Source organism: Tachyglossus aculeatus, chromosome 3 (genome assembly GCF_015852505.1).
Source record: "Tachyglossus aculeatus isolate mTacAcu1 chromosome 3, mTacAcu1.pri, whole genome shotgun sequence".
Lineage (NCBI taxonomy): Eukaryota > Metazoa > Chordata > Mammalia > Monotremata > Tachyglossidae > Tachyglossus > Tachyglossus aculeatus.
The window spans coordinates 42,810,107-42,882,195 of record NC_052068.1 but is presented as its reverse complement, the minus strand read 5'-3'; the positions used below and the strand labels follow the sequence as shown (position 1 = coordinate 42,882,195).

The following is a 72,089-nucleotide window of genomic DNA, read 5'->3' as shown; positions in this document are numbered from 1 at the left end:
AAATATGGACTGAACATTTTTGTACATATATGGTCTGAATAGCAGAGTGAAAAATGGACTGGAGTGGAAAGGACAGGAGTCAGGGAGGTACACAATGAGGCTGATATAGTAATCGCAGCGGGATAGGATAAGTGCTTATATTAGCATAGTAGCAGTTTGGATGTAAAGAAAAGGGAGGATTTTAATGATAATTATAATAATAGTAATTGTGGTATTTGTTAGGTGCTTACTGTGTGCCAGGCACTGTACTAAGTGCTGCGGTGGATGCAAGCAAATCAGGTTGGACACAGTCCCTGTCATTCACTCAATTGTATTTATTGAACTCTTACTGTGTGCAGAGCACTGTCCTAAGCACTTAATGGGGTTCACAGTCTCGATCCCCATTTTACAGATGAAGGTCCTGAGGCCCAGAGAAGTGAAATGACTTGCCCAAGGTCAGTCACACCAACACCTCAAACTTAACGTGTACAAACAGACTCCCACCCAAACCCTGTCTTCCTCCTGACTTTCCCATCACTATTGACAGAAACACCACCCTTCCTGTCTTACAAACCCATAATCTTAGCTTTATCCTCCATTCATCGCTCTCATTCATCCCACCTATTCAATCCATCACTAAATTGTGACGGTTCAACCATCATAACATTACAAAACAGGATGACATAGTGCATAGGGACATCCAAGTAGAGATGTCCCAAAGGAAGAATGAAAAGCACGAGTGTAGAGAAGGAGAGAGATCAGGACTGGAGGTGTAGATTTGGGAATCATCCACATAAAGAAGATAGTTGAAGCTATGGGAGAGAATGCATCCCATATCTTCCACATAAAGAAGATAGTTGAAGCTATGGGAGAGAATGCATTCTCCAAGGGAGTGGGTGCAGATGGATAATAGAAGGGGACCCAGGACTGAACCTTGTTAGGTGGTGGGAGGCAGAGGATAAGCCTCTGATAAGGACTGACAATGAGCCACCATAAAGATCGGAGGAGAACCAGAATGACAGTGTTGGTGAAGCCAAGGTTGGATAATGTTTCCACATGCATATACATGATTAAAAGCAAAGGACACAACCCCCTATCCTGGAGATGCTCACAGTCCAGTAAGGGATTTCAGCAAACACTAATTGCCAAATAAATGATGTATAAAAGACTAAGGTATAGATATAAATGATAAAAGCACAAACAATCTGTAAATCAAATTGATAAAGGCTTTACAAGAATATGAGTGCTTAAAGTGTGTGATGGGGTAGATGGTAGATAATTAACCTAAGCAATGATTGTTGGAGGTGACATTCTAGGAGGATTTTAAAAGTGTGAGGCTATTTGGTTAGGTGCATCTGAAAGAGGGAGGGTTTTCTTACAGGGGAAAAAATGTGAGCAGTGAGTCGGAGACAAAAAAGTACTGTGATATATGAAGTTAGAAAAGTAGTTTATGGGAGCAAATGGTACAAGCTAAGATACAGTGGAAAAAGTATAGCTACATCAGTCAATCAATCAATCATATTTATTGAGGGCTTACTGTGTGCAGAGCACTGTACTAAGCGCTTGGGAAGTACAAGTTGGCAACATATAGAGATGGTCCCTACCCAACAGTGGGCTCACAGTCTAGAATGGGGGAAACCCCAGGTGGAGACCCTGGAGGTCTATGATTTCAAGTTTTATCTGATAAGAAGTTAGTAGCCATTGGAGGTTTTTGAGGAGGAGCTAGATTGGAGGTAAAATGGAATGAGCCAGAACACATTAGCAATAATAAGGTTAAATATTACTTCTGATCTTTGTTAAGCACTTACTGTGTAACAAGCACTGGGGTAGATATAAGATAATCAGATCCTATGTGGGCATAACGGTCTAAGCAGGAGGGAGAACGGTTAGTTATTTAATCACCATTTACTGATTAAGAAAGTGAGGCTCAAAGAAGTGAAATGACTTGGCAAGGTCACACAGTAAACAAATGGCAGAGAGAAGATTAGAAAGCCGGTCTTTTGACCCCCAGGCATGAGCTCTTTCCACTAGACCATGCTGTTTCTCCTAGAGATAATGGTGAAAGGCTGTCCTGGCATGAAAAGGATTTTTCTCCAGCAGATGAGGCAATGGTGACGTTTAGCAGGTGGGAGACAGTGCTCTGCCCATGTGGGTCTGGCTCAGGAGGGGCTATGGTACCTACATAAATATCTGGCTGTTTCCTGGTCAGCAACAGCTGTAGCACTAATTCTCCCAACTGTCAGCCATCTAAAAGGCCCTGGGCTGCCTGCTTAATGTTCTGGATGAGGGAGTTTGTGTGCCTCTCTCTCTGTAACTAGTCAGCTGCCACTTCCACCCTCCACTGGAAGAACATATCCCTACTCTGGCCCAGGGACCCCTGGGGTAATCCAAGTCCTCCTCTGGAAGTGGGATGACCCCATGTCCTCTTCCTCCTTCTTCATCAATGCCCAAATGCTACTGCTATGAGAGGTGACAGAAACTCAGTTTAAAAATACTGCGTTTACTCACATAATCACCTCAAAGCTTAGCATAATTCTTGTAAACCAAAAACAAGGGTGGGGCTATCATGTGGAGTTATGCAAGAATTTTGTGTAGCAATAAGGCAAGCAGCTAAAAAAGAAGGAAAAAAGGGGGATGGATTAGGAGAAATTAGAGAAAAGAAAGAAGATACTTAAAATGGCATCTCTTGTATTGACTGCACTTTCATCACATATGAATACAGTAAGTATTTAACCAATAAGCCTTCCAATCCCTTCTTCATTTCCTATCCCAGAGTTCCAATGTCTCAGTGAATAAGCTCCCTCCCTGGCTCCAGCTTGTGTCTGCGATGTTAACACCTTTTTCTTTCATTCGTTCATTTAATAATATTTACTGAATGTGTTCTGGGTGCAGAGCACTGTACTAAGCTCTTGGAAAGTACAATTGAGCAATAAAGAGAGACAATCCCTGCCCACACGAGGCTTGCAGTCTAGAAGGTGGGAGACAGACATCGAAACAAATAAATAGGCATAAATATAAATAAATATAATTATAGATATATATATATATACATCAAAACAAGTAAACAGGCATCAAAATAAATAAGTAGTGTATATATATATATATACACTACTTATTTATATATATATATATATACTACTTATATATATATATATATACGCATACATAAGTTTTTTAGGCCAGGGAGATGGGGGGGAAGAGCAAAGGGAGCGAGTTGAGGTGATGTGGAAGGGAGGGGGAGCTGAGGAAAAGGGGGGCTTAACCTGGGAAGGTCTCTTGGAGGAGGTGAGCATTCAGTACGGCTTTGAAGTTGGGGAAGAGTGAGTGTTTGGCAGCTTTGAGGAGGGAGGGCATTCCAGGCCAGAGGGAGTATGTAGGCCAGGGATCGGTGGAAAGACAGGCGAAAATGAGGCACAGTGAGAAGGTTAGCACCAGAGAAGTGGAGTGTGTGGGCTGGGATGTAGAAGGAGAGAAGGAAGGTGAGGTGGAAGGGGGCAAGGTGATGGAGTTCTTCTCCTCTTTCTGTCCAGCTGTACATTACCATCATTAATTACACAAATGATATTTTATTTGCTCCCCAAAAATTAGCAGGAAGAGGAAAAGATTTTTGCAATGGAAGCAACTGTGCAAGTAAATGCAGCACTTTTATTTTCAACCCTAATGAGGAACCATGGTAATAAGTGTGGAGATAAATGTTTTGATCAGTGAAATATACCAGAGAAAGAACTGAGGTTTAGTAACTAAACGAATGTGGGAGAAAAATCACAGAGAGAGAAACTGTGGATGACACTAAGGTTACCACAGAAAACCTATCAAATTGGGTTTTAAATATGTCAGTCGTTTAGACTGCAATCTTTTGGCATACGTATTAAAAAATGAATGGCCATCTTTATAAATAGTAACTTGTGTAATTCTAGTTAAAGTGGAATTTTGAAAAATTACCATTTCCTGAGGAAAAGAATAAATAAGATTTGCTTCATAAAATTAAACACATTATCCATATTTAAAATGATCCCTTCCAGCATGTCTAGAATTCTTATTTGAAGCTGACTTCCTTAATAGAATCAACAAAGGTTTAGTTATGTTAACACTAAGCACTTCACTAGAAGAGTTTCTTTAAAAAATATCAATCAATACAATCAGTTTTATATTTCAGAGATCTGGCTGGCACCACCACCTTAGGAGTTTGAAAGCACAATACTATTGACTTTGCTTTATTTTATTCTGAAGAATTGCAGTTTATTTCCACTAAAGAGTCTAAAGAAAACTGAGATGACAAATCAGGCTGCACCAGGGAAGCAATTCACAGATCTAAAAATTAATATTGACTGAACACTATGGCCTTGGGAAAGCAGTGTGGTCTAGTGGAGAGAGCATGAATCTGGGAGTCAGAAAGACCTGGTTTCTGATCCCAGTTCTGCCAATGGCTTGCTGTGTGACCTTGGGCAAGTCACTTAACTTCCCTGTGCCCCAATTTCCTCAACTGTAAAATGGAGATACCCGTTCTCCCACCTACTAAATTGCCTGACGTGCAGGACGGGAACTCTGTCTGAACTAATTAACTTGTACCTATCCCAGCTCTCAGAACATGTAGTAAACACTGAACAAATATACAAAAAAATGCTGTGGCAGAATTATTTTACCTAGGCAGCAACTTGCCAATGATGCAATGATAGACAAGGAATAATAGACAGGAGAAGCAACGTGGCTCAGTGGAAAGAGCACAGGCTTTGGAGTCAGAGGTCAGGGGTTCAAATCCCAGCTCCACCAATTGTCAGCTGTGTGACTTTGGGCAAGTCACTTAACTTATGTGTGCCTCAGTTATCTCATCTGTAAAATGGGGATTATGACTGTGAGCCCCACCGTGGGACAACCTGATCACCTTGTAACCTCCCCAGCGCTTAGACCAGTGCTTTGCACATAGTAAGCACTTAATAAATCTTATTATTATTATTATTATTATTATTATTATTATTATTATTATTAAGGGAAGTAGAAAATTGTATCAAAAAGGCCATCATATTCTTTAAAAGCAGAGTATGGCAGCAATGTGGTATTAGTATCAAGACCAAATTAAGTATCGACAGAGCTCTAGCCTTTGCAAGTTCTCTCTGTCTGTGAGACTGGGCCCCACATCTGGTTCTCTGAGTATTTTCATCAGCATCACATACGGGCCATACTCAATATCAGTGGCAAGACAAGAACACGAAAAACAATTTACTTCTGCAACTTAGTCATTCTCCTACCGTCGAAGCTATGCTTACCATAGCACAGACACACTGGATGAGATTGAAGAGCAGCAGGATACCTGAACCATTGTTATATGGAAATCTAAAATTGGGAAACCAAAAGCAAGGAGGGCAGAGGAAATATTTAAGGACATAGTAAAGCAAAGCCTCAGACAATCCTGCATCCCAGCTGGAATCTCCGAGTCAGTTGCTGAGGACAGATCTGCATGGCACACCAAGAGAGTAACTTTTTGAGTAATAGCCTAATGAGAAATGACAGATAATGGGGCAAAAGAGAACAACCCCAAGCACTAAAAATATTAAGCATGACAGCCCAGCAAACCTTTTTGTGGGCACAAAAGGCCCACATTGGCCTTATCAGCTACATGTGCACTTGTATTTCCATCAGATTTAATCTTCCCTCTTTTGTAAAAGTCATGATGTGTTCAAAAAGTCTTTCTGTATACCTCTTTCTTGGGTTCTTTGTTAAAGGAAGTAACAGCCACAGCTTTTCTGGGTGTTTTTCTTTTACTTAGTCTTAGAGTTGGAAGTGGACCAAATGTCACAAAAAACAGATTTCATGGTTTGTGTTTGAACTTGGTTTTTTGATTGAGTTTAGGGGCTCTAATATGTACAAAAAAGTTCAATATTTTATAACCACTAGAAACGTTGTGTTATCAATGATAATAATAATAATGATGGCATTTATTAAGCACTTACTATGTGCAAAGCACTGTTCTAAGTGCTGGGGAGGTTACAAGGTGATCAGGTTGTCCCTTGGGGGGCTCACAGCCTTAATCCCCATTTTACAGATGAGGTAACCGAGGCACAGAGAAGTTAAGTGACTTGCCCGAAGTCACACAGCTGACAATTGGAAGACCCAGGATTTGAACCCATGACCTCTGACTCCAAAGCCCGGGCTCTTTCCACTGAGCCATGCTGCTTCATCAAGGCAACGTGTTTAACTTCTCTGGGATAATTTCTTTGGAAATATATTCTATAACAATTTGGTTCCCACTGAACTGTGGGAATGGGCACCCATGCCATAAAATAGACTTTTTGGAGGCTGTCTTTTTACACAAGTGAGTAAAAACAAACAAAAAAAAAGCCACAAAGAAAATTCATAAATGCAGGCTTTACCCTAAACAAAGTTATGTCTTATTTAGGTGAAATGATAGTTTGATGAGGAAAAAGGAATTTAATTTTTAGACGAGGAAAGATCAATCAGCCTCACTACCCCGTAGCCTCAGCTTTTTCTCATACTGACATAAGTAATGCCTTACATTTTATAGGCAGAGTGCCAGAAACAGGATGTGTAAATAGAAAATCATAGAAGATGTTCCAAATGAATTCCAAGCAGGTATCCCAATTTTTATTTTTTAAAAGCAATAATTCGGGTGTAATGAATAGTCTTTTATTCAGTTCCTATAATAGTTTCCCAGGAGCTAAATGAATTTGTAGATTGTAAAGCAGGATCATTTTCTCTAGAAGACTTTCTTGGAAATTTGCCATTGCTTCTCATTGCAAATAGACCTGCATTATTTTCTAGCATTGTTTTTTTATGGATGGTCGGCCAATTTATAAGCACCTAACACAATGTCCCCAACATTTCATCATCATCATCATCATCAATCGTATTTATTGAGCGCTTACTGTGTGCAGAGCACTGTACTAAGCGCTTGGGAAGTACAAGTTGGCAACATATAGAGACAGTCCCTACCCAGCAGTGGGCTCACAGTCTAAAAGGGGGAGACAGAGAACAAAACCAAACATACTAACAAAATAAAATAAATAGAATGGATATGTACAAGTAAAATAAATAAATAAATAATCATTCATGCTAATATAATTCCCATTGGATATTAAGCTTGTTGATGATGAAATTGTATTTCTTACATTCATGCAATCTCATTTGTTGAGTGCTTACTGTTTGCAGAGTACTGTACAAGCATTTGGAAGAGTACAATATAATAATAGACACATTCCCTACTAATGGTGAACTTACAGTCTTTGTTATGTCTTCCCAGATGGAGTTATTCATTCATTCATTAAATTGTATTTATTGAGTGCTTTACTGTGTGCAGAGCTCTTTACTAAGCACTGGGAAAGTACAATTCAGCGACAGAGACAATTCCTACCCAACAATGGGCTGACAGTCTAGTGCACAGTTACTGCACAGTTGGAGACTGACTTTGGACTGGCTTGATCATTAATTTGACCCAATAGAGCTGCTGCTTTTGTTTTTAAATCTAAGAATGATTTAAGATCTAAAAATGTCGTTATTCCAGTCTAGGAATACAGAGAAACTGCATCTTAAATAGTAAAGTTTTTTTTTTTCATTTCCAGCAGAGGTTTTTCTGTTTCCATAGTAAAGTCCACACCATGTCTTTTGTATTAAACATTACTAGATATCAACTGTGCTTCTGTGTTACGGTTTTCAAAATTTCCTGGTATTTTGGACTCAAAGTAGAATCTCTGAAGATTTATAACAAGCCTTGAATGCCTTTAATGAAGATTTTGGTACAGTCTTTAAGTAGTATGACAATACAACAAGCCAAGTATTAAACTAAATCCAAAATAAGCTCTTGAAATGATCTAATTGCTCATTAAAATAAATTGAAATATGGCTATTTTTAAGTTATAAGGAATTTAACGTATGTACTTTCTAATCAGAAATGCTCACGACTCACCATTGATTGAGGCTTCATAATTGGGCAATTAAGGTATCTTTCATTGGTTTTGACATTGAATTTAGTAGTTTGCTAGAAATTAGTCATAAGAGAAACAGATAGATTTAGCTATAAAATGCCATTTTCTGCTCATACATTTTTGCTAAAGGCCTGTCTGAAAGCAATATCCTTCCTGAAAGGATTATTTCTATTGAATAAACTTTAAAATGTAGCATTTTATGCAATGTGATTATGCCTACACAGTTTTTTTCTTTAAGCCTTCTGCATTTTTGGAAGGCAATCATTATAAAAGTGCGATTAATTTATTTACATTGTGAATATTTCAATTTCTCACCACAATCATGAAAGACTTGTGTTTTTTTGTCCCTTGACTCTTTTACAGTTATTTATTGCAATGACTGGGAAAAATGTTGAATACAATTTATGAGACAGATGGAGGGAAGGACAGAGTAACCAGAAAAATGGTGGCAAATTTCTTTCTGGATACAGCAGAATTTATCTCACTTGTGACATAGTAGTTTTGGACTTTCTCCCTGCGAGAGAGGAAAAGCTCCCTTCCTTGTTCAAATCCTCCACAACTGGGCTATTTGAGGTTTCCGATTTCATAACATGTTGTCCTTTACCTGTTAGAGGGTAAGCTTCTTATAGTCAGCTTCTTGTAGTCTTCTTATAGAGAAGCAGCGTAGCTCAGTGGAAAGAGCATGGGCTTTGGAGGTCATGAGTTCGAATCCCAGCTCCACCACAAGTCTGCTGTGTGACCTTGGGCAAGTCACTTAACTTCTCTGAGCCTCAGTTACCTCATCTGTAAAAATGGGGATTAAGACTGTGAGCCCCATGTGGGACAACTTGATCACATTGTATTCCCCCCCCAGTGCTTAGAACAGTGCTTTGCACATAGTAAGCGCTTAACAAATGCCATTATTATTATTATTAGGTAGCTTGGGCTTTTATTGTACCTGCCATGAGCTTAGTACAGTTAGTGTTATAATTATGCCATTTATTACTACTACTTTAGATTCCAAGCCCCCTCTAGTTACTTCTCCATCTCACTACTCCCACTCCATCTGAATTCTTTGTACCTATCAATCAATCAAACAATCACATGTATTTACTGAGTGCTTACTGTGAGCAGAGCACTGTCCTAAGCACTTCGGGTGGTAGGACATAGAGTTGGTAGACCTGTTCCCGTCCTATAAGATGAAATTAAACCAGTGCCTTCAACTTCTCTCCAGCAAGTCTCTTCTTATCCTACTATATTAAGATTTTTGACTCCTCTATTACCCTGAGTGAACACTCTCCACATTTTATATGGCAACCTTCACAGCCAAGTTCCACAAACTCTACTCTTTCGTAGTGCACCTTGATATCTCAGCTGCCTTTCACTGTGTAGACATTTTCTTCTCCTTGATTCCCATTCAGCTCTTGATATTGCTGGCATGGTACTCACTGGATTTTGCTGCCCCTCTCTGACTAATCCATCGTGACATAAAGTGCTATAGTATTGCTCTTTCCTCCCTCAATTCCCCTGCCCATTGAACTCACCATCATTCCAGACCTGTAATAGAATTCCAAATCCACCAATGTCCTCATACTCCATGTTTTAATGATAATAATAATAATAATAATAATGGCATTTATTAAGCACGTACTATGTGCAAAGCACTGTTCTAAGTGATGGGGAGGTTACAAGGTGATCAGGTTGTTCCATGGGGGGCTCACAGTCTTAATCCCCATTTTACAGATGAGTTAACTGAAGCACAGAGAAGTTAAGTGACTTACCCAAAATCACACAGCAGACGATTTGTGGAGTGGGGATTCTAACCCATGACCTCTGACTCCAGAGCACATGCTCTTTCCACTGAGCCATGCTGCTTCTCTGCTTTTGTCCCCAGTGATCTCTCAAACTCCTTTGACAAGGTTGAAATCATTAGGCAAGAGCTTCCAAAAGCTCCATGACCTTCCCAATCTCCTAATGTCCCCACATCCACATTCTCATCCCTCTCAGTCACTTTCCAGAGGAGATCTCTGGCCTGCTCTCAAAATCTCTCTCTTTTGTTCATTCATTCATTTATTCAATCATATTTATTGAGCGCTTACTTTGTGCAGAGCACTGTCCTAAGCATTTGGAAAGTACAGTTCGGCAACAAATAGAGACATTCCCTACCCAACAACGGGCTCTTATAGTGCAATACACTGTTCTAGGCAATTGGGAAGACAAAATGAAGACATGGCATGCTCTTACCTATAAGATGTCTCCATATGGATGTCTTTCCCTCACTTTTAGATGGGTATGTCAAAAACTCAGGGCCTTATCTTCCTCCCTCTCCTACATATCCTCCCTTTTCAACATAGTTAACAATATTACCATCCTCCCTGCCTCAGAAGCTCATCATCCTGGCATTAGGTTTGATTCATTCCTCTTTTCAAAAATCATATCCAGTCTGTTGCTAAAGCCTATTAGTTTTTCCTCCACTCATTTTCCCAGATCTGCCCTTTCCTCTTTATTCAAATGACCACTTTCTTGGTCCAAGTGCTTGACTTAGGTTATCTATTGTATCAGCCTCCTCACTGGTTTCCCTACCCTTTGCCCTCCCTGGTCTACTGTTAATAATAATCAATAATAATTATTCCATTCATTCATTCAATAGTATTTATTGAGTGCTGACTGTGTGTAGAGCACTGTACTAAGCACTTGGAAAGTACAAATCAGCAACATATAGAGACGGTCCCTACCTAACAATGGGCTCTCAGTCTAGAAGTGGTAGACAGACAACAAAACAAGTAGACAGGTGTCAATACCATCAGAATAGATAAATAGAATTATAGCTATATACACATCATTAATAAAATGGAGTAATAAATATGTACAAATATACACAAGTGGTGTGGGGAGGGGAAGGGTAAGGCAGAGGGAGGGAGAATAATTGTATTAGGCACATACAATGTGTCAAACACTGTACTAAGCACTGGGTAGATACAAGATAATCAGGTCCCACATGGGGCTCACAGCCCAAGTTCACTCAGTTGCTCAGATTAGCTTTCTAAATATCATTTTGCAAACATCTCTTTACTCCCCGTGAATATCCAAAGTTTCCTCATTCTCCTCCACATCAACCAGAAACTTTTTTTATATTTGTCTCCCCCTTCCATTGTTCTCTGCCAAGTGCTTAGCAAATATCATAAAAAAGAAATAAAACCAGCTCAAATTCTGTGCTTTCAAATAAGCCTCAGTTTGATTTGTGATTTGCTATTCTTAGCTCTACTAACTGCTCTCTTGTTCTATAATCTGCTATTGCCTAGGATCGTGCTAGACTACTTGTGGTGAGGGATAGTTTCTCAGTTTAAAACTATACTGGGGTAAAGAAAGGCTTTTTTTTAACTCTTTTTTCTTGCATCTAAGTAAGCTCTCTAAGGGAAGTTTTTTTGTAGAATGTATCTCTTTGTGTAGATCGAACAAAGGTAATACATTTATACAAACATTAGAGGTACAAATCTTTTTAATGCTTAACCGGTGTGTCAAAACTATACAGGAAATTAGGTTAAACAGCTCAAGGGTATAGTTCTAAGAGAACTCAGTTATAATGAAATTGACATTTGCAAACCATTGTTTCAAAGAGATATACGATAATGCGTGGCAGGCCTCTTCACCAGAAGCCTTATTGCCTCCATTCTTAAATATATTCATGAAAACCTAATGTACCTAAAGCATTGTGACAGATCACTGGGAGGAAAGACGGCCCTTGGAAAAGCAAATCTCAGCACCCTCGTATATCGAGTTCATGACCCTAAATATCACCATTTTTATAGTATTCTTTGCATTTGTAATCCTCCTCAGGATTTGCAAAATTTTACTCTTACAAGTAAATATTTTTTGTATGTGAAATTGGCGATCGAGAGCTTGAATTTTGAAGACACCTACTGTAAGTGTAAATAAACATCTCAGCTTGTCTATAAGCTTGGATCGGTGATCTTTGGACACTTGATATTCACCCCACCCCAACCCCACAGTACTTATGTAAATATCTTTAAATTATAATTATGAATTATGTATTCATATTCATGTCTGTCTTCCTCTAGACTGTAAGCTTGTTATGGGCAGGAAAGGCATCTGCTAATTCTGTTGTATTGTCCTCTCTGAAGCACTGAGTATAATTATCTGCACATAGTAAATGCTCAACAAATACAAAAGATTCATTGGTTGTATTACTCCTATGGTTCCATTTAGATGGATCATCTTTTATAAAGTCACACACGCTCAAATTGTTACCAGTTTATAGGATGTAGTCATTTTATTCATTGGTTTCCATTGGTTTCTGTTTACTTCTCATTACTACATGGTATTATTTTAGAGACAAAAAAGAATCATTGTAAGAAAACTGTTTTAGGAAACTTTTTTCTGTATCAGTAGAGACATTTCTTAAAGAATGCTGGAAATAACCACAAGACCTTACTCTTAATTGTCAATTCGGATGTAATACTTCTGATGGTACAAATGATTTGCAAACACTATCTAATCTAAAATATTAAGAGGTGTGATATCTGTAAGGAGAATGAAGGGAGGAGTAGGTTGTTTCTAATTAGTGCAGTATTGAACCAGTGACATCTTATTTTAACGGTGCCAACTCTCTCTGAAGCCTAGTTTATCCCTTTGAATTAATAACATTTTAAAAGCACTGTAGTCTATAAGACTGTTTTTATTCATTAAATCAGTGATGAGCTGTTGTAGATGATGGTGCCATGAAATAAAATTGTAAAAGATTACGCTTTTCTTCTGCACATTATCTTCACTTCTATAGCTTTCTCAATTAAATCTGAACAATAATGTCAAATCAGAAGAGGCTTCAAATACTCTTGACTGCTTTGTAAAAGTAATTCAGCTTGTGTGTTAGGGAGCAGCATATTGGGATGCACTTCTGTTCCTGCAACTGTGCACCAATCAGCCGTCTGTAATTCCTCTCTGATCTGGCCCATTTAGTCAAAATTATTGTCTCCATATTCAGGGAAAAGGGCCTATTTGTAATTAGTGATATTGGATCTGATAACCCTCTGCAGGGATAGGCATTCAGCTGTTGAATTTACAGCTTTCAAACTTCCTTCCTCTCGATAAAAGAAACGTGATGAGATTCGCTCACATCTTTGCACGCCCCATATATTGAAACAGGTGGATGCCTGCTATTCCTCTACAAGCCCACCAAATAGAGTTTAGCTCCAGAGTACTGCACGTCTTTGATTTAAAAGCTCTGCGGGCCCAATGCACTCCGCTCTTTTCTGAACAAATGTTATTTGATGTTCATGTTAGTGTTGTATGTTATTCAGGCATTTTACTACTAGCTTGTTGTGTGACCTTGGGCAAGCTATTTAAGATCTCTGTGTTTCAGTTTCTTAATCTGTGGAATAGGAGTAAAACACCTGCTCTTTCCATCCTCAAAGCCCTTTTGAATTCCCATCTCTTCCAGGAGTCTTTTTTGATTAATTTTTCAGCACCCTGTACCACCTCAGTGTTTTTAAATTAATTATCCAAACCATAAAAGAACTGATAAATTTTGATTTAATCCCTCTTTTTCTTACCTTCCTCCTTTTCACACGCTTTGCTTATTATTGAACTATCGGGACAATCAATCGAGCCAAGCATTTTTGAGTGCCTAGAAGGGTGAAGAGTACCACGAACTTAAAATAGTTAGTAGACAGTTCCTGCCCTCAAGAATCATACAATCTAACAGGGGAGCAACATGGCCTAGTGGAAAGAGAATGAGTCTGGGAATCAGTGGACCTGGGTCCTAATCCCAATTTTCCAGGAGTGTGACCAAACTTCTCTGAGCCTCAATTTCATCATCAGTAAGTAGGGATTCAATTCTTATTCGCCCTCTCTTTTAGAGTAGGAGCCATGTAAGGGATAGGAACGGTGACTCACCTGATCGTCTTGTATGTACCCCAGAACTTAATGTTTAACAAATAGTAAACACTTAGCAAATACCAAAGTCATTATTAGGGGAGACAGACACTGAAATAATTTGTTTGAGGAATGAGAAGGGCAGGTTCAAATTTAAGTGTTATAGGAAATTGTAAAACCACAATTGTTCAGGATTTAGTACTTTGGTTTGTCTGCACACAGTAAGGACTTAATAAATAAATGCTATTCCTATTACAACTACTACTGCTCCAGATCAGAAGTGCTGCGGTGTATTTGTCGGGTTATTACTGGGGGAGAATACAAATTAATCATGGAAAGCCTCTTGCAGAGCATAGAAAATGAGAAGACCCATGGTTCCTGGAAACTGTGACTATCATTTTCCCATGATATGATAGCTCGGTTCAAGTAAAAATTACATTGTAAATCTCTTCCTACTCTCCAAACCATTGTCTCCTTTCCCTCCTGCTCCAATCCCCCCAGCTCTATTCTGAACAAACGTCAATCGATATACCTGTTAGTGTTGCATGTTATTGAACCTTATGTGATTTTTGGAAACCAGTAGCACTGCAGTGTCTCACTCCAGAAACACGCCACCACGGGTGAGAGGGGACAGGAAAATGTTACCCACAATTTCTGAATGATCCACTTTGATGGCCCACCTTCTTGTTCCAAGCAGCAAGGTGGCAGCTTTGTCTGATCAAATCGATCAGTGCTATTTATTGATTGCTTATTGTGTACAGAGCAAGGGATTAAGCGTTTTATCCAATCAGTCATATTTATTGAGCATGTACTGGGTGCAGAGCACTGTACTAAGCACTTGGGAGGGTACAATACAACAATAAGCAGACATATTCCCTGCCTTCAGCTAGTTTACGGCCTAGGGGATGAGCTTACAGTCTAGCTTTTGAGAATGAACAGTGCAACAGAGTTGGTAGAAATGATCCCTGCCCTCAAAGATTTTACAAACTAGTGGAGTTTACCATCTACATTTTTTCTAAGCCAGCTATCTCTCTTCTACTGCTCTTTGCCTTGCTCTGACATTTGCACTCATTTCACACCTGTTTCAGTCTTCACCTGTTGGAGGGTTTGCAGTCTTCGCAGCTATCCACCTGGAACCTCACTCAAGCTGCTGCAACTACACTAACCCCTTGAACGCCTACTCAGGCTGCTACGGCTGCTCCCAGGCCCTTAGGCTCCTTGTGGGCAGGAATCTTGCCTACCAACCCGGACCTCTCGGGAAGTACAGGGACCATATCTATTGCTTACCTGGGTATTCTCTCCCAATAGAGTACAATACTCTGCACACAGTAAGTTCTCAATACCACTGATTGATTGGATTGGATTCTAGGCCCTGGCATAGTGGGACCAACATCCCTACACACAACTCCTCTTGTGGAGGCTTCCAGTTGCTAGCTGGTCAGGTCCCATCTTTCCTTCCATCACACGAACACCTTCCCATATATTACCTCTCAAATGAAGCTCAGCAATTTTTGTTGGCTCTGTTTCCAGCAGAGTTGCCAGCTCTCCCACCATGGAGATGGGCAGCAGGAACCACCCCAAGTGAGATGTCAGGAAGCCCAAAGCCATTTTGAGTGACTCTGTGGGTAATGGGAGGGGTCTGGGTATGTTAATCCTGTTGCACCAAGTTCTGGAGCTCTTTGGGAACCTGAGAACCAAGTGCAGCACCTAAGGTTCAATCAAGCCCCATGAAGTGTTGGGGAGAGAGAGTTATGTGATGGAGCGGGTCATTTTTCACTGTACCATATTATTCAGGCTGGCCTCTCCTGGTTCTCCTCCTTTCTCCCTGGCCGCTCATTCTCTTTCATGGGCTCCTCCTTTGCCTCCCTAATTGTGCATGTCCCTCAAGTTTCAGTTCTGAGTCCCCTTTTATTATCCATCTACACCCACTCCCCTGTAGAACTCATTTCCTCCCATGGCTTCTATTGCCATCTCTATGCAGATGATTTCTAGACTGTGAGCCTGTTGTTGGTTAGGGATCGTCTCTATATGTCACCAACTGTACTTCCCAAGTGCCTAGTACAGTGCTCTGCACACAGTAAGCACTCAATAAGTACGATTGAATGAATGAGTGAATGGTTTCCAAATCTACATCTTCAGCCCCAATCTCTGATCTTTCTCCCTCTCTGCAGTGTCATATTGCTTCCTGCCTTCAAGACATCTCTATTTGGATGTCCTGCCATCACTTCAAACTTAATATATACAAAAAAGAACTCCTTATCTTCCCACTCAAACCCGTTCTACCCCTGACTTTCTCATCACTGTAGACACTGTCTCACAAACCCTTAAACTTGCTGTTGCCCTTAACTCCTTTCTCTAATTCAACTCGCATATTTAATCTATCACTAAATCCTGATGGTTTAAACTTCACAACATGACTAAAATCCATCCCCTCCCCTCCATCCAAACTGCTACCATATCAATACAATCACTGATGTTATCCTACCTTGATTACTGTATCAGCTGCCTTACTGACCTCCCTGCTTCCTGTCTCTCCCCTCTGCAGTCCATACTTCATTCTCCTGCCAGATCATTTTTTCTACAAAAACATTCAGGCCCATGTTTCCCCACTCCCCAAGAAACTTCAGTGGTTGCTCATCCATCTCTGCATCAAACAGAAACTCCTTACCATAGTCTTTAAAGCGCTAGATCACTTGCCCCCTTCTACCTCATCTTGCTACTCTCTTAATAATAATAATAATAATGGCATTTGTTAAGCACTTTCTATGTGCGAAGCACTGTCCTAAGTGCTGGGGGGATACAAGTTGAAGCAGTGTGGCTCAGTGGAAAAAGCCCAGGCTTTTGAGTCAGAAGTCATGGATTCAAATCCCGCTCCGCCAATTGTCAGCTGTGTGACTTTGGGCAAGTCACTTAACTTCTCTGTGCCTCAGCTACATCATCTGTAAAATGAGGATTAAGACTGTGAGCCCCCCGTGGGACAACCTGATCACCTTGTAACCTCCCTGGTGCTTAGAAAGTGCTTTGCGCATAGTAAGTGCTTAATAAATTCCATCATTATTATTAGTAGTAGTATCAGGTTGTCCCACATGGGGCTCACAGTCTTCATCCCCATTTTACAGATGAGGGAACTGAGGCTCAGCAACAACCCATCCTGCATACTTCACTCTTCTAATGCCAACCTTCTCACTGTACCTCGATCCCATCTGTCTCACAGCTGACCACTCGCCCATTTATTTCCTCTGGCCTGGCACACCCTTCCTCTTCATATCTGACAGATAATTACTCTGTCCACTTTCAAAGCCTTATTGAAGGCACATCACTTCCAAGAGGACTTCCCTGACTAAGCCCTCATTCCTCCTTTCCCATCCCCTTCTGTGTCGCCCTGATTTGTTCCCGCTGTTCACCAACCCCATCCCCAGCCTCACAGCACTCACGTACATAACCGTAATTTCTTTCTTTCTGCTAATGCCTGTCTCCCCCTCTGAACTCATTGTGCAGGGAGTATGTCAGTTATGTTGTTGTTCGTACTCTCCCAAGCACTTAATAAAGTGCCCTTCACAGAGTAAGCTTTCAATAAATACAATTGATTGATTGATTAATTCAGGCGAAACACTTCAAGATGATATACCGGGCAGTGGTCTCATATACCTTCAGGGCAATCTGTCTTCTATATTGAATTACTAGTTTACCTACTCTGGTGAGCAAGTGAGAGGAGGTGAGGAAGAGGGAGGCAGGAGTTTCTATGAAGCTGGAGATGAAGGAACCCAGGCTGACTGTGGGAGCAAGTGTGGTTTTCTCTTAAACCAAAGCCTGTGTGGGCGAACTTGGAGCCGACCTCTACTGCAGAGGGGCCCCAATGAGACCTGCTATAACTGGGGTCTCCTGGTCGGTTGTGGTGAGCTGCTTCCCCTGCTCCTGCCCCCGCCAGTGCCATTACAGCCGCACTCCAGGCTGCTGGAGGGGAAGGAGCTGGAGAGCTGCTGCTACTGCTGCCCTAAAAAAAAACCAACCAAAAAACAAAAATCCAAAACAAACAAACAAAAAAACCCCTTCAGTGACTATGACTAGCCATTGGCAATTGGTGGCAGGCAATCTATTCATTTAAAAATAAGTAAAAAAACATATCTCCTAGTACTAGTGAGCCTGACTTAATAATAATAGTGATGGCATTTATTAAGCACTTACTAGGTGCAAAGCACTGTTCTAAGTGCTGGGGAGGTTACAGGGTGAGCAGGTTGTCCCATAGGGGGCTCACAGTTTTAATCCCCATTTTACAGATGAGGTAACTGAGGCACAGAGAAGTGAAGTGACTTGCCCAAAGTCACACAGCTGACAAGTGGAGGATCCGGGATTTGAACCCATGACCTCTGACTCCAAAGCCCAGGCTCTTTCCACTGAGCCATGCTGCTTCTCACGCTGCTCACTTTTACCCCTCCTGTCCCCCTTCACCTCCTTGTGTCTTCTCTGCAGCTCTGCACCCCCAAAACCCGGGTTGGCTGTGGGTGCCCCAGTTCTGGTGGAACACTGGGAAGCCTAGCTTCTACCCACCATGACACCCCTCCTCTTCCTCCTCCTCTCCGGCCCCTCTGTCACTCTGCATCTTGAGGAGCCAGGGTGGCTACGGTTGGCCTCAGCTCTAGTGGAACATTTGGGGAGTCCAGCTTCTACCCATCCCAGCAGCCCTCCACTTCTTCTCTGTCAATCAATCAATCAATCAATAGTATTTATTGAGCACTTACTATGTGCAGAGCACTGTACTAAGCGCTTGGGAAGTACAAATTGGCAACACAGAGAGACAGTCCCTACCCAACAGTGGGCTCACAGTCTAAAAGGGGGAGACAGAGAACAAAACCACACATACTAACAAAATAAAATAAATAGAATAGATATGTACAAGTAAAATAAATAGAGTAATAAATATGTACAAACATATATACATATATACAGGTCACAGGGCAGACAAGGGTCCCAGGGTCTTTCCCAGGGTCACAGGGCAGACAAGAGGCAGAGGCAGGATTAGAACCCAAAACCTCTGACTCCCAGCCTGTGCTCTTGCCACTGGGCCATGCAGCATAAGAGAAAGTAGGATAGCTGCTCCAGGATGTAAGGGAAGAGAACGCTGGGACCAGTGTCAGCATTTCAGTGCCCGTGGGAGAGCCTAGGACCTCCTGCTTGTATAGAACCATGACTTAGAAGAAGAAGCATCTCTATTTCCACTCCAACATGGCTCCCATAGCACAGTTTTTCATTCATTCATTCATTCAATTGTATTTATTGATCTGTCCCCCTCTGCCACCCTGTACCCCGAGGAGCCAGGGTGGCTATGGGAGTTGGAAAGCAGCAGCCCCTTCTCCATTTATTTCCATAGTACAGACACTGGAGGGAGAGGCAGGGAAGGATAGATTTTGATTTTTCAGAAGCATTCCCTCTGTCTCATAGTGTCTGTGTCCCACTCTGATCAATCAATCAATCATATTTATTGAGTACTTCCTGTGTGAGGCACTGTGCTAAGCTCTTGGGAAAGTACAACAAAACAATATAACTGACACAGTCCCTGCCCACAACAAGCTTACGGTCTAGAGGGGAGACTCTTACTATTAACTAGGAACAAGGGGATTTTAATAGAACTTCTGCAGAGACAGGACGGCACCAGCTCCAAATCCCACCGGTATCAGGAACAAACAGTGAGCTGACTCCAAGGAAGGATACACATTCTTTCCATCTCTAAGTTTTAATAAAGTTTCAGATTCTGTCTACAGGAAGATCCCAGCTCCAAACCCCTTCCCAGATACTAATTTTGATTTTTCAGAAACATTCCCTTTCTCTCTAATAAAGTTTTAATTTAGTGTCAGATCCTGTCAGTAAGGACCAATCATAGTCCGAGGCTCATGTCGGGGGTAATCAATGAGAAGCAATGATTTATCTTGGCCATTAATTCACCTGTTCAACTGGGTGAAGCTAGATCAGATATGGGCACCAGGGACTGTCAAAATTCAGTCAGCTATAGTTTAGAAGGCTCAGTGAAAAGAGCATGGGCTTTGGAGTCAGAGGTCATGGGTTCAAATCCCGGCTCCACCAATTGTCAGCTGTGTGACTTTGGTCAAGTCACTTCACTTCTCTATGCCTCAGTGACCTCACCTGTAAAATGGGGATTAAGACTGTGAGCCCCCGTGGGACAACCTGATCACCCTGTAACCTCCCCAATGCTTAGAACATGCTTTGCACACAGTAAGCACTTAATAAATGCCATCATCATTATTATTATTACTGTGTATCTCAACAGAGAATAGGTGAGAACATCAATCATATTTATTGATTGCTTTCTATTTGCAGAATACTGTACTAAGTGTTTGGGAGAGTTCAATATAAGAGGCAGCAGACTTGTTCCCTGCCCACAATGAGCTTAAAGTCTAAAGGAAATGGTGCTGGGTATGTGCAATTAAGAGGTAGACCCAGACAGAAAGTGGTGAGAAAGACATAATTGGCTCAAACCAATCCAGCTCCTTCAGGCAAGGAGTCGGGGCTAGAGCACAGGCTTCAACCATCAGGACGCTGCTATTTTTTCTTAGTATACTGGAAGGGGACTCACGGGATATAGAAAAAGGATGTACAAGTTTGGGCTTGGGAGGAAGAAGGGAAAGAGGGACAGGAGTATGACAATAAAGTGGCCTGTGGAAAGGTGGGATAGTGGAACAGTGCAGACTGTAAGCTAGTTGTGGGCAGGGAATGTGTCTGTTGTTGTATTGTACTCTCACAAGTGCTTAGTATGGTGCTCTACAATCAATCAATCATCAATCATATTGAGCGCTTACTGTGTGCAGAGCACTGTACTAAGCGCTTGGGAAGTACAAGTTGGCAACATAAACTCTACACACAATAAGCACTCAGTAAATACAATTGGCTAACTGATTAACTTGAACCTACCCCAGTGCTTAGTGCAGTGTGTTGGACACAAAGTAAACACTTAAAAAAACATTGAAAAAATGATTTATGGACAGTGACTTGATATAATTTCAAAGTCAGTGTCTTTAGATCCTGGGGACATCAGCAAGTAGTGCATGTCTTATCAATCAATGACTATGTGAAAGTACAATACCACAGAGTAGGTAGACACTTTCCCTGCTCACAGTGATCTTACAGTCTAGGGATGTCTTTGGATTGCACAGATTAGAGGGTGACTGTACCCCAGGGTATGTCTGTACACAGTCTATTTCAGCAGACTCTGTTACAATTACATTAGTTCATTTTTCTCAATGGAACTATTGTAACTGTATTGAGCTGAAGTTTTCTTCTTTATAGGAAGTTATTTGTATATAAGAATTTGTATATAAATGATTTAAGAAAAGAAAAATACTTCTTTTTCCAAGTGTACCTCCAGCCTAGGGTCACCAAGAAACATTTGTAGCGTATTGAATCTAAATTAATTATTGCAAAGGGTGGAGATTGGTGGGTTATGGGAATCAATGATTACCCTGACCTACTGATGATGAACCACCATTTGAGCCTTCTATAGTGCCAATTGAACATCCGGAGGCACTGAAAAAGGGACTGCTTTTTACGTGGAGGTGGGTTTGGTAGCTCAATTCAGCATATGAAATAGCTGATCAATCCTAGCTTGTATTCACATGTGTGGGCTCCAGTTTTAGATTTAAAAAAGTGTGTTCTGGTTCAGCAATTTAGTTGCCTTATCAATATCCTTAATTCTATAACTGGCAAGATATCTGTTACAATTCTTTACTCCAGCATTCCCATTAATCTACTCAATTATTTGAAAAAATAAAACAATTGCAATAGTATTTTCTGGGTTTGCTACTACAATTTCCAGCACACCCTTTCTTCAGAGAATTATAATTTTCATTCCCCAGAGGAATCACAAAGCAGCCCTTTTTAAAAAAACTCATTATGTGGCATGGTGCGGTATTTTTATGCAGTTGCCTTCTAATTTTGTGTGCATGGCTGAAGCCCATTGAAATATAAATTGGAGACTAATGAATTTCTCCTGGGGAAACTCAATTCTTGAAATAAAGGTTGCTTTTAGACCTGGTCAGTTCAAGATGGTTCCATGCCCGTTGGGCTCTCACCAAGATTCTGCTAATAAGCGGCTGAAATTTTAATACACTAGTTGGAATTCATGCAAAATTCATGGAATTGCTTCTGTAAACCTCGTCTCTTGCCCTCTTCTACCTCAGTGTTCCAATATCCAACAGCTTGACATTCCTTCCTTGTTGACCTCTTCACCAGTGAGATGAATTGATCTGCTTATTAATATTATAATCACTCAATAAACACCACTGTGGGTTGATAGGGGAAGGAGATGTTTGTCTCTGGGACATCATTCCACCCCACGGACAAATCCTCCAAGCCACAACTCTCCTCATCGTCAAAGCCTCTTAAAATCACTTTCTCCAGTAAGTCTTCCCTGATTCATTCCTAGAACCTCAATCATGGAAATCCAACCATGGCCTGAGCATGTTATTTAATTCCTACCTCAACCACTTTGTCTCAAGAGGAATAAAACATTATTTTATGTAATGGGAGGGCATTTGTATCTACTGGAGTTGGGAGAAATAGGAGGCAGGGAGATGAGCGAAAAGACAGATGCAATAGTCAAGGTGGGATAGGATAAAGGCTTAGATCAGAGTAATAACAGTTTGAATGGAGTAGATTCTAGAAATATTGTGAAGGTAGATTGGCCATGATTCCTTGACTGACAAGACATGCGAGTTGAAAGAGAAAGAGGAGTTGAGGATCATGCGAAGGTTGTGGGTTTACGAGACTGAGAGGATGGTGGTGTCAATAGTGATAGAGAAGTCATAGGCAGGTTAGAGTTTGAGTGGGAAGATCAGAAGTTCCACTTTGGGCATTTTAAATTTGAGGTGTGTTTAGTTATTCAAGTAGACAGGCCCTATTGTCCTGAAGGTGGGTGGGAAATGTGAGATTACAGAGGTAAGAGATGAAGGCTGGAGCAGGAGATTGGGAGTTTTCTGTATAGAGATGGAAGTTGAAGTTGTGAGAATGAGTTCTCCAGGAGAGTAGGTGTCAATGGAGAATGAAAGAAAATTCAGACTGTAATCTCGTTATGGGCTGGGAATGTGTCTACTAATTATGTTGTGTTGTACTGTCCCAAGTGCTTCGTATAGTGCTCTGCACATAGTAATCACTCAATAAATATGATTGATTGACTCAAAACTAAGCCTTGAGGAACCTTGATAGGAAGTGGGAGGCAGAAGAAAATCTTGTGAAAGTAACTAAGAAATATGGCCAGAGAGGTAGGAGTGCTTATTGTTATATTATACTCTCCCAAGCACTTAGTAGAGTGTTTTGCGCACAGTAAGCACTTAATAAATACAATTGAGTGAGTAAATAGGAGTAGAAACAGAAAAAGACATTGACAATGAAGCCAACGTTAGGTAAATTTTTCAGGAGAAGGCAGTGGACCCCAGTTTCAAAGACAGATAGAGTTCATTGGATTTGGTGAGAAGGAGGTCATTGGTGACTTTGGAGAGAGCAGTTTCAGTGGAGTCGAGAGGGGAGAAAGCTATATTGCAAGGAGTTGGGGAGAGAGTGGGAGGAGAGGAAGAGGAAGCAGCTTGTTTAAATAATTCAAGAAGGAACGGCTGGAGAGAGATCAGGAGAAAAATGGAGGGTGCAGGGAGGTCAAGGGAACTGACCCTATTCCCAACTCTCCTTCCCTTCTGAATTACTTCAGTGTGTCTCTCCTAAACACTTTAATGTTCACCCCACCTCTCCCAAAACCTACAGTATTTGCATACTCTGTTGCTTTCCCTATCAGAAACTGATTTTCCATCTGTCTCCCCTGCTACTTTGTAAGCTCCTTGAGGTCACATGATTTTCATCATATTCAAAAACAAGGCCAACTACAATATGGCTATAAATATCCAAAACAGCCTTAAGTACCCATTTTTTTTTAATTTAGGAAATATTTCAAGATCCTTTGTTTTAAGTGATTAGAGGACCTGATCTTGAGATTTTTAAAAAAAACAAACAACTTTAAATACTTTATACTATTGTGAAAAGACACTTGAGTGCTGGATAAAGGCTCCTACTTTTAAAAATATAATTGATATCATGAACATCTATTCAGAATATTTCAGGAAACTTAATAATGGCATTTATTAAGCGCTTACTATGTGCAAAGCACTGTTCTAAGCACTGGGGAGGTTACAAGGTGATCAGGTTGTCTCACAGGGGGCTCACAGTCTTAATCCCCATTTTACAGATGAGGTCACTGAGGCACAGAGAAGTTAAGTGACTTGCCAAAGTCACGGCTGACAATTGGCGGAGCCTGGATTTGAACCCCGACCTCTGACTCCAAAGCCTGTACTCTTTCCACTGAGCCATGCTGCTTGAAACTGTATTATTTCAAACCCTTTTCTTCTAGAGAAGAGTTTAATTTGAACCCTGGCTGAATTTTCATAATACAAGTGTACTAATAAACCATGGTTAGTGTTCTTCATTGGTTCCAAGAAAATGCTGTATGACACTTTCTGTTAGAAAATAATATCAACTATATTAAGTATTTTCCAGATCAAAAAAATCCACCAAAATACCATAACGATGATTAACATGAAAAAAAGATGTATGATACTTACTGTTAGAAAACAGTATCAAGTATATTATCAAATATCAAGTATATTAAGTACTTTCCAGACCAGAGAAGCAGCATGGCTCAGTAGAAAGAGCACAGGTTTGGGAGTCAGAGGTCATGGGTTCAAATCTCAGCTCTGCCACTTGTCAGCTGTGTGACTTGGGCAAGTCACTTAACTTTTCTGTTCCTCAGTTACCTCATCTGTAAAATGGGGATTAAGACTGTGAGCCCCATATGGGACAACCTGCTCACTTGTAAGCTCCCCAGCGCTCAGAACAATGCTTGGCATATAGTAAGTGCTTAACAAATGCCATTATTATTATTATTATTATTATTATTATTATTATCAAAAAATCCACCAAAAAACATAACCATTATTAACAAAACTATGAAGTTTCATGATAAAATGGCAATATAAATATGTACCAATACTGAAATATTATTTGAGCTTCTGAATGTTTACATATGTATTATCAAATATGTTATATATATGTGTTCACTGCTGACTCTGTCAATGCAAAAGTTTTGAAATTGTCTATGTGGCACATCTCATTCCATGTACTTTAGCACATCTTATTTCACTGCCAGCTCATACAGTGTTTTCTACTTGCTGGACCTGACACTGACACTGATTTTGATTTTGATTACTGCTTCAGCCTCCTCTCTGATCTCCCATCCTTCTGTCTCTCCCCACTTCAGTCTATACTTTACTCTGCTGCCTGGAATATCTTTGTACAGAAAAACTCTAGGCATGTCACTCCCCTCCTCAAAAATCTCCAGTGATTGCCTGTCAACCTACGAACCAAGCAAAATCTCCCCACTCTCAGCTTCAAGGTTTTCCATCACCCCGTCCCCTCCTACCTCACCTCCCTCCTATCCTTCTACAACCTAGCCCACACCCTCTGCTCCTCTGTCGCTAACCTCCTCACTGTGACTTGTTCCTGCCTGTCCTGCTGTCGACCCCTGGCCTATGTCCTCCCCCTGGCCTGGAATGCCCTCCATCCACACATCCACCAAACTAGCTCTCTTCCTCCGTTCAAAGCCCTACTGAGAGCTCACCTCCTCCACGAGGCCTTCCCAGACTGAACCCCCTTTTTGTTTTCCTTCTCCCCTCCCCATCATCCCCTCCTCTGCCTTACCTACTTCCTCTCCCCACAGCACTTGTATATGTTTGTACAGATTTCATTCATTCATTCATTCAATTGCATTCATTGAGCACTTACTGTGTGCAGAGCACTGGACTAAGCGCTTGGGAAGTACAAGTTGGCAACATATAGAGACGGTCCCTACCCAACAACGGACTCACAGTCTAGAGGGGGGAGACAGACAACAAAACAAAACATGTGGACAGGTGTCGAGTCATCAGAACAAATAGAAGTAAAGCTAGATGCACATCATTAACAAAATAAATAGAATAGTAAATATGTACAAGTAAAATAAATAGAGTAATAAATCTGTACAAACAGATATACAGGTGTGTGGGGAGGGGAAGGAGGTAGAGCTGGGGGATGGGGAGAGGGAGAGGAAAGAAGGGGCTCATTATTTTATTTGTACATATTTATTACTCTATTTTATTAATGATGTGCATATAGCTACAATTCTATTTATTCTGATGGTTTTGACACCCGTCTACATGTTTGGAGCCCATTGTTGGGTAGAGACCATCTCTATATGTTGCCGACCTGTACTTCCCAAGCACTTAGTACAGTGCTCTGCACGCAGTAAGTGCTCAATAAATATGAGTGAATGAATGGATGAATATTAATACAAATAAATAAATTATAAATTATAAATAAATGATGCATATGTACATAAATGCTGTGGGGCTGAGGGAGGGATGAATAAAGGGTACAGATCCAAGGGCAAGGGTGAACAGAAGGGAATGGGAAAAGAGGAAATAGGAGCTTAGTCAGAGAAGACTTCCTGGAGGAGATGGCCTTTAATAAAGCCTTGAAAGTGCAGAGCGTGATTGTCTGTCACATATTAAGGGCAGTCAGGATGTGTGTGAGGGATGGGCAGCGAGATAGATGAGATTGAGTTACAGTGTGTAGGTTGGTGCTAGAGGAGTGAAATTTGTGGCCTGGATTGTAGTAGGAAATTAGAGAGGTAAGGTAGGAAGAGGCAAGGTGATTGAGTGTTTTAAAGTCTATGGAAAGGGGTTTCTGTTTGATGCAGAGATGGATGGGCAACCACAGGTTATTCTTGAGGACTGCAAAATTTTGCCGAAAAATGATACAGGCAGGAGAGGGGAGAGATAGGAGGCAGGGAAGTAGGCAAGGAGGCTGATGCAGTAATCAAGGCAGGATACAGTAAGTGCTTGGATTACTGTATACTCGTTGTGGGCAGGGAACATACCTACCAACTGTTATACTGTTATATTGCACTATCCCAGGTGCTTAGCACAATGCTGACAGATGGAGTAGGTGGTTTGAATGAGAGAGATGAGTGGAGGATAAGGCTAAGGTTACAATCTTGTGAGACAGTAAGGATTGTGGAGCTTTCTACAGTGTTGGACAAGTCGTGAGGAGGACAGGTTTGGATGGGACTATGAGTAGTTCCGTTTGGGACATGATTAGTTTTAAGCTTTGGCAGGATATACAAGTAAAAATGTCCTGAAGGCAGGAGGAAATGCAAGACTATGGAAAAGGAGAGCCACCAGGGCTAGAGATGTACAATGAGGAATCACTCACATGGAGATGCTAGTTGAAGCCAAGGGAGCAAATGAGTTCACTTTGTGAGTGGGTGTAGACGGAGACTAGAAAGGGAGCCAGAACTCTGCTCAGAATCCTCCAGCTGTGTGCTCACGGATCCTCTCCACCTCAGCCGAGCTAAGCACCCACGACAACTTGCCACTTTCCCTCTAACATCCAAGGGACCTGCTCCAAGCCTGTGCCGTATAGAAGTCGTTCCTGTGAGTCTACAGCTGGATCGCTGGATAGCCAGCCATGCTGCCTCCCCTGGCACCAGCTCTCATTTCTGTAATATAATGAGGATAGCATTTATTAAGTGCTTACTATGTGCAAAGCACTGTTCTAAGCGCTGGGAAGGTTACAAGGTGATCAGGTTGTCCCAAGGTGGGCTCACAGTCTTAATCCCCATTTTGCAGATGAGGGAACTGAGGCCCAGAGAAGTTAAGTGACTTGCCTAAAGTCACACAGCTGACAGTTGGAAGAGCTGGGGTTTGAACTCATGACCTTTGACTTCAAAGCCCGTGCTCTTTCTGCTGAGCCATGCTGCTTCTTATGTCCTCCCTTCCACCACCCTGAAAGGGAAGAGTACAAGACTCACAGCATGCGACCACCACAAAACATTGCGAAGACTTGTGGTTGCGGTGATAACAATAATATTGATGGCATTTATTACGTGGTTACTATGTGCAAAGCACTGTTCTAAGCACTGGGGAGGTTACAAGGTGATCAGGTTGTCCCAAGGGGGGCTCACAGTCTTAATCCCCATTTTACAGGTGAGGTAACTGAGGCACAGAGAAGTTAAATGACTTGCCCAAAGTCACACAGCTGACAATTGGAGGAGCAGGGATTTGAACACCCTGACCTCTGACTCCAAAGCCCACAGCTCTTTCAACTGAGCCACGCTGCTTCTCAGTGGTAGTAACAGCTGTGGTTACAGCCCTGGTCTCTTAGCCACAAGGAGTTTGAAATCCTTCTCATCTAGTCACATCACACATCACAGAGAAGCAGCGTGGCTCATTTGAAAGAGCACGGGCTTTGGAGTCAGAGGTCATGGGTTCGAATCCCGGCTCCCCCACATGTCTGCTGTGTGACCTTGGGCAAGTCACTTAACTTCTCTGAGCCTGTTACCTCATCTGTAAAATGGAGATTAAGACTGTGAGCCCCACGTGGGACCAACTGATCACCTTGTATCCCCCCCAGCGCTTAGAACAGTGCTTTGCACATAGTAAGCACTTAACAAATGCCTTTATTTTTATTATTATTATTATTGTCACCCTGATCATTTTTTTTATTTTGTTTAAAATTAGTCTGTTTTGTGTTTTATTGTTTCATCCTTCCTGATGTATTTGTCCCCAGTGTCTTCTCCCCACTTATGCTCCTATGTCTAATTTCCACCTATGTGTTTTCTGCCAGTACTTACTACAGTGCCCTGTACCTCATAAGCATTTAAAAATACTAGTACTTATAGTACTAATACTAATAAACTAATAGTAATCAATCAACAGTAGTAGTAGAAGCAAAATGGCATAATGGATAGAACTTGGGCCTTGGAGTCAGAAGGTCATGGATTCTACTCCTGGCTCCACCACCTGTCTGCTGTGTGACCTTGGGCAGGTCATTTCACTTTCCTGTGCCTCAGTTACCTGAACTGTAAAATGGGGATTACCCAATTTGCTTTTATCCACCCCAGTGCTTAGTACAGCGCCTGACACATCTTAAGTGCTTAATAAATACCATAATAATAATAATTATTATTATTCAGACAAGGAAAATACATTCAGAGTCATAAACCACAAGCTTCTCTATGTCTGTTTCCTCATCTGTGAAATGAGGATTCAATACCTGTTCTCCCTTCTACTTAAACTGTGAGCTGCATGTGGAACAGGGACTGTGTCCAACCTGGTTCATTTGTATCTACTCCAGCACTTAAAACAGTGCTTGACGCATAGTACATATATGGCAAATTTCATCATCATCATCATCATTCTACCTCCATGTCCACCCTGATACCTTGAACACACTTGTTGTAGGCAGGGAAAATATCTGTTGTTTTCTTCTGCCAAGGAGCGCTCAATAAATACAACTGAACAAAAAACTTAGTACAGTCCTTGGCACATAATAAGCACTTAGCAAATGCCACCATTTCATTATTATTATTATTATTATCATAATTATCATAACATCTTTCTGATTGAAAAAGAGTATTTTGAAGTTTTCTTCCCCCAACACAGTTTCCCACTCTACAAAATACTGAAGTGTCTTACACAGCCACCACTGTTCAAGAAATTTAGATTCTGGGAGCCCAGGACTCATAGCTTCCCAAATATCAGGTGGCATCCTGTACCAATCATAGGAAAAGCACAGATATACAACTGTCTCACCTTAGAAATTACTTGCATGACCACACTAAAGCCATTATCATCTGATTCCACATATATGATAAGACAAACAACCACCACAGATCCTATTTGTGTTTTAAAAATGAGGCTAAAATGATTTCTCTATTTAGAAATTTATGCAATTGTGATTTTATTCACTAAAAGATGTTTCCCTTTAAAACCCAAGAAGCCTTGGCAACTTAAGCAAAGATATTTACAGAATACTGCGTGATGCTTGCATGAATATACTTGTTTTCCATTGTTTCTCCACCCTTTCCTGTTAGTTTCCTTTTGTAAAATTAGAAAGTAAACAATACTGCCCTTCTGAACTTATAACATTCTGAAGTGTGTAAAGTACTTTTGATATTTGTGAGTTTCTTGATCGATGCCATGATCTTTAATGTCAAGTCTGTTTTGTCACTCCACCAGAAAAAATTTTCAGAGTTTCATTTCTGCATGTCAATTTAACAACTGGTTTCTGCTGTGCTCTGAAACAAATGTAATTTATATTGTGACCTGCCTTTGGAAAATGGTGGCCAGGTAAACCTTCCAACAATTTGAGAAAATGTTATAATCCATACCCCGTTCAATAGGAACATTAAAGTTTGAAGAATAATTTAATAACATAGTCAATAACCCTTTTTAAGAGTGAAAACATGGTACTAGACATATCTGTTCATAATGTTGACATTTATATGATAAAGCAGGAGTGGAAATTGTACTTTGAGTCGTTAAATAGTTTCAGCGAAAAATACTTTAAGAACGAGTGAAGAATATGTCAGAGTAATTCAGTTATTCTCAGTTGCAACAGTGCATTAGACTAGGTGTTTGAAAAGTAGAGAATAATGAAATGACCTACAAAGTTTGCTCTCTAATCAGGGATGTGAAGATAAAATATTTATATCTATAGAGATTATTCAATCAATCAATGGCATTTATTTATTTTTAAGGTATTTGTTAAGCACTTAATATGTGTAAAGCACTTTTCTAAGCACTGGTATAGCTATAAGTTAATTAGGATGGATACAGCACCTTTCTCAAATGGGACTCATGGCCTAAATAGGAGGAAGAACAGTTGTTGAATCCCTATTTTTCAGTTGAGGAAACTGAGGCCCAGAGAAGTTAAGTGACTTGCCCTAGGTCACACAGCAGGCAAATCCCAGGAACAGATCCCAGGTGTTCTGGTTCCCTGGCCCATGCTTTATCCACTAGGCCATTGTGTTTTAATGAGCACTTCCTTTAGGTAGAACACTGTACTAAGCACTTGGAAAATGCAATATGAAACAACAGATGTGGCAGACATTTTTTAATGGTATTTGTCAAGGACTTACTATGTGCCAGGTGCTGTATTAAGGGCTGGGGTAGATTCAAACTAATCAGATTAGACAAAGTCCTTGTCTCAGTTAGGGCTCACAGTTCATAATCCACATTTTACTGATGAGGTGACTGAGCCCAAAGAAGTTAAGAGATTGTCCAAGGTCACAGAGCACAAACGTGGCAGAGCTAAAATTAGAACCCAGGTCCTTCTGACTTCCAGAGTGTGGTTTGTCCACTAGCTCATGCTACTTCTCAGACGTGATCCCTGCCTATAAGAAGCTTGAATTCTACAGACATTAAGAGTATAGGGATATTTATATGCTCCTTGTGGGGCTGGGTTGAGTATCAAAGTCCTTATAAGGCTAAATGCACAGTTGAGGTGGAAGGAAAGGCAGACAGGGGAAATAAAGATCTAAGTCTGGGAAGGCTAAGGAGACAGGATTTTAGAAGGATTAAAATATGATTAAGTACATATGCATTCATGGATGCTAAGGAGTCTACAAAAAAGTTCCTAAATACGAGGGTTGGCTAAAGTAATGCCATGGTTCAGGATTCTGGGAAATACTTGGGGATAGCTTTTTGTAGGAGGTGGAATTTTATGAGGGATTTGAATATCGGGAGAGCAGTAGTCTGACCGATGTAGGGAGGGTAAAATTCCAAGTTGGAGGAACAGCATGAGTGAAAGCATGGAGGTGGGATACTTGAGAGTGAAGTTCCTCTGGAAAATTGTCTGTAGAGGAACAAAGACAGTGAGTTGGGGAACAGTGAGAGAAGAGAGCAGATGAGTGAGGGTGGGGATAGATGATAGAAAGCCTTGAAGCCAATTAGGAAGAGTTATTGTTTCTTGTGAAGACATAGAGGGAACCAGTGGAGAGTTCTGAAGAGAGAAATGTGGGCTAAACAATGCCTCAGAAAGATTGATTCCAGCAAAAACATATAGTAAAGTTTGGAAGACCAATTTTACATGGATGTCTCTGGCACTTTAAACTCAGTATGTTAAAAACTTATCTTCCCACCCAAGTACTCTGCTTCACCTAATATTGTAGACAACACCACCAGCCTCTATGTCTCTCAAGCTGTAACTTTGGAATCATCCTTAGCTACTCCTTTTCAACCCCCATGTCACTAAATTACATTCATTTTTTTCCACAAGACCTTTTCAAGATCCACCTGCTCCTCTCCATCCATTCAACATTTTCTGCTCCAATCTACCCCCTCTCCATTTCACTTTTACTCTGCTGCCCAGATCTTTTTCTGAACATGATTAAAATCTTCTCCATATGTCTCAGCACACCTCAGAATGATAATAAATATGATACAAGTTAAGCACTTAATGAATGGCAAGCACTGAATGAAGCACTGGGCTAGATGCAATATAAGGGATCTGAGAAAATCTCTGCCCAACCTGGGTATCACGGTCTAAAGGGGACGAAGAACTGGTATTTAATCTCCATTCTACAGATGTGGAAACTGAATCACAGAGAAGGTATGTTACATGCCCAAGATTACATAGAAGGCAGTGGCAAATTTGGGATTAGAACTAAGGTCTTCTAACTCCAAGGCCAATACTCTTTCTGCTAAATCATGGTATTTCGTATGAGCCTTGAATTGTTGCCCATTACTCTTGCAATAAGCAGTGTTGCTTAGTGGAGAGAGCATAGGCCTGGGAATCAGAATACCTGTGTTTTAATCCCAGAACCTCCACACAGCTGTGTGGCCATGGGCAAGTCATTTAACTTCCCAGTTATCTCATCTGTAAAATGGGATTAAGACTGAGAGCCCTCTATGGGACCTGGACTGTGTCCAACCTGACTAGCTTGTATCTACCGCATCGCATAATAGAATGCTTTGCTCATAGTAAGCACTTAACAAATACCATTACAAGAAAGAAACAAAATTCCTGTCTACTCTCTCCTCTCTGTTTATCCACTCTTAGTTCCTCTCAGTTTACCCTATTTACTGATTATTGTTTTCATTGCCTCCTTTTCAACTGTTCTATGGATTGCATATTGAAAGATATACAGTTTAGTATAGAAGATGAGAACATCCCGATGATCAATAAAATTGACTTTAAGAAAGTACATATTACTTAAGCCTCAGAGATTTCTCAGTTGGTGTTGTGACAAAATATTTTTTCTGATCATAGTCACATTTTTTCTATGTATGTATTTTCAAGATATTATTTTCTAGGGATTTAATCTTGGAATCACATTCCATGGAAGGAGTAAATAAAAAATGTGATTTATCCACCTTAATATTTAAAATGATCTTTTCCAAAGTCGCAGTTAGGTATTTATAGGGAAGCAGCCTGGCCTAGTGGACAGAGTATGGGCTTGGGGTTCAAGTGACCTGAGTTCTAATTCTACCTCTGACATTTGCTGAGGCAAGTCACTGAACTTACCAGTATCTGTTTCCTCATCTGTAAAATGGGAATTCAATACCTGTTCTCCTTTCTGTAGACAGTGACCCTCATATGGGACAGGAACTATGTCCAACATGACTATCTTTTATCTATCCCTGCATTGAGTACAGTGCACAGTATATAGTAAGTGCTTAACAAGTACAATAGTTGTACTTGTACAACTTGTTGTATAGTTGTAGTTGTACAATAGTTGCACATTTTTTTCATAGATTCTGTTTATGATGATCATCATTATTAGAATTAGTGTCATTGTTATGATTAGCCTTCTCAGGTAATCACAAAGTAGGCAAATGATAGTAGCAGGATTAGAACCTAGGTCCTCTGACTCCCAGGACCGAGTTAATTCTACTAGCCCACATTGATTATTAATAGATGCATATAAATTATCAAAGCATGTGGAGGAGTGTTTCTGGGAGGAAAGGTTGAAGGAACTGAGAAAGGAGAGAGGACAAGACTCAAAGAAGAACTCAACTTTTACCTTCCAGTATACTCGGGGAATGTGCTGTTTAATTGTTTGCCATAGACACTGAGGACCCAACAAGATATTTTGTTTAAACCTAAGCAATAATTTCTTTACAATTAGTGTAATAAGAAATGGAATAGGCTAACAAGGATGGCTGTGTTTATTTCCACGAGTACCAGCTACTCAGAATGGTTTCATTATTCAACTGCCAAAAGGGAGAGATGGTTTTTCAAGGTTACCACTAGCTCTAGAATTCTATAATTTAGAGAACTCTGCTGCTCCTACAGCACCACAGATATTTCAGTTCACGGTACTTGGCTTTTTCTGGCCATGCCCGGGAGCTCGGATTTAAGAGACAAATCACAGCAACACCCTGACATTTAAATGCACAGATAAAGTCATGCTGGGGCATGATTATAAGTTCATTTTCAAAGAAAATGCTAAGCATAGACCAGTGCTTTCATTTGTGAATGTTTTAGTAAGACTCAGGCACAGAATCACCCTTAGAAACAGTGGAAAAGAAAACAACTACCCTACACTAACTCCTTGGTTCTCTGATAATCAAGAGTCACTCCCTGGACAGGAGGAATTTACCAAAACTCAACTCCTCCTCAATTCATTATTTTAGAGGCGTATAAAGACAGTTGTTTTCATCAATCAATCAGTGACATTTATTAAGAGCTAGCTGTTTGCAGAGCCCAATACTATGCACTTGGGAAAGTATATTACAACAGAAGTGGTAGATGTGCTTCCTGCCCACAAAGAACTTGCAGTCTACATGGGGCACAGTCTACTGTCTCCTTGAGAATGGGTCAAGGCTTTTATGGTGACAGCTTAATCACATTCTGCAGCTTGACTATATCCTCTGCAGTGCTCTAGGTTCTCCACAGTGGCAAATTTTTTTTCATGGATTCTGTTTATGATCATCATCATTATTAGAATTAGTATCATTATTATGATTACCCTTCTCAGGGTCACATCTGGAGAGTTTCCAATATTCTACCAGTCTCAGCTGTGGGAAGGAGAGTCAAGCAGAAGCATATCCATTCAATTCCTAGCTTGGGCAGTGGCTAGAGAGTGGAAGGCTCTACAAATCAAAACTCACCTGCGCTGGGCAGCGGGGGCATGGGAGAGAGTCGAGGCCTGAGACTTAAGTTGACTTTGTGAAACGAGGCAATGGTAAACCACTTTCCTATTTTTACCAAGAAAATCCTATGGTTGCACTACTAGAACGATTGCAGATGGAGGTGGGGCGTTCTGTGAGAGTTGTATCTACAGTGTCGCTATGGGTCAGAGACGATTTGATAGCAGAAGGCAAGACAATCGTGATTTACTTTGTTTAGATTTTTGTGCACAAACAACACTGTACAAAGTGCTGTGGAAAGGGACTTGGATAATAACTGATTCAAAGTGCCTGTCCCACTGGGGGTTCACAGTCTTAAGGGCTTTTGCTGGGAACTGTAAAGAGAGAATTAGCAAAAACAATAAATTAGCCAGCATCAACAGTTACAAAGGGAATAAGCCATTGTATCTCCTCAGTGATAGCCTCATGATGTTTAAGAAAACCAACCTCCAAGAGATGTAACCAGATATTTTACCACTAATTTCAATGACCTTTATTCTTCAGCCATAAATCAATAGGCACACTGTGTCTAACATGTCCAGCCAGTTGTTGTATCAATGTAGCTATGAAATAAACCAATATCTGTTTTTCCATTTTGTAAACTGCAATCCTGCCATGTTATTTTTAGATTACATATGAAATTCTACATCTAGAAACATGGATCTCGTGTAATCTATCAGTGGTATATATTCAGTGTTTTCTCTGTGCAGAGCATATTACTATGCTCTTGATAGATTATTATAGAGCATTATTGCCTAGTGGAAGGAAGACAGGTCTGGGAGATAGTTGACCTGGATTCTAATCCAGGCTCTCGCACTTGTCTGCTGTATGATCTTGAGGAAGTCGCTTAACTTTTCTGTTCTTCAATTCCTCATCTCTAAAATGTGGATTCAAAATATGTTCTCCATCCTACTTAGATTGTGAGCCCAAAGAGGGACATGGACTGTGTTTGACTTATTATCTTGTATCTACCCTATTGCTTAGTAAAGTCAATCAATTCATCAATGATATTTGCTGAGCACTTGGGAGAGTACAATGCAACAGAAATGGTAGACATGATCCCTGCCTACAAGGATTAAGCATTTAATAAATACTACCAGTATTATAGTAGTAGTAATAGTAATAAAACATAATCCCTATCCTCAAGGAGCTTACAATATAGTGGCAAATCAAAAGATATGTATTTTATAATAAATTTAGGGTAGGAGGTGATGAATAACAATATTTCTTCAAGATACAGCTTTGTAAGGATGTGGAAAGGGCATTGGAATTTCAAGTCTGACTGGGTGTCTTATCCATAAAATAATCAATGATATTTATTGAGCACATACTGCAAACAGAGCACTATGCTAAACCTTGGGAAAGTACAATACAAATAGAGTTGGTAGACATATTCCCTGTTCAAAAGAGCTTACAGTCTGGGGGGCAAGGGGAGACAAAGAAAATTAAATTATGGATATAGGATTATCCTTGAAAATCCTTGAGTCATACAGGACTTGCTGCATGCTGATGACTGTTTTGGAAGTAAAAAGGAAAGTAAGCATAACCGCGGGCAAATGGTTATGAATAATGACAGTAGGAACTTGAGCTAAACCAATGTTGTGTAACTGTCCGTATTTTAAGAAGTCATACTCGTTACTAAAGGTATTCATTGGCAACCCAGAACTTGTGCTACCTAAGCAGTGCTGGCCAGTGATTAATGGCTAGACAGTGTAGAAAACAGAATCAGAAAAGGCTGCATGGCTTTTGGAATATTGATAATCTGGTAAAGAGTGGGCACTAAGCTTAACACCAAATTGAAGGTCCGCAAAATACCTTAATGTATTGATTGTGTCTGCCTTCAGAGAGGACAACAAAGCCCTTATTTCCTTTTTTTTTATTCAATGCAGGGCAGAAATGTATAATTTGGCTTAAAACCCCAAACTAATAAAATGGAAATCATCAGCTATCCAACAAATTTTTAATTTTCAGCCCCTTTCTTCTACTTCTACTTTCTGGCTTGTCTACCTTTTGTCCTAGCACTGTTTATTAAAGACCTGGCAGAGAAATTGAGCTGAAACTTATCTTGTCAAGAGCAATGGTGAAAGTGAAAGATCGACCCTGATTACCTGAAAAGCGGTTTTTCAATAATCTCAAATTTCAGTGATCTGGAGGAGCTCCCATTCCATGGAAAACAAGACCTGAATGTATTTAATAAACCATAGCCTACACATGTTCAAATTAGAATACCATTTGAAAGGAGGAAAAAAATACATTAGTATTGAACTAATGAACTGATGATTGTGATGAAATGCTAACTCAAAATTTTAAAATGGAAATAAATGAATCAGTCAGCCCTTGTCTGGGGAAGCCTAGAATTTTTATCCTAAGTCCTTGAAACTCATGAGCAAAATAATCTGTCAGTTTAGAGGGCTTTCCCAGTTGCCTTTTAAATAGACTTTTCAATTAAATAAATCATGAAATAAATGATCATATTTTAGGAAAATGGTAATGGTAAATTTGGATTGTCTATAGTATTGGTAAAGTGTCTATAACTTGGTAGATTAATCAATCCATCAATCAATCTTATCTGTTGACCACTTAAGTGGATTTGTCTTGTCTACAGTGCTCTGCACACAGTAAGTGCTCAATAAATATGATTGATTGATTGATTGTTGAGTCATCTCTGACCCCTAGCGACTCCACGGACACATCTCTGCCAGAACACCCCACCTCCATCTGTAATCATTCTCGTAGAGTATCCATGGAGTTTTCTTGGTAAAAATACAGAAATGGTTTACCACTGCCTCCTTCTGTGGAGTAAACGTAAGTATCTGCCCTCAGTTCTATCCCATGCCTCTGTTGCCCAGCACAGGTGAGTTTTGACTTGTAGCTGATTGCCTTCCCCTCACTAACCGCTGCCCAAGCTAGGAATGGAATGGATATTCCTTTGCTTGACTCTTCCTCGCTTAGTTGAGACTTTTAGAGAAGCAGCGTGGCTCAGAGGCAAGAGCCTGGGCTATTGAGTCAGAGGTCATGGGTTCTACTCCCAGCTCCGCCACTTATAATAATAATAATAATGGTATTTATTAAGTGCTTACTATGTGCAAAGCACTGTTCTAAGCACTGGGGAGGTTACAAGGTGATCAGGTTGTCCCACGGGGGGCTCACAGTCTTTATCCCCATTTTACAGATGAGGGAACTGAGGCACAGAGAAGTGAAGTGACTTGCCCAGGGTCATACAGCTGACAATTGGCGGAGCCGGGATTTGAACCCATGACCTCTGACTCCAAAGCCCGAGCTCTTTCCACTGAGCCACGCTGTTTCTCTACACTTGTCAGCTGTATGACTTTGAGCAAATCATTCAACTTCTCTGTGCCTCAGTTTCCTGATCTGTAAAATGGGGATTAAGACTGTGAGCCCTATGTGAGACAACCTTGATTACCATGTATTCCCCCCAGTGCTTAGAACAGTGTTTGGCACATAGTAAGCGCTTAACAAATACCAACTTTATTATTATTATTATAGAGCACTGGAAACACTCCAGGTGTAATCCTGAAAGGGGAACTTAAGTGCTTAGTGAAGCTTAGAGAAGCAGCATGGCATAGTGGATAGAACACGGTCCTGGGAGTCAGAAGGTTATGGGTTCTAATCCAGGCTCCGCCATTTGTCTGCTGTGTGACCTTGGGCAAGTCATTTAACTTCTCTGTGCCTCAGTTACTTTATCTATAAAATGGGGATTGAGATAGTGAGTTCCATGTGGGACAGGGACTGTGTCCAACCTGATTTGCTTGTATTTACCCCAGCATTTAGTACAGTGTGTGGCACATAGTAAGCACTTAATACCATTATTATTATTATAAAGTACAATATAACAGTTGGGAGACATATTGCCTGCCCACAAGGCATTTACAATGTAGAGGATAGATAGCAATCTAGAGGCAGATAACCGTTTATTTCATTTTATTTTGACTTTTGTAAGGCATTTAGAAAAATTGTGACATCTTCAGTTGGGCCTTTATATAGGATGCAAGTGGGCAGAGAAGACCCAAGTTAGAGTCACCTCAGTCTTCCAATCTTTGTACAGTAAAATGCTCTGCCCACCATAAGCAGCATGACCTAGTGAGGAGAGAATGGGCCTAAGAGTCATAAGGTCACGGATTCTAATCCCAGCTCCACCACTTGTCTCCTGTGTGACTTTGGGCAAGTCACTTCACGTCTCTGTGTCTCAGTTACCCCATCTGTTAAATAGGGACAGGGGCTGAGTCCAACCTCATCATCATCTTGCAACCGCAGTGGCACATAGTAAGCACTTAACAAATACCATAATTATTGTTATTATTATAAGCACTCTGTAAAATATCATTCATTAATTCTAATCCTTTATTTGAAGGAGAAAAATGATCAAGCATGGACAGAAGAGTTTGACAAAGTTGACTACAGAAATGAATTACTTTTGAAATTTAAATATTACAAAGAGATCCATTAAAATGAAAACTTAAACCTGGTGAATAACCTCTAGACTCTATGCTCCTTGTGGGCAGAGAATGTGTCTACCAATTAAGTTATACTTTAGTCTCCCAAGCACTTAATGCAGTGCTGTGCATATAACAAGTGCTCAATAATGTGACTGATTGCTTGATGAATAAAAGTTAGTCAGCCAGGCAAGAAGATCTGAACAAAAAAATAATTCAGAAAGTCATATTGTACAATCCCCAGACCTTGGGTAGGATTCCATTCAAACCATATGAGACAGACGAATATCTCAATAGGTCTCCAGTGGTGGAGATTTCTCTAAGTCTACTGTTTAATACTCTCGTGAGAAATGCTAACCAGCTTTTTTAGGCTCATTTAAAGACCTCTTCTTGTAAACCTTTATTTGTAGAGATGAAAAATAGCTGGTCTGCAGTCTTCTTATTACAACCCTTTAAATGCGCTGTCAGTCATCAGGCTTTTTTTTGTTAAGCCTATTTGGATTCAATTTCCTCAGTTGGTCTGATCCGATTCGTTCATCTTTTTACTCGGTTTACTGTTTCTTTTTTGGTCCTTCTTCGGGTTATCCACATCCCTCTTGAAGCTGAATGGGACACAGTATATGAGAGAGATGTCAAACATAGCAAAAACGTAGTAGAGCAAAATAATACCTCTTGATTCTTGCATGGCAAATGACTATCGTTGATATATCTGAGAGAGACATGCATCAGGGATGGTGATCCAGGTCATTGGTAGAACTAAGTACACTGGCTTGTAGGTTTGGAAAGACCCTTCTAGTCCTCTCTCCCTTGTTCATTCATTCACTCACTCATAGCTTAGAACATTGTTTGGCACATAGTAAGCATTTAACAAATACGATCATCATCATCATATGTTTTGAGCACTTAGTATGTACAAAGAACTGTATTAAGTTCTTGGGAGAGTACAATATAACAACAAATAAACACGTTCCTGCCTACAGGGAGCTCATAGTCTAGAGGGGGAGACAGATATTAACATAAATGAAACAGATAAATAAATAAATTATAGATATATACATATGTGCCTTGGGGATGGGAGGAAGGATGAATGAAAGAGCAAATAACAGTGGTGCAGAAGAGAGTGGGAGAAGAGGAGAGGAGGGCTTAGTCAGGGAAGGCTTCTTGGAGGAGATGTGCCTTCAATAAGGGTTTGAAGTAGGGGAGAGCAATTATCTGTTTGATATGAGGAGGGAGGGCATTCTAGGCCAGAGGGAGGACATGGGCAAGAAATTGGTGGCGAGACAGACGAGATCGAAGTACAGTGAGAAGTTTAACATTACAGGAACAAAGTGTGTAGTCTGCATTGTAGTAGGAGAGTAGTGAGGTGAGGTAGGAGGGGGCAAGTTGATTGAATGCTTTAGAGTCAATGGTGAGACATTTGTCTTTGATGCAGAGGTGAATGGGCAACCATTGAAGTTTCTTGAAGAGTGGGGAAACATGGTTTGAATGTTTTTGAAGGAAATTCTTCGGACTTCCTCAGATTCTTTGAAGGCAGAATTCTTCATTTTTTTCTTTGAAGGTGGAATTCTTGTGCTGAAATTATTATTTACGAAATTTGCCATTATTAATTGTATGCAATCTCAATGCTCGGTTCCATGGCTGGCCTGGTTTTTTTCTCCCTGACAGGATGTTTCTGGGAAGAACTATAACCTGGAACTTCTTTTGGCCCAAGGAAAAACATGTCCCTCTGCTTTTTCATTGAGAAAGGATGCATGAGAATGACCTTGCCCCAATTCAGCCACCTGTAGGAAGCAGAGAAAATCAGGCCCTATTACTATTGATTTCTGAGGGAAGAAAAATTGTTTATTGCATGTAAAAACTTATCAAAAACCATCATTCAGCTCTCATCATTTAATTAGAACTTAAAATATTGTCCCTCCAGTAATGAAGAAATCATTTTGATGTCACATTTATATTAGCAATGTTTTTAATCATAAATCATGAAAACATTGCTTTGTTCATTTTGAAATGGGGGAAAAAACACCTGAAAATTTACATTTAAAGTTATTGGGGAATTAAAATTATTCCCTCAATGGAACAGCAACACAGCCATAACAATACACAGCTATATTTTGCCATTCTGTATTTCTTGGCATTTCCAGTTGATTCAGAATTGCTCAAAGTAGCGCTACCTCACACCAACTCTATTTGCTAGCTCAAGAAAAATGTTACCCAACAATCGATTTTCAAGTCCTTCGTAGCTCATGAATAAAAAAATCAATTATATGAATATTGAAACAGTAAGTATAAAGCCAATGGAGCAAAACTTCAACTTTATAGAAAAGTGCCATATTATAGAGAAGTTTGAAAAATTATAATTGAAATAGCAAATTAAATTAACGGAATGCCAGGTTTATATCATAAAGCTTCATTTTACAAGTATCCAGGCACCTGTGAAATCTTAGAATAGCAATCTTAAGTCTAAGGGCAAGATAGAGTCTGGGAATACTGATGTCTCTCCTCAGGGATGACAATAACTCATCTTGGAAATTTCTAAAGGGCAAAAGGGCAGGATCTCAATAACCTCTACTGTGGGGAAGTTCTGAAACGTATTTAATTTGTAACCACTTCTCCCAGCCACTTCTCCCATGTTGCTACTTTCCTCGTTGGTGAACTATAATGGCCTTTTTAACCCAATATCCGAGTTCCCTCAGAATTGAATATGGTGCCTCTTGAAGGAGTATGGCTAGGAATAACCAAGGGAGATAAGGTTCAAAAATGAGAATGAAGAGAAGACTTTTTTTAAAGACTTGAATATGTTTGATGATGGAAGGGAAGGGGTCAGTAGAGACTGAGCAGTTGAAAATGGCAATAAGGGAGGGAAAGGAGGTGGGAGCAAGTGTGTTTTTAAGAGTTTAGTGTGGATAGAATCCAGGGCACAGGTAGTGTTGTTGAGATTTTGATAACATGGGAAAGACCTCTTCTTGAGGGTCAGCCATTTCAATTTTATCTCCTCCAAGCCTTCTATCTTGCTACATTGACATGAGATACTCTATGTGAGATAAGAAATCTGTGGGGTCATGAAGGGCATTTTGGTGTCAGAAAGCTCCTTGAACATACGGATCAGGATCATGTCACTTTATTGTACTCTCCAAAGTGCTTAGTGAAGTCCTCTGTAAAAAGCAATTGATCAGTAAATATCATTGATTGACTGAGTGAAAGAATGTATATATGTACATATATATATGTACAGAGAGAGAGAGAGAAATGTGTTTCTGTTGAGACAAACTGTATTTTATGGAGACAATTTAATACCATGCTCTGTACATAGAAAACATTTACTGACATTTACTAAATGTCATTGATTTATTGTTTGCCTTCTTGTCATAGAAGACTATCTGTGTGAAAGAGGGAGGGGAGAGTAAGGCAGGAGGTGAAGGAATTAGTGAGAATAAGAAATGGTCCAGACAGAGGATACTTTGCAATCAGCAACTCCAAAACATATATTGAAGAGCTCTTGAACACTCTAGAGGCAGAAGACCAGGATTTGGTAATTTTAAACTCTCACTATTTCCTAATAATATATATTATTCATGTATGATAGATGCTACCACTCCCCAGAGGAATGCAACATAGAAAACACTCGAACAGCAGCAGGTCCTTACATTCATTCATTCAATCATATTTATTGAGCACTTACTGTGTGCAGAGCACTATACTAAGAGCTTGGGAAGTACAAGTCTGCAACATATAGAGACAAGTGCCTTCAGTCCCACTCCCTCAGGAGGTTCCAGCACATGCCTGCAGGTTCTGGCACTGTTGCCTACAAATCTGATCACTTATTGCTTTATTCATTTACTAGCACATGGCCTGGGTTCAGGGCTTAAGTGCTTGGGGACGGTGAGGCATCGTGATGAGACCTCCGGCAGGTTCCAGAGCTCAGGGCATTGGAGCCCCGTCACTGTCACTGAGAGGCTGACTGCTGGGAAGTAGCAAGGGAATGAGGCTCCTGAGGAGGGTCTGGCTGAGTTCTGCCCATCGCTTAACTTATGGCTTAGTGGAAAGTCACTTGGGAGTCAGAAGGTCATGGGTTCCACGCCTGCCTCTGCCACTTAATAATAACAATAATAATGGCATTAATTAAGAGCTTACTATGTGCAAAGCACTGTTCTAAGCCCTGGGGAGGTTACGAGGTGATCAGGTTGTCCCACGGGGGGCTCACAGTCTTCATTATCATTTTACAGATGAGGTAACTGAGGCACAGAGGAGTGAAGTGACTTGCCCAAAGTCACATAGCTGTCAATTTGCAGAGCCGGGATTTGAACCCGTGTCATCTGACTCCAAAGCCCGTGTTCCTTTCACTGAGTCATGCTGCTTCTCTGTCAATTTGTCAGCTGTGTGAGCTTGGGCAAACCATTTAACTTCTCTGTGCCTCAGTTGTCTAATCTTTTATATGGGGATTAAGACTATGAGCCACATATGGGACAACTTGATTACCTTGTATCCATCCCAGGGCTAAGAACAGTGCTTGACACATAATAAACACTTAACAAATACCACAGTTATCATTATTATTATTATTATTATTATTATTATTATTAACTCTAGAACACATGAATACGGGGAGGAGATGGTGAAGGGGGACTGGAACTAGGCTCCGCTCTCCAAGAAGGGCAGAAGATGTTAGTTTCCAGCACAGTGAAAACTCAAGCTCTCCATGTTGTGCACACACTTGCTTGCACTTTTATCCTTATCCTGGATCAGGACCTCCCTGCCTTGCCATTACTAACCTACATCCCAGAGCTTGCAGAAAGCAAACTGTGTTCTGTCCTCCCTCCCCTCCGCGGACACCCCTCACTAGTATCCCACTAAAGTTGAAATTCCTTGCTTCTTTTCTTACCCACAGCTACCTTGGGCGTGCCTCTGGCTGGGATCCTGAACTCTTCCAGGCAGAATTACCAGCGTAGCTTAGGCAGCTAGCCCCACCACCCTCAATGTCAGGCAGGATGCCTCCCAGGTAGAAGCTATCTTCCTGGGTAACGATATCTAAAAAAAAAAAATCAATTTCATTGTTTCCATAGGGAAAAGAACATGTGTTAACATAATGTGTGTTATTTAGGCATTTAAATTTCAAAAATATTCCAAGGAAACCCAATACCACACAATTAAATAGATAAATATTAACTGTCATGGAAATAACTGACAGTTAAATACATTTCTCCATGATACTTTTGGAATGGATTCAGCAAAGCAGATGTCCAGGGACTAAGGCATTAATCAATAGATGTGTACATAACAGACCCTTACTCTTCCTTGATTAAATGAAGTTCATATCTCCTAACATAAGTCTTTATTCAATATTGTAATAAAATCTAAGTCAAGACCATATTGGAAGCATCTCAAAAGAAATAATAGTTATCATATAACAACTCATGAGACTGATTGTCTTACAGAACTATTTGACATTGCCCTTTCATTGAAAATAACGGGCAATTTCAATACCCATTTTCAGTCTAATTCTTCTAACACTAGAAGCATAGCCAAAAGTGGGTCAGGTCCATTTTTCTGCTTTTTATTTTGAGGGTATATGAGGAAGAGGTACCTGGTTGGAAGAATCATCGTTTTTATACCTTTTAGAGGTTTTCTGCTAGGACTGTTGGGGAGACTCTTGGGAAGGAGGGCATCTGGGCAGCTCCGAGATGATGGGAATCTGGGCAGTTAAGTTTACAATAACTTAGGAGACCATAACATGTATGAGAAATAATTTTCACAACATAGACTTCATGGGTGGGATAGACATAGAAGTATAAACGTATTTAGCAGTCACAATATGCAGTTGATTATGCAGTATATAACTAGCCCTGCTGGAGAAAAGGTGTACATACTTAGAAGCAGTGTGGGCTTTGGAAAGACCACAGGCCTGGGCGTCAGAGGACCTGTTTTCTAATCTCAGCTCCTTCACTTATTGCCTGTGTGACCTTGGGCAATGACTTAACTTTGTGGTCCTCAGTTACCTCATCTGGAAAATGGGGATTAAGACTTTGAGAACTTTGTGTATTAGGGACTGTCTTCAACCTGATTATCTTGAATCTGCATCAGAGCTTCGTACAATGCCTAGTACATAGTAAGTGTTCAACAAGTACAATTTAAAACTTGGGTTGCTATTCTTTGGCATGTTTGGAATGAATCAAGGGAAGACTTGTTTCAGTAGATGAGATCTTCAGAGAGCTTTGAACATGGGGACAGTTTTAGTCTGTCAGATAATAGGGAGAGAAAGAAATTCCAGGTTGGGAGAACTCTCTGAAACTGTGCTACCAAATAGAAAGATCTCAGGCCTAGGAGTCATAGGACATGAGTTCTAATGTGACTCTGCCACATGCCTTCTCTGTGACCTTGGTAAAGTCACTTAAATTCTCTGGGCTTCAGTTTTCTCATCTGTAAAATGGGAATTCAATACCTGTTCTCCCTTCCATTTGAACTGTGAACCCTGTGTGGGACAGGGACTGTCAGAGCTGGTTAACTTGATTCTTTCCTAGCCCTTAATTGAATGCTTGTCATAGCTAAAACACTTAATAATATCAGTATTGTTATTTCTATTATCATGACACTGCTGCCCGGATCATCTTTGTGCAGAAACACTCTGGGCATGTTACTCCCCTCCTTAAAAATCTTCAGTGGCTATCAATCAACCTACCCATCAGGCAAAAACTCCTCGCTCTCGGCTTCAAGGCTCTCCATCATCTCACCCCCTCCTACCTCACCTCCCTTCTTTCCTTGTACAGCCCAGCCCACACCCTCTGCTCCTCTGCCACTAACCTCCTCACTGTGCCTTGTTCTCGCCTGTCCTGCCATCGACCCCTGGCCCACGTCTTCCCCCTGGCCTGGAATGCCCTCCCTCCGCACATCTGCCAAGCTAGCTCTCTTCCTCCCTTCAAAGCCCTACTGAGAGCTCACCTCCCCCAGGAGGCCTTTCCAGACTGAGCCCCTTCCTTCCTCCCCCCTCCCCTTCCCCCCCCACCCTACCTCCTTCCCCTCCCTACAGCACCTGTATATGTGTTTGTACAGATTTATTATTTTATTTATTTTACTTGTACATACTTGCTAGTCTATTTATTTTATTTTGTTAATATGTTTTGCTTTGTTGTCTGTCTCCCCCTTCTAGACTGTGAGCCCGCTGTTGGGTAGGGACTGTCTCTATATGTTGCCAACTTGTACTTCCCAAGCACTTAGTACAGTGCTCTGCACACAGTAAGCGCTCAATAAATATGATTGAATGAATGAATGAATCATCATCATCATCATTATTAACGGCATGACTGTGGGGCTGGAGACAGGAGGGGAAAGAGTGACATACAGTTAGGTTGGGTTTGGAGAAAGGAAGAGAGGGAACTGGAGTATAATGTGTCAAGAGAGCTGATATATAATTTTGTTAAATTGGCGGTGACCTTTGAAGCTGACTGTGAGAAGGCATTTCTTGATAGAAAGGGAACATGAAGCCAATGGACATTTTTGAAAGATCCCAGATTTGGCAGGGATCTAGGACTTTGGAGATAATCTAGGACTTTGGAAACAGGGACAGATTTTACAAAAATGGGATAGTCTATTTGAACCTTAAGCGATTTGATGCAACTATGGGCCAACATGTTGTATAATTGCACAAGGTATAAAGAGATTTGTCTTTTCCTCTGTTTCAGAATAATTTCCATTCACCCTGATGTCTGAGCAAGTAAAAGGAAAGAAAATCACATGGAATGTATATAAATAGATAATTGCTAGTTAGATGATAAAGTTAATTGATGCTCCAACAAATAGCTTTTACGGTTAAGCCACTATAGTGTAGATCATAAGTGAATGTTTAAGCATATCAAAATGATCAGTTCAGCTGAAGCCAAATAAACAGTAGCATAATTTCTGAGAACACAGGATAGAGATTATATATATATATATATATATATATATATATGCATATATATATATTTATATATATATATATATGCATATATATATGATTGGATGAGAGGGAGCATTTTGGCTATATTTAAAAAAGTATCTTAAACAGTAGAGTTCAACTGATTGGTTTTTTGTCACTAAACGGTCAGCATTCAAATAATCAAAACATATATCCAAATCAGTTTACCCTCCTCTCCTCACCTTGTTTCCAAATGCACGGAAAGAGCCTGGGCTTGGTAGTCAGAGGTCATGGGCTCAAATCTTGGCTCCGCCGCTTGTCAGCTGTGTGACTTTGGGCAAGCCACTTAACTTCTCTGTGCCTGTTACCTCATCTGTAAAATGGGAATTAAGATTGTAAGCTCCCCATGGGATTACCTGATCACCTTGTATCCTCCCCAGCACTTAGAACGGTGCTTTGCACATAGTAAGCACTTAACAAATACCAAAATGATTATTATTATCATTATTATTATTATTATCATTATCATTATCATTATTATTATGTGCTTGTGCACACACACACACACTCTCACTTACTTTTGTCCAGTCTTGTTATTCCAAAGACTCTACCCTTGCTTTTCTAAAGAGATTTTCTTTAGTGACTACCTTTAGCCATTTGTAGTACATTCCAGTCATTGCTAATATAAAAATAAATCTACCCAAATTGCTTGTAGTCTGGTGCACTTGTACTTAAATTCATGACCTCTTGTGGGATTGATATTTTTCCCTCATATTAGTTTTCTCTAACAACCTTCACATCAATCCGACCTTCTTCCTTTAGGGAGTTCACTGACGTCAGTGAGATTTTTCCCTTTGTCTCTAGTTTTTCTCTTAGCTAGAGGCCAACTAGCTATCCTTTTCTCAAGACTCAATTTACCAAGAACCGAATGACTTTGGTGGCTCATTTGAATCTCTGTAGTGCTCTTATGGTTTCTGCGGGTCGAATAACCTTACAATTATATGAATCCAAAAGAAGGAGTCAAAAACACATGTGATTTGGTAACCCGAAATATCCTAACCATTGTGACAGTAGTTAACCTTCTGGTCTGATTTTCATTTCCACACTGAGCTTGGAATTGCTACTTAAAATATAGACAAACAGCATGGTCCAGTGAAAGACCATGAGTCTGGTAGTAATAGGACTGGGTCTAATCTCAGCTCTGTCATTTGCCTGCTGTGTGACCTTGGGCAAATTTCTTAACTTTTCCATGCCTCAGTTACCTCATTTGTAAAATGTGGAACAGGGAATGTGTCCAACTTGATTAGCTTGTATGTACGCCAGCACTTAACAAATACCAAAATATCATATCTCATTAACTCTTTTACAGACCAGTTTTGACTGTTGCTATGAACAGAACTTAAGTGGGTAAGAACTTAAGTGCATCTTGGAAGAGAAGGACTCTGCTTCAGGACTCATTAATTAGTGAGGGTAGTTGGAGAGTACTTTAACCTTTGCTTTCCGTGGATTTGCTATTCCTTAGGCAGAAATTTCTTAGAAGATCTCAGAAAAATGGTTACTTTTCTGATTGTAAGCCCCTTGAGGGTAGGGACAAGTATATTTCACAAACATATAGTGCCCATATAGTATAGTGCCCAGTCGGTACTATCAAATATGATCCTAATCATGATTTAAAATTGAACCTGTGTTTTTTTTTGCTCATGTCTTGAAACTTATTCCTATTGAACTCTTCCCTGTACACATTTTTCCTTAACTTTTACTCACATTGAGGCCTACTTCATATACCTGCATCCAGTCTTTCTATGCTCTGCAGACTGTGGGGAGTAATCTAAGGACATCAGTGGAGTAAAGGGATAGTACTGAGGTGGGAGAGACAAAGCTTGAAATGGAGTTTGTTGATCAGGTAGTCATGCTCATGGCAGGGTCATTTTGTCTCCACAAAACAGTCTTGGCTAAGGTTGACATAACATCAAAGGATGGGATCCCCTATGCATACACTTTTCAAAATTGATAGTTCTATGGTAAACTATTTCTCCAAAATATGGCTGTTCTTGGCAAGCTCAGAAATGAATTGATCTATTTTAGTAAAGGACAAACATAAAGGACAATTTTTTTGTTTGGGCAGCAGCAAAGAATTAGGTCAAGCCCCCAACCATCCAAGAAGCATAATTTCCAATGGTCTTTAGTAAAAACTGAATCATGAAGATAGTTACAATGTAGAAATGAATACTTCTAGCTATTAGAAGTCTCGGAGAATCCAGAAAGGTCATTGCCCCACATTTAACAGGAATCAATCCATCAAATTTATTGACCATTTACTGTGTGCAGGGCACCTTACTAAACAGTAGGGAGAGTACAACACAAAAATGTAACAGACACATTCCCTGGCCACAGTGAACTTACAGTTTAGAGGAGGCCAGGAGAATCACTCTACGGTGCCTCTTCTTAAATAAAATGTAAAGTTATTACTGGGCCAATCAGAGAGCTTACAGACTCCAACCTGATTATTTTTTTTCTACCCCAGCTCTGAAGACACTGCTTGTCACAAAATAAACCCTTACAAATGCCAGTATTATTACAAAATTTTTATACATTTTTGAGATCTCAGCTATTAGTGCCTGCTGGTTCCAGGGAGACAAGTGAATCAATCAATCAATCAATCATATTTATTGAGCACTTACTATGTGCAAAACACTGTAGTACAGTGTTTGGGAGAGTACAATATTAAAGAGTAGGTAGACGCATACCTTGCCCACAACAAGATTACAGTCTGGAGGGGAAGACAGGTATTAATAAAAATTAATAAATTACAGATTTGGACATAAGTCCTATGGGACTGAGAGAGGGGTGAATTAAGGTTGCAAATCCAAGTACAAGGGCAACAGATAAGAGAGTAGGAGAAAAGGAAATGAGGGCCTAGTTGAGAATGGTCTCTTAGAGAACATGTGCCTTCATTAAGACTTTGAAGATGGGGAGAGTGATTGTCTGTTAGATATGAAGAGGGAGAGATTTCAGACCAGAGGCAGGATGTGGGTAAGAGGTCAGCAACGAGATAGAAAATATCGAGGTATAGTGACTAGGTTCACATTAGTGGAGTGAAGTTTGTAGCAGGAAATCAGGGAGGTAATGTAGGAGGGAGGCAGGATGACTGAATGCTTTACAGCTGATGGTAAAGGGTTTCTGCTTAATGCAGAAGTGGATGGACAACCACTGGAGTGTTTAGAGAGTTGGGAAACATGTCCTGTACTTTTTTGTAGAAAAATGATCCAGGCAAAAGAGTGAAATATAGACTGGAATGGGTAGAGACAGAGTCAGGGAGGTCAGCAAGGAGGATGATGCAGTAATCAAGCCAGGCCAGGATGAGTACTTGATTCAATGGACTTGCAGAGTGGATGGAGGAAATGAAAGGTGGATTTTAGTGATGCTGAGAAGGCCGCACCAACAAGAGTTGATGACAGATTGACTAAGTGGGTTGAATGAGTGAGATGAGTCTAGGATAATACCAAGGTTATGGACTTGTGAGACAGGAGGAGACTAGTGGTGCTTTCTACAGTGACAGGAAATTCAGGGGAATACAGGGTTTGGGGGGGAAAATGAGGAGTTCTGTTTGAACATGGTAACTTAGAGGTACCGGTAGGACATCATGTAGAGATGTCTTGAAGGCAGGAAGAAATGTGAGACTACAGGGAAGGAGAGAGATCAGGTGGAGTTGTAAAGATGGTAGTTGAAGCCATGAGAGCAAATGATGTGGACCTGGGAAGGCTTGGGCATGGGAGAAAGCACTTATTCCATAAACTTCCTGTATCTAGCCCCTGGAAGGGTGATGGTAGGATAGTCTCTGATGATCCCTGCACCTTGGGGGGAGGTCTGGGTTTCAGTAATAAGGTGATAGCAACAATAGATTTACAGGGACTTTGGGAGTACTGAGGAGAAAAGTACCTGCGTTAAAAAAATGGAGGGTTGAAAGACCCAAGGGAGGCTGATCAATTCTGGGTCTAATATGGCTTCAGGGGCTACCTCCGCCAGGATTTATGGCTGAAAACTCTCTGCTATTATCTCACTATCACTATTGCCTTTAAGAGTGTGTTAATGTTAGAACTATTAATCTGAAATGGATCAAGATGGAGCCCTTTCTTTTTCCTGTTTGGGTTGGGATCATTTCTGGATCTCCTTGACCATCCTGCTTTCATTCAACATGTTCATTATAATGAGTCTAACTGACATGCTGGTTTGCTAGCTTCAATATAATACTGGTTAATTGACATATAATAATGACACTTCGGTGACACCTGAGAGACTTCTACTATTTCTCTATGTGTAACTTATTTTAATGTCTGGCTCCCCTTGTAGAGTGTAAGCTCTCTTTGGGCAGGATTGTCTATAGCAACTGTATTTATTATACTTTTCCAAGCACTGAGTACAGTTCTCTGAATACAGTAAACATTCAATAAATAACTTTCATAGATTGACGGATTGATTTTCGGTAAATTCAGTACAACCACTCTGTGACCTTTCAATTCAACCCCTGCTACATTGACTCCAACACTCAGTCAATTCACTCAGTAGAATCGATGTATGGAATCACCAGCCCTTTCCTATATTATTCCATAGTGTTCTTTCTTCCTTTTCACATTATAAGCCCTAGTCAATTTTAATTTGAGTAATCCTGGGAATGTTCTATGGGTATTGTTGATAACTATATCAGTCCCCTCACTGTTTTCCATGCCTTTAGTCTGTCCCCTCTCCAATATATGCTTGACTCTGCTGCCTAGATCATCTTTTTAAAAGTTTCTGTGCACATATCTCTATTCATAGAGCTACTAGGTTATCCACTCACCTTCATGTCAAGCAGAGTCTCCTGATCACTGACTTTAGGGCACCCCATCAACTTCCTCCCTCTTACCTTTCCACACATCCAGGTCACACTTTCCACTTCACCCAATCTGGCCTCTCACCGTGACTCATTCTTTACATTCCCACTTCTAACCGTTGCGTTTTCCCTGAATCTTTCGCCTATTCAAATCCACGAGTCCTCAGTTCTTCCCATATTCAAAACTTTTCAGAAATGCCATTTAACTTTGGAAAGCTTCCTTGGATTATTTTTTCTTGTCCTCTGGTCACATTTTCCCTATTTCCATCTTTTGTACTTCTCAATCAATTAGTCAATCAATCAATAATACAACTCTGTTGTATTGTACTCTCCCAATTGATTCATTCATTCAATCGTATTTATTGAGCGCTTGCTCTGTGCAGAGCACTGTACTAAGCGCTTGGGAAGTACAAGTTGGCAACATATCGAGATGGTCCCTACCCAACAGTGGGCTCACAGTCTAGAAAGGGGAGACAGAGAACAAGACGAAACATATTAACAGAATAAAATAAATAGAATAAATATGTACAAGTAAAATAGAGTAATAAATACATGCAAACATATATACATATATACTGGTGCTATGGGGAAGGGAAGGAGGTAAGGCGGGGGGATGGAAAGGGGTAAGAGGGGGAGAATTGCTTAGTACAGTCCTATGCACCCAGGAAACACACAATAAATATGATTGAAATCAATCATTAGTATTTATTTACTGCTTAGTGTGTGCAGAGTACCCTTCTTTTGCTCTTCCTTAGCATTTTTGGCCTCATTACGTTTGTACGTAGCTTTATTTTAATATTTAAGCACTTTCTTTTCCTTGAAAATTTTATCTGTCTCCTCCATGAGACAGTAAACTAATTGTGCACAGGGACTGTGTCTTCTATTGTACTCTCCCTTGTGCCTTACACAGAGTTCTACTCACAAGTATTGCCACAAAGATTTGATCAAACTCTAAGAAAGCCAAATATGTAATCATAAATTCAGTTTTGGAGTTGAAATCAATGTATGTTTCTTTTTACACTTGTCAGAACACCATATTAAAGAGAACAAGCCTGTCAAAAGAGGGTTTGAAATCTCATTTCATAGTCCAATAGAATCTGATTTTTGAAAGATTTTTGAGAAAATATAATCACATCTTCCCAAAAGTAGACAGACTCATCCCTCTGACTCCTGATGGTATAATAGAGATCTCAAATGGACAGAATGTAAGTTCTGCCAAGAAACATCAGTAATTAAGAAGGCTGGGTGACAAAAGAAGGGTACATTCAGAAATAGCTTTTATATAGAAAGTGGAGATAGGTCTTCATGGGGGAAAAAAGCACTGAGGCAGAGGGACAAAATGATTCCCAAAGAAAATAATCTCCTTGACTTTAAATCCCTTCATTAACATATAATTCCCTAGAGAAACAGATAGAATCCCATAGGCAAAGGCTTGTGGCACTGTCTGGCAAGTAGGGACCATGTATAGAATGGACCAATCTAGCAAAGCTTCTCTGTGATCATGTGTGGTAAGCTCAAGGGAAAGTTGGCTCCAGTGAACTCTGAAGCTATGGTTAAGTAACTCATTCATTTCAACCATTTTAAATAATGTGGAAAATTTATGTGTGAAGGAACTAAATATGAAATGAAATAAAACTGTTCAAGTTTATTTAGTTTGGTGGTACTGAATTTAAGATCATGGAGGGCACTTAAGACTAAAAGCCTTAAGTGTTTGATGGCTCTGGTATTAAATTCATTCAATCGTGTATACTGAGCACTTACTGTGTGCACAGCACTGTACTAAATGCTTGGAAAGTACAATTTGGCAACAGATTGAGACAGTCCCTACCCAACGACGGGTTTACAGTCTAGAAGACCCTTCTTCCCACTTCTGCCCCTGATCACTGTGGTCCTTCAAGATCAATAAGAATCTTGAGAGGTGTAACATAGAAAACACTCAGATCTACATCTCACTCCAGGCCTGGATTCTTTATTCTTAGTATCTCCTGGAAGGTCCACAAACATAGGCACCAGTAAAGGGAGTAAACTTAATTAACTTCCATTTGGCTTCCGTCCCCTGCTCACTGGAAACTGAGGCGGTAGTCTTACCTCCCTGTCTGCTCCCTACCTGTGATACATGTTAAGCATTTACTGTGTGCCAAACATCGTATTAGGCTCTGGGATAGACACAGGATAATTATGTCAGACAGAGTCCCTTTCCTACATGGGCTCACTGTCTTAAGTTGGATGGAGAACAGGTCTTGAAACTTTACCTTACAGATAAGGAGGCTAAGGTACTGCAAAGTTAGGTAACTTGCCCAGGTCACATAGCAGGTTAATGGTAGAATGGGGACTGAACCACAGGTCCTCTGACACTGAGACCTGAGCTGTTTTCAGTGGGCCATGCTGTTTCCCTTTCAGCCCTTTGACTTTCTCCCTATTTCTTTTTCTATTTTCCCTTCTCTATTTCCCTTTTCTATTTTCTTTATCACACAATCAATGATTTCCTGCCTTCCTAGAAGTACCTAGCTATCCCCATTCTTCTCCTTGTTGATAAAACAATAATAATAATAATAATAATAAATATGGTATTTGTTATTTGCTTACTATGTGCCAAGTACTGGCATGGATACAAGCAAATCGGGTTAGACACAGTCCTTTCCCACATAGGGCTCACAGTCTTAATCCTCATTTTACAGGTGAGGTAACTGAGGCACAGAGAGGTAAGGTGACTTGCCCAAGGCCACACAGCAGATACTAAATGCTAAATGCTTGGAAAGTACAATTTGGCAACAGATAGAGACAGTGTCTACCCAACAACAGGTTCACAGTCTAGAAGACCCTTATTCCCACTTCTGCCCCTGATCACTGTGGTCCTTCAAGATCAAGATCAATAAGAATCCCAGACTGTGCCCCTCCTTCCTCTCCCCCTCCTCCCCATCCCTCCACCTTACCTCCTTCCCCTCCCCACAGCACCTGTATATATGTAGATATGTTTGTACGTATTTACTACTCTATTTTATTTGTACATATTTATTCTATTTATTTTACTTTGTTAATATGTTTTGTTTTGTTGTCTGTCTCCCCCTTCTAGACTGTGAGCCCGCTGTTGGGTAGGGACTGTCTCTATATGTTGCCAACTTGTACTTCTCAAGGGCTTAGTACAGTGCTCTGCACATAGTAAGTGCTCAATAAATACAATTGAATGAATAAATGAAAGTGGTGGAATCGGATGAGAATGCACGACCTTCTGTGTCCCAGGCCCATAATCATATGCCATGCTTCTTCACTTAATTATCCTCACGCATCAATTAGGCTACACCCTGTTCTGTCCTCTTGACCTGGTCCCTACTCTTTCCCCTTCCACATAATGAGCCTTGAGAGGATATCTAGTAATTCTGGTTGCATGGATATGTTTGTGTCTGTAGAGTCCATAGTGACAGTAGATGTTTATGCATTCCTGCCTCTATAATCTGGGTGCCTGGAAGAAGAACGATGTTCTGGATGAGAAACAGAGGAAAGAGAAATGTAGAATAGAGAGAATTTCCTGCCAGGAATGATGGGCATGCTTTGCTTCTGAAATTGAAGGACTAAGAAACTATGTGGAGGTACTGATTATCATACCAGTTGTATGAAAGGAGAGAAGGTTAGCACTCCCCTTGAGAAGGATGGAAGAGGTCCTACTGGCCTTTACAACACATATATGGTTAAAGCATTGCCACCTACTTCGTGGCATCTAAGTTTTCACCGGTCTACTTGTTTTATTTTGTTCTCTGTCTCCCCCTTCTAGACTGTGAGCCCATTGTTAGGTAGGGACCGTCTCTACATGTTGCCGATTTGTACTTCCCAAGCACTTGGTACAGTGCTCTGCACACAGTAAGTGCTCAATAAATACGATTGAATGATGTGGCTCAGTGTCAAGAGCAGGGGCTTTGGAGTCAGAAGTCATGGGTTCAAATCCTGGCTCCACCACTTGTCAGCTGTGTGACTTTGGGCAAGTCACTTAACTTCTCTGGGCCTCAGTGACCTCATCTGTAAAATAGGGATTAAAACTGTGAGCCCCCCGTGGGGCAACCTGATTACCTTGTAACCTCCCCAGCGCTTAGAACAGTGATTTGCACATAGTAAGTGCTTAATAAATGTCATTATTATTATTATTATGAGCAAATGAATAGTGAGAGTACAGCACTATTCATAACCTTGTTCCTACAGGCTTTAAGCCTGCTGGACCTAAGGATGCAGTGAGCACATAGATAGGCAGGGGTGTGGCACATTGTCATGTATATGTAAAGGATTTTAATTGCAGGACAGACTTGTTGCCAAAGCCACTATACCATAAGGCTGTTTCTGGGCCAACAAGTCTCCCAGCTGGTATTTGCCATTTATCCCGACCAGTTATTTGTCAGGATTTCTGCCTATCCATTAGTGGAAGATTTGGTGGCAGGGATCCAGCAGGCATTCCTCTAGTTGGAGATGCAGGGCTAGAACCCAGATCTCCTGGTTCCTAGAACTCTGATTTCCATGCTGAGACCACAAACTGACTTTTCTAAAGAGACATATCACAGGGATAAAAGATAAATTCAAAATTGAGGACAAAAATAAAACACCTTTTCACAAGAAGGTCTAAGACGGACAAAAAGTGAGAAAATACAAAGCAACAGGAAATATTTTTAAAAAACCGGACAAATATAGTTTTAAGAGAATCAATCAATCAATCGTATTTATTAAGCGCTTACTGTGTGCAGAGCACTGTACTAGCGCTTGGGAAGTCCAAGTTGGCAACATATAGAGACAGTCCCTACCCAACAGTGGGCTCACAGTCTAGAAGGGGGAGACAGACAACAAAACCAAACATACTAACAAAATAAAATAAATAGAATAGATAGGTACAAGTAAAATAAATAAATTTAATAAATAAATTAACATAAAATAAAGAGAAGAAAGGAAAGGAAATAAAAGATGAAGACTATGCAGCAAGAAGAACAGAAAGATATAAGAAAGAGTGGTTTACCCTTGGGATTTGTGAGACTGTGAGACTGAATGATTTTTTGAATTTCAGAATGACTCAATGTCCACAGTGTATCTCTGTTACATGATCCCTATTTTGAAGATCCACTTCCAGAAAACGACCCATGGAACTTACCTTCTAGACTGTGAGCTCGTTGTGAGCAGGGATTGTTTCTCTTTCTTTCTTCATTGTACTTTCCCAAGAGCTTAGTACAGTGCTCTGCACACAATAGCTCTCAATAAATATGATTGAATGAATGAATGACTCCTTAATGATCCAGATTAATGAATGAGATTTCCTGGACTGTTTTTTTCCACAAGAAACAAGCACCAACACTGGGAAGACATTTTAAAATATGTACCCACAATAAGGAATTTATTTGTTATTTCAGGATATGTTGTGGGGCAGGTAACAAAGAATGTAGACTAGAGGCCAGATAGTAAGACCTTAGAGTTGGGGTGGCAGGCAATTCATTTATAACATCTTTTAGGTCAGAGCTTTTAAACTAATTTTGGAAATTCTCCTTATTATTTTCCTGAAGTGTGTCCCTTTCTCCCTACTCCTTCCATCTGTCCTTCTTATGATACCAAGGAATATTAGCAGAGGATAAAGAGAATGGTCAAGCAACAGTCTTAGAAGTTGAGAAGAGAAACTGCTTCTGCTGCTGCAAATGACAAATCCCTGGAGAATATGTGCTGAGAACTCTGGGGCCACTTCAACTAATATGTGGTATTTAGTAAACATTTACTGTGTGCAGACATTGTACTAAGGGCTTGGGAGAGTACAATACAATAGAGCTGGTAGACACAATTCCTACAGTTACGGAGCTTACAATTATGTCTTGCTGTGCTATCAGTAGAACCACAAATTCTGGAGGGCTGAAACTTTTTCATGATCAATTGCTCTTCTTACTGCCTTTCTTTCTGAATTCCCCACTGTTCTAGTTCCTCACAGAGAAGCAGCCGTGACTTAGTGGATAGGACACAAGCCTGAGAGTCAGAAGGTCATGGGTTCTAATCCCTACTCTGCCACTTGCCTGCTGTGTGACCTGGGTCAAGTCACTTCACTTCTCTGTGTCTCGATTACCTCATCTGTAAAATGGGGAATAAGACTGTGAGCCCTACGTGGGACAGAGACTGTATGCAACCTTATTTGCTTGTATCTACCCCAGCACTTACTACAGTGCCAGGAACATAGTGAGCGCTCAACAAATACTATCATTATTATTATTGCTATTAGAAACCAGCAAAAAATAAACCAACAAATTGGGTTTTACTGTTGCTGCTGTGATTGTAGTAGGGCTATACTTCCTATGATTTGTTAAATTTCCCCAAAGGTATCAGTACTCCTCGTTGAAAACGAAGTTATTGGGTGGTAACTAGAAGGAGTAGAGAGGCCCATATATGTTTTTAACATTTAACTTTTAACATCCTTTGAATAAACCAGTAAGCAGTTTGTATGAATTTCTTCCTTATGACATGAATTATGCAGAAGAGAGTTGGTGCAATTAGGATACTCCAAAGGATGAAATCCAGGGCTGCTGCCAAGGTAACTCAGGAAGATGAAGGCAGGAATCTTTGGAGAAAATTCTAGAGCCATTTTGAGTGGACAAACTGTCAGCCGGAGGCAATTGGGAATTAAAGCTTTGGCAAGGGATGTTATGATGAGATTTGCTTGAATTGGAAGCAGTTTGAGGAAGATAGAGGAATAGGAGTAATTTTTCAGATGCACTGTTTCTAAATTTTGAATCTGGGGGAAGATGACTGAAGGTGAAAAAGCCTGTGATTCCAGGGCCAGGATATCTACCTTTATGAAATGTTTCTAGGACAATCTGGAAAGAGGGATGACAGATGAAGAATGCAGTTGAAGATCTGATTTCACGGACAACCTTAAATAATAAGATATGTGGAAGCAGAACATGGTGAGAGAAGAGGTTTGTAATGCAGAACCTTACTTACACAAGGGGAATGTTGCCTTCAGTTTACCTGATACTCAGTTCAGTGTTTTGTTCTAAATTGTTTGTTGTCCAAGTCTGCTTTTTTTGTGTTGTACCTGGTATTGGTTCATTATATCGCTTGCTCTTAGATGTGTTTGTTGTTATGTTATCCTGGAAAACAGTGTCATAAGAAGGTATTTTACTATCTGCTTCAAACACTACCCCAGGTTTGGTTTGGGGAGGCAATTTAGGACCAGAACAACTACAGCTGCAGATAGATGTATATGTTTAACCACTCTCAGCCAGGGACAAGAATGAGATGGCTTTTTCACTTTCTCAGCTCTGAATCTTGGACTACCATCTCGTGTCCTTGGCCTGAGTTATTACCTTGCTGGTTAACTATGCCTTGATAGTCTCCAGGGTAGGAAATGCATCTGTGTGATTCAGTTGATTAGCTTTCAAATTATACTTCATTTATGGATACATGTGTGCATCAGAAAACAATTGGTCTTACATATTGGACTTTAAGGATCAGAAATGTCTCACTGATTGGGAGGCATTACAATGTAGATCATTACCCAAACCTCTAAGTAACACCACCTTATAACAAACAGAACATGCCTCTACTGGAGACGCTCATGACAAGTGAATCAATTGCTAAAGAAGCTAGGGGCAAACAAAAGGAATAGTTGGAGTCATAGACCTATCTTTGGAATTAGGAATGTTATATTTTAAGCAATTGATTACTTGTACTGGATACAATACTGCATATTCTGAGATGTTATCAAAGAAGTCGGTTGTAGTTTAGCTCAAGTCTAAAATTTCCATTTAGGAATTTGAGAGTGATCTGGATTCCAACATATTTATGTAAAATATGCCCAATATTTTTCTCCGATATTTTTTCTGCTTTCTTCTGGATTCTTTTATCTCTAATCAGTTCCATTTTCTCCAAGTACAAAGGCTCTGCTCCTCCACTCCCTCCTCTCATTCCCTTTCAATAGAACTTCAAACCCTTCCTTAATGTTAACACTTTCATTCTTGCATTAATTATGTTTTCAAATAACTTGCTATAACCACTCATCTAAGATATTTGTTGGCAGAGAGTTCCATCTTTTCTTGTTCTTACAATAGTATCTGCAGGATATTCTCTAAATGATTTCCCAAAACATTTTTCCCTTTAGTTCTTAGAACAAAAGATACACCAAACAGCTTTTTGTTTTGCTTTCATGAATATGAGTCAAACCTACAGACGGTAACTCAAAACATAAGTTAGGTGGAGGATAACCCAATTATCTACTGATTTCAGGACTTCCAAAGCCTGGATTGCTACCTGGGAGATGATTTGGCTTCAAAACTACCAACTTTAATTGCGATATGTCTCTGATATACCTCTTCTGTCATTCAGAAACTTTCCCATTACTATTCTATCATTTCTATGACCCCCTTTTTGAATACAAAATTAGATACAACACTTTGTCTCAGTCTCAAACACTGCATTGCTATTTTTGCAGTATTTAACCACTCATAATCCTGGTGCCCAGCTTGTTTCTCTGACCCTGTGACTGAAATAGGTCCATGTCTTCCTACATATGTTCTGGAATCACTAGCCTGGGGAAAGCACCCCCTGCTCTGTATTAGCACATAGTGATATCAATCAATCGTATTTATTGAGCGCTTACTGTGTGCAGAGCACTGTACTAAGCGCTTGGGAAGTACAAGTTGGCAACATATAGAGACAGTCCCTACCCAACAGTGGGCTCACAGTCTAAAAGGGGGACCTGCATGTAGCATGGCTTTAGGGGCCTGAAAGCCAATCCTCTGTTCCAGGGATCTCACTGGCGGGGGGGGGGGGGCGGGGAGGAGAGAGAGAGAGAGAGAGAGAGAGAGAGAGAGAGAGAGAGAGAGAGAGAGAGAGAGAGAGAGAGAGAGAGAGAATATGTGTGAACGAGAGAGAGAAAATGAACAAGCACCTTTATGCTGTCCCTGAAATAGTCTGTGAATCATGCTAAGCCTGTTGACTTTCAGGATGCCTGAAGTCCAGGAAAGACTCCTCAAAACTGTACAAAGGCAGCAGGAATTGAAGGATAATTGAATAACTCCCAATTCTTACTTCAAGTATGTGAATTCTGGATTCTACCTGGCCCAGATACATGACCAAAATCAATCAATCAATCAATCGTATTTATTGAGCACTTACTGTGTGCAGAGCACTGTTCTAAGTGCTTGGGAAGTACAAGTTGACAACATATAAAGTCTCTACCCAACAGTGGGCTCACAGTCTAGAAGGGGGAGACAGAGAACAAAACCAAACATATTAACAAAATAAAATAAATAGAATAGATATGTACAAGTAAAATAAATAAATAAATAGAGTAATAAATATGTACAAACATATATACATATATACGTGCTGTGGGGAAGGGAAGGAGGTAAGATGGGGGGATGCAGAGGGGGATGTGGGGGAGAGGAAGGAGGGGGCTCAGCCTGGGAAGGCCTCCTGGAGGAGGTGAGGGCTCAGTAGGGCCTTGAAGGGAGGAAGGGAGGTAGCTTGGCGGGGAGGGAGGGCATTCCAGACCAGGGGGATGACGTGGGCCGGGGGTCGACGGCGGGACAGGTGAGAACGAGGCCTAACGGTGAGGAGATTGGCAGCAGAGGAGCGGAGGGTGCGGACTAGGCTGTAGAAGGAGAGCAGGGAGGTGAGGTAGGAGGGGGCGAAGTGATGGACAGCCTTGAAGCCGAGGGTGAGGAGTTTCTGTCCCAGGCCTGGAGTACTTTAGTATGAAGCCTGGCCAGAACAACCAGGGTTGAAAAGTCACCACCTCCAACTTGTGTCTATAGAATTGTCCTATGGCAAATGGCCCTACACCATTACGGTTTTGCCGTGCAATGGGGTGCCACTCTGCATTCTTACCCAGGGAGTACTCAGGGACTGTGTTTCCCATACGTAAATGCAAGGAGGAGTTTGTATATGTATCTGACCATTTTTACCATGCATTAGTATAAACCGATGAAGGAGAGGCATTTGGTTACTTGTCTAAATTAGTGGCCACCTGCAGGGCACATTCTAAAATTCATGTCCTCTAAATTTTGCATAGTGAGTATTATAGAAAAATCACAGAAGAAATGTTCAATATTTAAAAAGTTACTTCACGAATCAACTCAAAGAGTTATTGAGCCCTACGCCATAACCCCAATGAATGTTTTCCTTAATCATAACCCTTAGACCTACACCCTAACCCTACACCCAAGGCTTGCCCTAATTTCAATCCTAGCCTTTACAGGGATTCATTCATTTAATTGAGGTTTCTTTTCCATGGCTTTTAACTGAGCTTACATATCCCCCAACCTAAAAATAAATCCTCCGTTCCATTCCGTGACTCCTTCATTATTTCTCCATCAACCTCTGACCATTTCTCTTCAAGCTCCTTTAGCAAGCTGTCTACACCTGCTACCTTCACTATATTTCCTCCAATTATCTCCTGGACCCCCTCCAATCTGGCTTCTGCCTCCGTCACTCCACAGAAGCTGCCCTCCAAATGTCAGCATTGATCTCTTTTTTGCCACATCTGTTAGCCTCTAGTCCATTCTAATCTTCGACCTCCCAGCTGCCTTTGATACTGTTAACCAGCTCCTTCTCCTGGAAACTTTTTACAAGCTTGTGTTCATTGACACTTTCTTCTTCTGGTATTACCCCCATCTCTCCGGATACTCCCCCTCAGTCTTTTTCATCTCCCACCCCCTAACCATGGGCATTCCTCAAGCTTCAGGTCTAGGTCTGCTTCTATTCTCCATCCAAGGGAGAGCTCATTTACTCCCATGGTTTCAATTACCATCTCTGTCTGGATGATGCCCAAATCTAAATTTCTTACTGATCTCTCCTCCGGCCTTCAGGACATCTCTCCTTGGATGTCCCACCTGAGAACTTAAATTTTATATGTCCGAAACATAATTCTTCATATTTTCACCCAAATTCTTTCCTCCACCTGACTGTCCCTTCACTGTAGACAGCACCACTATCCTTCCTGTCTCGCAAGCCCATAACCTTATCCTTGACTGTTAACAGACATTATCCTTGACTGTTAATGCAGGTTCGACCCACATATTCAGTCGGTCACCAAATCCTTTTGATTCAAATCTTCACAACTATTGCTAAAATCCACCCATCCAAACTGCTACTGCTTTAATCCAAGTACTTATCTTATCCCATCTTGATCACTGCATCAGCCTCCTTGCAGGCCTCCCGCCATTTCCCTTGCATTTCAGCCCTTATTTCACTTTGCTGCCTGGATCATTTCTCTACAGATTGTTCAAGCCATGCTTCCCTACTCTTCAAGAGCATCCACTGGTTGCTCATCAATTTCCAGATCAAACAGAAACTCCGTTCAGTTGGCTAACGCAGGTTCAACCCACATATTCAGTCAGTCACCAAATCCTTTTGATTCAAATCTTCACAACTATTGCTAAAATCCACCCATCCAAACTGTTACTGCTTTAATACAAGTACTTATCTTATCCCATCTTGATCACTGCATCAGCCTCCTTGCAGGCCTCCCTCCATTTCCCTACCATTTCAGCTCTTATTTCACTTGGCTGCCTGGGTCATTTTTCTACAAATTGTTCAAGCCATGCTTCCCTACTCTTCAAGAGCATCCAGTGGTTGCTCATCCACCTCCAGATCAAACAGAAACTCCGTACAATTGGCTTTGAAATACTTCAATCACTTTGCTCCCTTCTACCTTACTTGTCAGATTTTCTACTACATCCCAGTCTGCCCACTTCACTTGTCGGATGCCAACCTAGACACTGTACCTTGATCTTATCTATGACTAGTGGCAAGAGCATGGACTTGGGAGTAAGAGGTCATAGGTTCTAATCCCAGCTCTGCCACTTTTCTGCTGTGTGACCTTGGGCAAGTCATTGAACTTCCCTGTGCCTCAGTTACCTCATCTATAAAATAGGGATTTGGACTGTGAGCCTCATGTGGGACAACTTGATTACCTTTTATCTACCTCAGTGCTTAAAACAGTGCTTGGCACATAGTAAGTGCTTACAAATACATCATCATCATCGCTGCCGACCTCTCATCCATGTTCTGCTTCTGTTTGGAACTTCCTCTTCCTTCATGTCTGACAGATAATCACTTTCCCCACCTTGAAAGCCTTACTAAAATCACATTTCCTTCAAGAACCCTTCCCTAAGCCCACATTTCTTCTTCTCCCACTCCCCTCTTCAACACCATTGCTCTTGGATTTGAACACTTTATTCACCCATTCCTCAACACCACAGCACTTATGTACCAATCTGTAATTCATTATTTATTATTCATTCATTCATTCAATCGTATTTATTGAACACTCACAATACAACGATAAACAGACACATTTCCTCCCCACAACGAGTTTGCAGTCTAGAGGGGGGAGACAGATATCAATTAAAATATAGATTACAGATACGTATGTAAGTGCTATGAGGCTAGGAGAGGGGAGGAACATGGGAGCAAAACAAGACAATGAAGAAGAGAGTGGAAGAAGAGGAAAGTGGAGGACTAGTCTGAGAAGGCCTCTAAGAGGAGATGTGCCTTCAATGAGGCTTTGAAGTGGGCAAGAGTAATTGTTTGTTGGATTTGAGGAGGGACGGTGTTTCGGGACAGAGGCAGGATGTGGGCCAAGGGTTGGTAGTGAGACAGGCTAGATCAAGGCACAGTGAAAAGGTTAGCACTAGATGAATGAAGTATATGGGCTGGGTTGTAGAAGAAGAGTAGTGCGGTGAGGTAGGAGGGGGCAAGATGGTGGAGTGCTTTAAAGCCAATGGTGACGAGTTTTTGTTTGACATGGAGGCAGATGGGCAACCACTGGAGTTTTATGATGAATGGGGTGACTTGGTCTGAATGTTTCTTTAGAAAAATGATCTGGGCAGCAGAATAAAGTATGGCCTGGAGTGGGGAGAGAAAGAAGGCTTGGAAGTCAGCAAGGTGGCAGATGTATTAATCCAGGAAGGATTGGATGAGTGATTGTATTAACATGGGAGCAGTTTGGATGGAGAGGAAAAAGGGGATTTTAGCGATGTTGTGAAGATTGGACCAATGGGATTTAGTGATGGATTGAATATGTGGGTTGAATGGGAAAGAGAAGCCAAGGATAAAGCCAAGGTTATTGGCTTGTGAGACCGGGATGCTGGTGGTGCCATCTGCAGTGATCAGAAAGTTTGGCAGGGGGAGGATGGGGACAGGGATTGGGTGAGAAGATGAGTTCAGTTTGTCTGTCTCCCCCTCTTGACTAGCTCACTGTGGGCAGGGAACATGTCTACCAACTGTGTTATATTGTACTCTCCCAAGTGCTTAGTATAGTGATCTGCACATATTAAACATTAAATAATTGATTGATTGATGAATGAAGCATGGATTTATATTCTCATCAATGCCTTTAGTTGTTTGATTTTTTTAAGCATATCATTCAGTGAGCTCTCTTCTGTCATTGATATGCAGAATGCTGCCTATGAGTTTTCTTGCCTCTTGAAGGATGTCCACCCACCCTTAAGTTGGATTAAACTTAATTAGAGAGGGTAATTATGGAAGAATTATAGCAGTCTATTGTACTGCAGACTGCTGAGAGAGAGGAATGTCTCCAGTTACTTTATCAAAAAAGAACTGGCCTATTTAACAGGGATTTGATGCAGATCAACAGGTGAGTAGAAGAGGCTTAGTGTGCGATGACTAGAATAAAGAGGGCTGAGAAATATGAAAAAAATAGTTCCTGGTTGAAATTTCAAGGATGAGTTGTGGGGATCAACTTTTCCCTTTGGCAGGTCTGCCTAGGGACACAGAGTTGCAGGAATGTTAGTCAGTTGTATATTTCGAGCACTTACTTTGTGCAGAGCATTGAGAGAAGCAGTGTGGCCTAGCGGATGGAAAATGGGCCTGCGAGTCAGAAGGACCTGGATTCTAATCCCAGCTCTGCCAATTGTCTGCTGTGTAACCCTGGGCAAGTCGTTTAATTCCTCTGTGTCTCAGTTCCCTCATCTGTAAAATGGGGATTAAGACTGGAAATCATATGGGGACAGGGACTGTGTCCAACCCATTTATCTTGTATCTTCCCCAGTGTTTACAACAGTGAATAACACACAGTAAATACTTAACAAAAATCACAGATATTATTACTTGAGAGAGCACTTGAGAGAGTTCAGTATAACAGTATAACAGACACATTCCCAGCCCACAATGAGAGTACAGTCTAGAGGAGGAGACGGGCAGTCTAGAGGGGGAGACAGTGCAAATAGAAATAAATGGAATTGCAGATATGTAAATAAGTGCTGTGGGGCTGAGGGGTAGGAATAAATATAGCAAACAAGTCAGGGTGATGCAGAAGGGAGTGGGAAAAGTGGAAAGGAGGGCTTAGGGAAAGCATCTTGGAGGAGATGTGCCTTCATTAAGGTTTTGAAGTGGGGGAGCGTAATTGTCTGTCAGATAATGAGGAAGGAGGGCATTCTAGGCCAGAGGCAGAATGTGGGTGAGGTTTCAGCAGTGAATAGACGAGATCAATTTATAGTGAGAAGATTGGCATCAGAGGAGAAAAGTGTGCTGGCTGGGCTGTAGTAGGAGAATAGCAAGATGAGGTAGGAGGAGGTAAGTCTTTGGACTAATGTGGTAATAGTTTGGATAAAGAGGAATGGGTAGATTTAATGATGTTGTGAAGGTCAAACTGACCTTCTGTGTGAGAATGAGTGGCCAGAGAGTTAGGAGGAAAATCAGTAGAGAACATTGTCAGTGAAGTCAAAGTTGGATAATGTTTCCAGGAGAAGGAGCTAATCAGCAAAGGCAGCTGAGAGGTGATGGAGGATTAGGTTGGAGTAGAGACTGTTGGATTTGGCAAGAAGGAGATCATTGGTGACCTATGAAAGGGGAATTTTTGTGGAGGAATGGCAGTGCCACACAAATATTATACTGAAGTTATTTCACCCCTTTTGATTTTTTGGAGCGGTGATGTTCAGGCTCAGTATGACACTGGGTGACCTGGGACCAGAGTGTTTGAGTAACATGATCATTGATCCTATGGAAAGAATTTGTAAGGGCATCATATAAACATATTTTTACCAATTGCCTGCACAGGAATGAGGGGACCATCGATTATGCTTCATTATCACTGTCAGGGCCCTCTAGCTCCTACAACTCATATTAAATAATGCAAGTTCTTCTATTGGAATGTCAGTGTGGAATAAATAGCTCTTGTAGACGAAGGGAAATAGATGTATGCTTTCTAGATACTACCAACCTGGAAGTGCTTCAATAATATAGCATAGTTTTTCAGAACATATAAGGGCATAAGACTTTAAGCATTTAAATCCTTTTATTTTATAGCCCTCTTATCATTCCCTCTGAGGTCCAAATTCTGATATTAGAGTAGTTTTTACATTCATACTATTATTTGAGGGAATAAAATTCCACAGCCCTTTTGGGGTGATAGTAAATAATCAGTTGGTCATTGTGTAGAAAGATAAATTTTGCATTCTTGATCAGTGTAATTATTTGAGAAAGTAAACTGAAAAGAACAATATGCTGCATCATATTTGCTGAAATGCAAATACAAAATACTATTTGTTTTTAAAGTTTCATCTATTTCACCTGCATAAAATTTTGGCTGATGAGTGCAAATCCCTATTTAAGCATTTTTAAGTAAATCCTCAAATTGTTCAGTTTGTTTTGGGGGTATTTCTCCGAAGACTTTTGCATATGAAACTGGAATATAGAGTTCAAATTTACATATCAGAAAATTCTGATTTTCTTTTATTTTTTTCAGAAGAAAACTCTGCTTTAGGTGTGATGCCACATGGGATAAGGCTGATTCTTAATAGCTGGATCAAATATTAGCAAAACATTAGAAACTGTATTATAAATTACTTATTTATTCATATGAATGTCTGCCTCCCCCTCTGTACTGTAAATTAGTTATGAGCAGGGAACATGCCTGCTAATTTTGTTGTATTATACTCTCCCAAAAGCCAATACAGTGCTCTGCACTAGTAAACATTCAAATAAATGCCATTGATTGATGGACTGATTGATGTCAGCAAGTTAATTTGTCAGACAGCACCCTTACAACTCTTCCTTTTCCCCTTTCATCAACCCCTACCACCTGACACCATTATTTATAGTTTCAGGAAAATTTCCAGAGTCCAGATAAATTGGGGTTGGGTTAGTGAGTCAGCCAGCAGCCCCAATATATGTCAATTGAGTACAACCTTGGGCCAATCAGGAGGCAAAGACGAGGAAGCAATCTAAGGTTTACAAGGTAACTTTCTCTCTTTTTTTCTGTCTTTCTCTCTTTCCCATTCTCTCTCCCTCCTTATAAAGTCAGATTAGATTCAGGATCCCAGGCAGAACTCTTGGAAGCAGGGAGGGAGGGAGGAGGGCAGAAGTGGGAAACCAGAGAGGACCTATTATTTATCTATTTATTTATTCATTCATCTATTTATTTATTTATTTGTTTGTTTGTTTGTTTATTTATTTATTTATTCGTTTATTTATTTATTCGTTTATTCGTTTATTTATTCGTTTATTTATTCATTTATATATGTATGTATATCAATGTGCATCTCCCCATCTAGACTGTGAACACACTGTGGTCAGGAATTATGTCTGTTCATTGTTATATTACACTCTCCCAACTGCTTAGTACAGTGCTTTTGCACACAGTAATAATAATACATAATTATGGTATTTGTTAAGTGATTATGTGAAAGGCACTGTATTAAGCGCTGGGGTGGATACAAGCCAGTTGGGTTGGTCACAGTCCCTGTCCCACATGGGGCTCGCAATCTCAATCCCCATTTTACAGATGAGGGAACTGAGGCACAGAGAAGTGACGTGACTTGCCCAAGGTCACACAGCAGACAAGTGGCAGAGACAGGCCTAGAACCCAGGACCTTCTGACTCCCAGGGCCCATGCTCTATCCATTATGCCATGCTGCTTCTCAAATAAGCACTCAATAAATAAGATTGAATGAATGAATGAACCTATTAAGACTGTCACTCTATTTCATTTCATATTTCCACGCTCTATGCAATTCATCTTTTCAGGGCATTGTTGGAATTGAATTGGAATGCATGAGAACAAGGTCCCTATTAAAATAATAGTAATACTAACAATAATGATAATAATTATATTTGTTAATCACTTAGTATATGCCACACAATGAGGCAGATAAAAGATAATAAGGTCTGCTGTAATAATAATAATGATAATAATGGCATTTATTAAGCGCTTACTATGTCCAAAGCACTGTTCTAAGCGCTGGGGGGGATACAAGGTGATCAGGTTGTCCCACATGGGGCTCACAGTCTTCATCCCCATATTACAGATGAGGTAACTGAGACACAGAGAAGTTAAGTGACTTGCCCAAAGCCACACAGCTGACAACTGGCGAAGCCGGGATTTGAACCCATAACCTCTGACTCCAAAGCCCGTGCTCTTTCCACTGAGCCACACTGCTTCTCTAAGCAGCTGTAGTCCTTGCCTCATGCAGAGCTCACAAAGGGTGAGGAAGGACAGGTATTGAATCCTATTTTTATAGATTAGATGAGAAAACTGAGGCAAAGAGAAATTAAGTAACTCACCCAAGATCACACATTAGGCAGGTTTGTGAGCTAGTACCCCTCCTCCCCCCTCCATCCCCCCTGCCTAACCTCCTTCCCCTCCCCACAGCACCTGTATATATGTTTGTATGTATTTATTACCCTATTTATTTATTTTATTTTTACATATTGATTCTATTTATTTTATTTTGTAGATATGTTTTGTTTTGTTCTCTGTCTCCCCCTTCTAGACTGTGAGCCCGCTGTTGGGTAGGGACCGTCTCTATATGTTGCCAACTTGTACTTCCCAAGCACTTAGTACAGTGCTCTGCACACAGTAAGCACTCAATAAATACGATTGAATGAATGAATGAATGACTTCCAAACCTGTGCTCTTTCCACTAGACATATCTGGATCAGATTTTACAAACCTGTAAGTAAGGCAAATGCAGGGCTCATGTTTAGGGGGGGTTAATCTGGGCAGTGCAGATGCCCTGCACTGCCTTCTGCTCCTAAAACAAGCCCTGCTTGTGGAGATCATCATCATCATCAATCGTATTTATTGAGTGCTTCCTATGTGCAGAGCACTGTACTAAGCGCTTGGGAAGTACAAATTGGCAACACATAGAGACAGTCCCTACCCAGCAGTGGGCTCACAGTCTAAAAGGGGGAGACAGAGAACAAAACCAAACATACGAACAAAATAAAATGAATAGGATGGAGATGGCTAGTAGTATTCATTCATTCATTAGAAAAGCAGCATGGCTCAGTGGAAAGAGCATGGGCTTTGGAGTCAGAGGTCATGGGTTCAAGTCTCCGCTCTGCCAATTGTCAGCTGTGTGACTTTGGGCGAGTCACATAACTTCCCTGGGCCTCAGTTGCCTCATCTGTAAAGTGGGGATTAAGACTGTGACCACTCCGTGGGACAACCTGATCACTTTATAACCTCCCCAGCACTTAAAACAGTGCTTTGCACATAGTAAGCACTTAAAAATGCCGTTATTATTATTACTCTTTCATTCAATCATAGTTATTGAGTGCTTACTGTGTACAAAGCACTGTACTAAGCACTTAGAAAGTACAATTCAGCAACAGAGACAATCCCTACCCAACAACGGGCTTTTAATCTAGAAGTGGGGAGGCAGACAATGAAGCAAAACAAGTAGACAGGCAACAATAGCATCAAAATAAATAGAATATATAGATACATACATCATTAATGAGACTGAGCCCCTTCTTTCCTCTCCCCCTCGTCCCCCTCTCCATCCCCCCGTCTTACCTCCTTCCCTTCCCCACAGCACCTGTATATATGTATATATGGTTGTACATATTTATTACTCTATTTATTTATTTATTTATTTATTTTACTTGTACATTTCTATCCTACTGATTTTATTTTGTTGGTATGTTTGGTTCTGTTCTCTGTCTCCCCCTTTTAGACTGTGAGCCCACTGTTGGGTAGGGACTGTCTCTATGTGATGCCAATTTGTACTTCCCAAGCGCTTAGTACAGTGCTATGCACATAGTAAGCGCTCAATAAATACGATTGATTAATTGATTGATTGATTAATAAAATCAATAGAATAATAACTATGTACAAATATACACAAGTGCTGTGGGGCAGGGAGGGGGTAGAGCAGAGGGAAGGAGTAGGGGTGATGGGGAGGGGAGGAGGAGCAGATACATCGGACGTGGTCACATGTGTGGGCATGGTGACACTGCCTCGTTCACCATCCTGGTCACTCAGCTGACAACTCTCATTCTCCCAGATAAGTCTGTTGCTGCTCCCCTTCCCCAGGACTGTTGCTGGGGTGAAGGAGGGAACAGTGGCCTGCTTACTCGCTCCCTCTTCCCTCCCTCCTCTGCCACCACAGCTGGGGTCCTCACAGTGGGAACAGGGCAGGTGCCCGAGGCCACTGGACAAGTAGTAGGAGGAAGAGAGAGATACTATTATTCAGAGCAGGAAGGTTTGCCCAGCCCTAAAGCCTTCATGGCTCACAAAGTGTGGGCCCGTGATTCACAATGTGCGGGCCTGTGATGCTCTCCCCCCGGCCCAGGCTGTGGGAGAAGCTAGCTGGGTGTGGGGATGGCTTGGCATTGGGAGGAGGTGAAAAGAGACCCTCTCCTGAAGGGTTTCTGTCCAAAAGAGACCCTCTCCTGAAGGGTTTCTGTCCCCTGCCTGACTAGTTAGAGACTGGAGAGAGGCTGGAGTGCTTCACCTCTGGTCAAGCCCGTGACATCATCATGTTAAGGGCATGGGTCATATCTCCTAACTCTGTTGTACTTTCCCAAGCATATGCCGATGGAGCAATAAATAAATATCACTGATTGATTATTTGGCATGGCCAGCATAACATGTGATGCCGTAGGAGTGTAGGCACTATACAGTTTTTACTTTTCCTTGGCAATTTAAAAACTTACCTATTCTGGGACTGATAGCAGTTTAATAACCTCCCTATGTCTGTGGCTTCCAGTAGCACTATGGGCATCCATGATACACCTCAATCACAATTCCTCATGTTTGACACTAATGAAGCAACAATCTGAAGTAACACTCTCTGTAGTAATCACAATCTTTCTTTCATGCATTCATTCATT

General features: G+C 40.7%; 1 non-coding gene across 1 annotated transcript; it reads left to right on the top strand.

Moving 5' to 3' along the window:
• Positions 1–55,604: 55,604 nt before the first annotated feature.
• LOC119925933 lies at positions 55,605–55,726 on the top strand. Its single transcript, XR_005449860.1, has one exon. It is a non-coding gene; the product is annotated as a U6atac minor spliceosomal RNA (small nuclear RNA).
• The last annotated feature ends 16,363 nt before the right edge of the window (positions 55,727–72,089 follow it).